This window comes from Lolium perenne, chromosome 1, assembly GCF_019359855.2.
Source record: "Lolium perenne isolate Kyuss_39 chromosome 1, Kyuss_2.0, whole genome shotgun sequence".
NCBI classification, from domain to species: domain Eukaryota; kingdom Viridiplantae; phylum Streptophyta; class Magnoliopsida; order Poales; family Poaceae; genus Lolium; species Lolium perenne.
In genome coordinates, this window is record NC_067244.2 from 240,913,882 (window position 1) to 240,985,546 (window position 71,665).

Genomic DNA, 71,665 nt, shown 5'->3' on the forward strand with positions numbered 1-71,665 from the left:
CGGAGAGCTCTTTTCTCTCTGGTGTTCTCCGCCCCGCAGAGGCGGCTGTGACTCTTCGCGACTTACACCCCGGAGCTTAGGTTTTCGGGACGAAGAAATACGCGAAGGAGAGGAGGCCAGAGGGTGCTGTGGGCCCCCTCCCCACAAGGCGGCGCGGCCAGGGCAGGTCCCGCGCCGGCCTATGAGGGGGGCCCATGGTGGCCCTCCTCGGCTCCTCCTTCTAGCTCTCGTAATCTTCTGGAAAAATAGGATTTTTCATATAACTTTCGTCAATTGTTGATCTTCTGAAATATTGCATTCTGACGACGCTTTTTCCAACAGAATCCTGACTCCGGTGCGCGATCCTCCAATAATCATGAAACATGCAAAATAGATGAAATAACATAAGTATCATCTCCAAATATGAAATATATAAATGAATAACAGCAAATTATGATATAAAATAGTGATGCAAATTGGACGTATCAACTCCCCCAAGCTTAGACTTCGCTTGTCCCCAAGCGAAACTGAACTCGGTAAACAGGACCACATGTTTATGGAGTGAAGAGTCGATAAATAAAATACGGAGAAGGAGAATCATATTCATTCACACAAGACATTCTAGTAAACAACTTCCTCATATAATTCAACTTGGAACAAGTATAAGGTAATCACAAATAAAGGTGCATAAGAAATCATAGTTGGTGATGGCAAACTTCGTTCTTGGTCAGAGAACAATTAATAGGTTATATTTATCTATCGAGCAACGCTCTTATGTTAAAGTTTATATGGCACAACTTGCATAATCAATCATAATAATCTCCTCATGATCATTGATAACTTTCAAAGCTATATTCATTCAGATAAAACTTGTACTAAACAAGGAAGAGTAAAAGACATGATGAAGCAAATCACAATATAATGGTTTGATCACAACAACTCAAATGCTTGCTTGAGATGGAGGGAAATAGGTTTACTGACTCAACATAAAGTAAAAGACAGGCCCTTCGCAAATGGAAGCAGGGATTAAATCATGTGCTAGAGCTTTTTCAATTTTGAAATCATATAAAGAGCATAAAAGTAAAGTTTTGAGAGGTGTTTGTTGTTGTCAACGAATGGTAGTGGGCACTCTAACCCCCTTGCCAGACAAACTCTCGAAGAGCGGCTCCCATAAAGTTTTATTTTAGGTTGGCACTCCTTCCAACCTTTGCTTTCACAAACCACGGCTAACCGAATCCTCGGGTGCCTGCCAACAATCTCATACCATGAAGGAGTGCCTTTTATTTTAGTTTTATTTAGATGACACTCCTCCCCTCCTTTGCTTTCTCAAGCCATGGCTAACCGAATTCTTCGGGTGCCGTCCAACAATCACATACCATGGAGGAGTGTCTATTTAGGTTAATTAATTTGGGACTGGGAATCCCATTGCCAGCTCTTTTTGTAAAGTTATTGGATAAGCGGATGAAGCCACTAGTCCATTGATGAAAGTTGCCCAACAAGATTGAAAGATAAAACACCACATACTTCCTCATGAGCTATAAAACATTGACACAAATAAGAGATAATAAGTTTTGAATTACTTAAAGGTAGAACACGAAGTATTTACTTGGAATGGCAGGAAATACCATGTAGTAGGTAGTTATGGTGGACACAAATGGCATATGTTTGGGTTAAGGTTTGGATGCACGAGAAGTATTCCCTCTCAGTACAGGTCTTTGGCTAGCAAGGTTAATTAGCAAGCATAAGAGTCGAGGGAAAACAAACAAATATACATGTGATAGAAACAATCATGCATCTTCCTTGTAAGCACAAACAATTTTAACTTCAGAATAATAAGCTAAGGAGCTAACAAGAAAGAAAGACAATGAAACAACTACATGTATTTCTCTTTTCTACTTAAACCTCAAAGTGTTGTTGATATTGACCAATGCTAAGTTTGCCAAAACCAAATAGATTAACTCAATGCCCCCAAAGTGATACCAATACTAATAACAAGATCAATCATATAATAAAGATTGCAAACTAAAATAAGATGTGCAATATGTAAATGATAAGACTTCTCATTAATACTTCATAACGATAACTCACACCAAGGGATACATAGACAACCAACTAAAGGAGAGATACTTCCACACTGCAACCCATCTTATATGATAACTTCCCTACTCATGATATGACACTACTTTATAGTAAAAAGTAAAAGGTAGTGATGATGTGATACTGCGGCACTCCCCCAAGCTTGGAACAAACCAAGGGGATCCCAATACCGATGATGAATTACTCCTTCGGCGGTGGTGATGATGAATTCTCGACAAGCTTCTCAACAAGCTCCTGAAGCTCATCAATCTTGTACATGAGGTTGCAGATCATCTCCGAATTGTGCTCGACGCGATTAAGAAGTATGTCCGACGGCGAGTCCCAATTCTTGGAGTTATTTCCCCACCCTTCAGCTTCAGGCTCCATCCTTCCTGCAGTGTTAGAACGATCTATATCCCAATTGCTAGGCAATGCTGCCTTGGGAGTCTTTTCAATTTGACTATTGTAAATTAGATTGCGGAAGGGGTGGTGAGTGCCTGAAGAAGATGTCTTTGGAGCTAGGTAATGACGTGGAACCCTTCCTCCGGTGCGAATTCTTGCGCTCCTGTTTGCACTAAAAGGGTTATCCACCACCTCGATGCTTGCAATGGTAGCACGCGGGTATGCGCGCGAGTCTTCCTCCACTTCTTCTTCATCTTCTTCCTTGACGCTCTCATCTACCTCTTTCCACTCGGGATCTTGAATATCTTCATCCGAAAGCCCCTTGCCCTTGTTCTTGGAGACCATGGTGCTTCTAGATTGAAAACAGATCCTGGCAGAAACAGCTCGAAACAAAACACGTCGAGAAAACGATATATGGACCTCCAGGGATCCGGGGGATTATATAGCAGGAATTTTTATGTCATAAGGAAAGTACCAGGTCGAACCAGAGTCGGAAAAAGGCGAGGAGGCGGCCAGCTCATAGGGCGGCGCGGGCCAAGGCCTGGCCGCGCCGGCCTATGGGGGCACGCCCTCGTGCGTCTCCTCCACTCCGTCTCGATCTCGTAATTTTTCATATTTCCCAAAAACAGCAAAAACATTGTTCAGAAAGTAAATCGCGAACTTTTTATTACCTGTACTGTTACCTATTCAAAGTCGAGTTCTGGCGGACTGTCAATTTGACCTTTGATGAAAGCCTCCGGTGTTTCCACTCGAATAGCATCAACATCTACATTATAAGAATCACCTGAGAAACAATGCTTGAGTCTTTGTCCATTCACCACTTGCGTGGCATTGCCTTGGAGAGAGCTAATTTTAATTGCTCCTGAACGATACACCTCCTCAACAACATATGGTCCTTCCCATTTCGAGAGTAATTTCCCTGCAAATAATCTGAGACGAGACCGATACAATAGGACTTTATCCCCAATATTAAATTCTCTTTTAATAATCCTTCTATCATGCCATTTTTTAACTTTTTCTTTAAAGAGTTTAGCATTTTCATAAGCTTCACTTCTCCATTCATCTAGAGAACTCAATTGCAACAACCTCTTCTTACCGGCTAGTTTAGGATCTTTATTTAATTCTCTTACAACCCAATAAGCTTTGTGCTCTAGTTCTAGAGGTAAATGACAAGCTTTTCCATAAACCATTTTATAAGGTGACATACCCATGGGATTTTTATAAGCAGTTCTATAAGCCCATAGTGCTTCTTTTAATTTACTAGCCCAATTCTTTCTAGTTTTATTAACAGTCTTTTGCAAGATAGCTTTAATCTCTCTATTTGATAGTTCTACTTGCCCACTAGTTTGAGGATGATAAGCGGAAGCAATTCTATGATTAATACCATATTTAGCAAGAGTTTTTCTAAAACCACCATGAATAAAATGAGAACCTCCATCAGTCATAATATATCTAGGAACTCCAAATCTAGGAAAAATAATATCTAAAAGCATTCTTGAAGAGGTCTCACCATCAGCACTTTTTGTAGGTATGGCTTCCACCCATTTAGTAACATAATCAACAGCAACAAGTATATGAGTGTTACCTTCTGAAGAGGGAAAAGGTCCCATGAAGTCAAATCCCCAACAATCAAACGGTTCAATAACGAGAGTATAATTCATAGGCATTTCATTGCGTCTGGAGATATTACCAACCCTTTGGCATTCATCAGAAGATAAGATAAACTTCCTTGCATCTTTGAAGAGAGTTGGCCAATAAAAACCTGATTGTAGAACCTTTTGCGCAGTTCTTTCTCCGGCGTGATGTCCTCCATAAGCACTACCATGACATTTACTCAATATCTCTTGTTGTTCATATTCGGGAACACATCTTCGCAGAATACCATCCACTCCTTCTTTATATAAGTGTGGGTCATCCCAAAAATAATGCCTCAAGTCATAAAAGAATTTCCTCCTTTGCTGGGCTGAAAAGGTTGGAGGCAAGTACTTGGAAACAATAAAGTTAGCATAATCAGCATACCAAGGACTATCTCGCGAGCTCACCTTTATTACAGCCAATTGTTCATTTGGAAAACTATCATTAACAGGCACATGATCATAAGCAATATTTTCCAATCTAGACAAATTATCAGCAACAGGATTATCAGCACCTATCCTATCTACAATATGCAAATCAAATTCTTGCAACAGAAGTACCCATCTAATAAGCCTTGGCTTAGCATCTTTCTTTTGCATAAGGTATCTGATTGCAGCATGATCAGTATGTATAGTAACTTTTGAATCAACAATATAAGATCTAAACTTATCACAAGCAAAGACTATAGCTAACAATTCTTTTTCAGTAGTAGCATAATTTCTTTGAGCAGCATCAAAGGTTTTACTAGCATAATGAATAACATTCAATTTTATCTACTACATTTGTCCAAGAACAGCGCCTACTGACAAAATCACTAGCATCACACATAATTTCAAATGGTAAGTTCCAATCAGGAGGTTCAACTATAGGAGCAGTTGTTAAGGCTTTCTTTAGAGTTTCAAAAGCTTCCTTACAATCATCATCAAAAACAAAAGGTACATCTTTTTGAAGAAGATTAGTAAGAGGCTTTGAAATCTTGGAGAAGTCTTTAATAAACCTCCTATAAAACCCAGCATGACCAAGAACACTACGAATACCTTTAACATCCCTAGGATAGGGCATCTTCTCAATTGCTTCAACTTTAGCTCTATCAACTTCAATACCTCTCTCGGAAATTTTATGTCCCAATACAATTCCTTCATTAACCATAAAGTGGCATTTCTCCCAATTAAGAACAAGGTTAGTTTCTTCACATCTCTGCAAAACTTTATCAAGGTTCCGCAAGCAATTATCAAAAGAATTCCCATAGACAGAAAAATCATCCATGAATACCTCTACAATACTCTCGCAAAAGCCATGAAAAATAGCAGACATGCATCTTTGAAAAGTAGCAGGGGCATTACATAAACCAAAAGGCATACGTCTATAAGCATAAGTTCCATAGTGACAAGTGAAAGTGGTTTTCTCTTGATCCTTAGTTTTAACAGCGATTTGTGAAAACCCAGAATAACCATCAAGAAAGCAAAAATGAGTATTTTTAGATAACCTTTCTAACATTTGATCAATAAAAGGCAAAGGGCAATGATCTTTCTTAGTAACTTTATTAACTTTTCGATAATCAATGCACATTCTGTAACCTACAACTACTCTTTGGGGTATGAGCTCATCATTATCATTAGGCACAACAGTCATTCCTCCTTTCTTAGGAACACAATGCACATGACTAACCCATCTACTATCAGCAATAGGATATATAATACCAGCTTCAAGAAGTCTTAATACCTCATTTCTTACCACATCCTTCATCTTAGGAATTAGACGACACTGAGGTTCAACAATAGGCTTTGCATCATCTTCCATATTAATGGCGTGTTGGCAAATAGAGGGAGAAATCCCCTTCAAGTCATCAAGAGTGTAGCCAATAGCACCTCGGTGTTTCTTCAGTATTTCCAATAACCTTTCTTCTTCAAACTCTGAAAGCTTAGAACTAATAATAACAGGATATATTTTCTTATCATCAATATGAGCATATTTAAGATTATCAGGCAATGGTTTTAAATCAAAGACAGGATCTTCCTTTGGTGGTGGTGTTGTACCCAGATCTTCTACCGGTAAATCATGCTTAAGAATAGGTTGACGAAGGAAAATTTCATCAAGCTCATTTCTTTCTTCCCTAAAGACTTCACTCTCACTATTCTCGAAATGCTGCTGCAAAGGATTATTAGGAGCAAGAGCAATAGATGCACACTGTTCAACTCTAAAATCATTATTAGGCGAATCAATTTTATAAGGAGTTTTGGCAAATTTAGAGAAGTTAAACTCATAAGATTCACCAGCAAATTTAGTCAAAATTTTCTCTTTCTTGCAATCTATAACAGCTCCACAAGTATTTAGAAAAGGTCTACCAAAAATGATAGGACAATATTTACTAGCAGCAGAACCAAGTACCAAAAAGTCAGCAAGATATTTAATCTTACCGCATAGAACTTCCACATCTCGAACAATACCAATTGGAGAGATAGTTTCTCTATTAGCCAGCCGAATAACCACATCAATATCTTCAAGTTCACAAGAACCAATTTCGTGCATAATCTCCGTGTAAAGCTCATAAGGAATAGCACTAATACTTGCACCAATATCACATAAACCATAATAACAATGATCTCCAATTCTAACAGATAGCATAGGAACACTAGCTTTTCTAGACTTATTAGGATGTGAAACAATATTAGAAGCATCTTCACAGAAAATAATATGACCATCTTCTACATTTTCAGTCACAAGATCTTTAACAATTGCAACAGCAGGTTCAACCTTTATTTGTTCTTCAGGTTCTATAGGTTTCTTTTCACTTTTATTAACCGCACTATTTATAACAGAGTACTCCTTCATTTTAGCAGGGAAAGGAGTTTTTTCAATATAAGCTTCAGGAATAACATGATCAACAGTTTCAACTACAACACATTTATTTATAGATGAATCAATTTTATCTTTATATGGTTCATGATACTTATCAAAGTTCTTCTTAGGCAATTCATAATGAGAGGCAAAAGCTTTATAAACATTTGAAGCAACTTGAGAATCAAGACCATAAGTAGCACTCATATTACGAAATTTATCATTATCCATAAAAGCTTCAATGCATCTGTAATCATAATTTATACCTGATTCTCTATCTTTGTCGTTCTCCCATCCTTCAGTATTCTCCTGGATCCGATTAAGAAGGTCCCTTTTAAACTCTTCTTTGTTGCGTGTAAATGATCCAGAGCAAGAAGTATCCAGCAAGGTCTTGTCTTGAAAAGAAAGTCTTGCATAGAAATTATCAATAATAATATTACCAGGAAGCTCATGAATGGGGCATTTGAGCATTAAAGACTTCAATCTCCCCCACGCTTGGGCAATACTCTCTCCATCATGAGGCCAGAAATTATATATGCGGTTCCGATCTTTGTGAATTTCACTTGGAGGATAGAACTTAGAATAAAACCGGGGCACAATATCATTCCATTCAAGAGAATCCCCATTATCTAGTAATTTATACCAATGCGCCGCTTTACCAGACAGCGATATAGAGAATAGTTTCTTCCTCACTTCATCCATAGCAATACCTGCACACTTGAATAAACCGCATAATTCATGTAAGAACAGTAAATGATCTCCAGGGTGGACAGTTCCATCCCCTGTATAACGGTTATCCACCACACGTTCAATAATTTTCATAGGTATTTTGTATGGTATTTCTTCCTCACCTGGCGCCTCATCCACTACCTTTGCAGTAGTAGTAGATTTCCCAAATAAAAATTCAAGAGAAGATCTCTCCATAATGAATTATGGCAGCAGGCAGAAATAAAATCAGCACAAATAGTAGAAGTTTTCCTTACCAATTCCACTTACCAATAGCGCTTCACTCCCCGGCAACGGCGCCAGAAAATAGTCTTTATGACCCACAAGTATAGGGGGTGTATCGTAGTATCTTCGATAAGTAAGAATGTCGATCCCAACGAGGAGCAGAAGGTGTTGACAAGCAGTTTCGATGAAGGATTCACTGTAAATGCTCACAGACAAGTATTCAGGGGGTTTTGATGTAGCAGATGAATAAAGTACGAGTAAGTAAAGTGCGAGAGTAATAATTGCAGCGAGTGGCCCAATCCTTTTTAGCACAAAGGACAAGCCGGTTTGTTTACTTATAATGACCAAACGTTCTCGAGGACACACGGGATTTTAGTCTAGTGTTTTCGCTACATACGGCTAATTAATCTTCATTGTTTTGATAAGTGTTGTGTGGGTGAACCTATGCTAATGTACCGCCCTTCCTAGGACTAATACATACTTGTGATTATACCCCTTGCAAGCATCCGCAACTACAAGAAAGTAATTAAGATAAATCTAACCACAGCCTTAAACTCTGAGATCCTGCTATCCCTCCTGCATCGATATACCAACGGGGGCTCAGGTTTCTGTCACTCCGGCAACCCCGCAATTGGCAAACGAGTACAAGATGCATTCCCCTAGGCCAATAAAGGTGAAGTGTCGTGTAGTCGACGTTCACACGACACCACTAGAAGAATAACACCACAACTTAAATATCATAACATTGAATATTACTCAACCATACTTCACTACTAACATTTAGACTTCACCCATGTCCTCAAGAACTAAACGAACTACTCACGGGACATCATATGGAAAATGATCAGAGGTGATATGATGATGAATAACAATCTGAACATAAACCTTGGTTCAACGGTTTCACTCAATAGCATCAATAACAAGTAGAAATCAACACCGGGAGATTTTCCCCTATCAAACAATCAAGAATCAAACCCAAATTGTTACAGCGGTGACGATGTGCAGCGGTGGAGTCGGCGGTGATGATGATGGAGATGATGATGATGGTGATGGAGATGATGTCCAGCTCGATGGCGGTGACGATGGCGTCGATTTCCCCCTCCGGGAGGGAATTTCCCCGGCGGATCTCAGCCTACCGGAGAGATCTTTTCTCTCTGGTGTTCTCCGCCCCGCAGAGGCGGCTGTGACTCTTCGCGACTTACACCCTGGAGCTTAGGTTTTTGGGACGAAGAAATACGCGAAGGAGAGGAGGCCAGAGGGGGCTGTGGGCCCCCTCCCCACAAGGCGGCGCGGCCAGGGCAGGGCCCGCGCCGGCCTATGAGGGGGGCCTATGGTGGCCCTCCTCGGCTCCTCCTTCTGGCTCTCGTCATCTTCTGGAAAAATAGGATTTTTCATATAACTTTCGTCAATTGTTGATCTTCTGAAATATTGCATTCTGACGGCGCTTTTTCCAACAGAATCCTGACTCCGGTGCGCGATCCTCCAATAATCATGAAACATGCAAAATAGATGAAATAACATAAGTATCATCTCCAAATATGAAATATATCAATGAATAACAGCAAATTATGATATAAAATAGTGATGCAAATTGGACGTATCACCTCTCTTCTTCAAGGTGTTGCTTGGTACGCGGGGTTTGAAAGTGCTAGGAGCGTGGTGGGCAGTGGGAACTCTTCGGAGGGTGCAACGATTGCGAGTTATCCCCAACTTTTTGGGCATTAGTTTCTCTTTTATTTTTTGATGCTACATGACAGTACGCTCCAGGGGTTTACTTTTGGACTAAAGGAAACCATTATCATCGCATGCTGGTATCTATGGTGGATCCATCGCCGAAGAACTCATAATGAACATTCCGCCTATGGCCCAATGTAGAATGTTGGTGCTAGCAATCGCAGCAAATTCTGCTAAAGATCATGATAATAAGAAGGTTCAGGCGATAAGATGGAGAAAACCGGACAGTCACCAAATTAAATTGAATGTCGATGGGTCTTTCTTCTCAGAATCTATGAATGGGGCAGCTGGAGCTATACTAAGAGATTATAAGGGTAAGTTTATTGTGGTGACTTCTATTTTTCTCCATAATACTTCATCGGCTAGGGCAGCAGAGGCAAGAGCAATGAAAGAGGGTTTAACCCTGGCTGCCCAACTGGGATGCTCGAACTTCATAGCGGAGTCGGATTCGATGGATATTATTGAGGCATGTACGGGGGAGAGGAGTTGGTTTGATGAATCTTCGGCGGTGTTTGCTGATTGTGTGGATCTAGTGACGATCATTGGCTCGGTCACATTCCTACATTGCCCTAGAGAAGCTAATACAGTTGCTCATGAGTTGGCTAGATTTGGTATAGATAGTAAATCTCAATGTAATTGGGTCGATGAACCCCCTAGCTTCCTCTTACCGTCCATCCTTCATGATGTAACAACTCTGTGATTTTGGCCAGCAAGTACCATATGCACTCTTTTCCTCACCAGGGTACCTAAGGGGACCGGGAGGTTTTAATGAGGCGGCTTGCTGGCGGGTTTATAATATATTATTGTTTCAAAAAAAAAGTTTCTCTTTTATTTCTTATATATTTTTATGATGTGCTTGTGTTGATGCTTCAGTAATTGTACTGAATGGTTGCTATATTAATGTAGTTAGGCGAAATCTTATTTCAAAACCGTTCTAGACATAGACGGATCCAACCGTTCCTAAACCCGGGCACGCCCCCAGGCTTCCGGCCGACTACGTAGCCTATTTTAATAAAAAATCGATATATATTTTGATAAAAAATTAGTTAAACTTACCGCCTAGACTTGATGAAAATCTTAGGGCATCTCCAACCGAGCGACCCAAACGGACGCGCTGGGTCGTCCATTTTAGGCCGTTTGGGTGGCCGCGCGGACACCCGGACAGCGCCCCGCATCCGCGTGTCCGTTTGGGTCGCACGCTGCACCCAACGCAGCGGCCACCCATTTGGCCATTTGGCATATTTCTTTGGGAAATAGGCCATCTGGCCACATATACTTATAAATAATATCAACAAATGAAGAATAATATGTAACAATTATAGAATAATATCAAATAGCATAAAATAATATCAAGTAAAATGTTGCATGATGAAGAAATGAAATGTGTCATAGTTCGAACAAATATAAAAATTACAAATTGAGATTATCAACTCAATTTGGGCGCTCTAGGATCTCCTTCTGCCTCTTCTGGAACCAAGCTCTCTTCGCCTCGCTCATGTTGTTCAAGTCAGCGTTCATGATCATGTTGTCCTCGGCTTGCCGTTTCAGCTCCACTTCCTTCGCCTTCAACTCCACCTCTTTGGCCCTTGCCATTGCTAGGAGCTCAATTTCTCTCTCTTTGAGCTCAATTTCTCTAGCTTTGGTCTTGGCCTTAACCTCTTCAATCTCAAGCTTCTTCTTTTGGACATCGAAGTAGTTCTTCCTGTCCTCTTCTTTCTCCCGGCGCCTCCTCTCATCCCTCTTGTCCGTGGACACCTCTCTGTCCGCATGCATCTCCTTCAAAGTGCCAAACAACAGCATGGACGAAGCATCACGCTTCATGTCGGCTTTGGTTGCCTTGTGGCCGCGTGGATGACTTGCACGAGAAGCGGAGCTACCGCAAGGCTGCCCACCATCAAGGTCAATGACCGTGGGATCTTTGGCGGTTTTGTTGCCAGTCAAGGTCGCCATGTACCCGTCGTACCCCTCATGGAACTTGGGGGTGCCTTGGAGTTTCTTCCAACAATGAGGGAAGGCAAAGGTCTTTTCTCCATTGTTGCTTTTGTACCATTCCAAAGCTTGCCACACCTAGAGCAATGCGAGACAACAACGATAAAAATATGTGCAAACATTGGATGAATAAGTTGAGATTACGAATCATCTGGGATATTTCTTTGGGAAATAGGCCACCCATTTGGCCATTTGGCATATTTCTTTGGGAAATAGGCCATCTGGCCACATATACTTATAAATAATATCAACAAATGAAGAATAATATGTAACAATTATAGAATAATATCAAATAGCATAAAATAATATCAAGTAAAATGTTGCATGATGAAGAAATGAAATGTGTCATAGTTCGAACAAATATAAAAATTACAAATTGAGATTATCAACTCAATTTGGGCGCTCTAGGATCTCCTTCTGCCTCTTCTGGAACCAAGCTCTCTTCGCCTCGCTCATGTTGTTCAAGTCAGCGTTCATGATCATGTTGTCCTCGGCTTGCCGTTTCAGCTCCACTTCCTTCGCCTTCAACTCCACCTCTTTGGCCCTTGCCATTGCTAGGAGCTCAATTTCTCTCTCTTTGAGCTCAATTTCTCTAGCTTTGGTCTTGGCCTTAACCTCTTCAATCTCAAGCTTCTTCTTTTGGACATCGAAGTAGTTCTTCCTGTCCTCTTCTTTCTCCCGGCGCCTCCTCTCATCCCTCTTGTCCGTGGACACCTCTCTGTCCGCATGCATCTCCTTCAAAGTGCCAAACAACAGCATGGACGAAGCATCACGCTTCATGTCGGCTTTGGTTGCCTTGTGGCCGCGTGGATGACTTGCACGAGAAGCGGAGCTACCGCAAGGCTTCCCACCATCAAGGTCAATGACCGTGGGATCTTTGGCGGTTTTGTTGCCAGTCAAGGTCGCCATGTACCCGTCGTACCCCTCATGGAACTTGGGGGTGCCTTGGAGTTTCTTCCAACAATGAGGGAAGGCAAAGGTCTTTTCTCCATTGTTGCTTTTGTACCATTCCAAAGCTTGCCACACCTAGAGCAATGCGAGACAACAACGATAAACATATGTGCAAACATTGGATGAATAAGTTGAGATTACGAATCATACCAAGTCCTTCACACCCATGCCACTAACAGGAATCCGCTTCACGTGATCATACACCGCCTGGAACTTGTTGCATTCCGTTTGAATTGCTCCCAACCTCTTTTGGAGCGATGTCTCGCTGCGGTCGCTCTCAAATGGCTCCAGTCCGTATTTGCGATGTTCATGGAAATAATCATAAATCCGGCGCCAGAATGCGGTCCCCTTCTGCTCGGCACCCGTCAATGCATCTTGCCCGATGGTCAACCATCCTTCGACGAGCACCTTGTCCTCCTTCTCCGTGTAGTTGGTGGTTCTTTTGCTTACCCGTCGAGCTCGAGCTTGTGCAGTTGCGGCTTGTGTGAGCTCCTGAGTGAACAACGACTCCTCCTCGATGTTAATGCTGCCGGGACAAGCAGTGGTGTCCTCCTGTGTGTTAATGGGAGGTGGCTGGGGAGCCTGCTGTGTCGAAGGATATGGCATGGGCGTCGGCATTGTCTGCGGGAACGGAGGGGCCTGCACGGTGGACGGTGCCTGCAACGGTGGCTGCGCGCGCTCGGCCGACAAATCGTCGAGCAGGTTGCGTGCACCGGCCATCGCTGCTGCTCCCAGGTGCTTGGGGCCTTTGGAGTTCGCCGGCGCACGGTTGAGGTCAATGGACGAAGGTGACGGCCCCGTCACGGACTCGCCCACCTCCGGTGACCCATCCCGTGACGGGTACGCGTACCGCCCTGACTGCGCCCCCATTTCGTGCGCGTCGGGCATGTACGCAAACGGGGCAGTCGGCGGGCCAGTTGACCTTGGAGGAAGGGGTCGGGTCACGGATGAGGCCGAGCTCCCCCCGAGGCCGTGCCGGTGCCCGGGATGATCATGTGCTGGTCGAGCGCTGCGTGGCCGTAAAAGAGCATGGTATGCGCCTGCTCTTGAATGACACGAGCCTTCGCCTGCGTTTGGAGTTCGAGGAGCTGCTCCGCCGCCCGATGCCGCTCCTCCGCGGCGGCGGCTTCCCTCTTCTGTTGCTCGAACGCCCTGCGCCGGTCCCCCCGCTTCTTGCTCTCCATCACCCTCTGCTCCGCGGTGAGCTCGGGCTTCGCCTTCTTCGTCGGCGGCCCGGGCTCCACGACCACCGGAGCGTCCAGTTCAGGAGCCACCTCCATGGGAGGAGCGGCTACGACCGCGAGCTGTGCCTCGTCTCCGATGGTGGCGGTGGTGGCGATGGCGACGGCAGTCGCTTCGTCGGCCATCTCTAGGTTTGGGAGTGAAGTGAAGTGTTTCTGTTTTGGGAGACAGACAAACGGGCCAGGGAAGGACACGAGTGACCAGCCTTCAGCGTCCGCGGCCACGCAAACTTGCCCCAGATTTGAGCCGGGTTTGGGTCGTCCCGGACGCCGCGGTCATCCGTTTTAGGGTTGGGTCCGCTCGCTGGGCCGCGTTTCTGTCCGATTGGACCCATCCAGACGCGCGGGCGCAGGATGGGTCGCTCGGTTGGCGCGGGATGGGTCGCTCGGTTGGAGATGACCCAAACGGACGCGCTGGGCCGTCCGTTTTGGGCCGTTTGGGTGGCCAAGCGGACACCCGGACAGCGGCCCGCGTCCGCGTGTCCATTTGGGTCGCGCGCTGCGCCCAACGCGCGGACGCATCGCAAAAAACATAGAAACAGGAAAATAAAAAAAATACGAATTTAAACGAAATTATATTAAACATAGCCCTATTTTGGGCAAATTTGTACATAGCCCTATTTTGGGCAAATAGAACTAACAAAAGAAGCCCCTATATGGGCTTTTAAATTTAAACTAAAATTTAAACTAAAATTAAAAAACCCTCTAGGGTTTGGTCGGCGGCGCGGTGGCCGCTGTTGCGCCGCCTAGCCCCTGTGGGCGTCGTCGGCGACGTCGTCGACGTCCCCGGGCGGCGAGGCACTGTTGTGGCTCGACCGCGCGGGGACTCCGGCCAGGGAGACCACGGGGCCTCCTCCCACGGCGAGTGGGGGTCGGAGCCACCCGCGTCGCCTCCTCCCGGAGGCGGCTGCTGCCCTCTCTGCCGGCGGCGGCGCACAGCCTCTGGCGCGCCGCCGCCGGTGGCAGCGGCGCTGTGCTCTGGCGGCGGCCGCTCGTCGGCGCGGCGCGGCCTCCTCCCGCCGCGCCGCCTCCTCCTCCTCCTCCCGTCGCGCCCGGAGGGCCCGGGCGTAGAGCTCCCCGACCCTCCGCCTCCTCCACCTCCCGCCGCGCCGCCTCCTCCATTTCGGAGGTGCGAATGGCCGCATGGAGCTGCGGCCATTTCGCCTCCTCCTCCGCCGCCGAGATAATCGGGCGACGCGGAGGTCCGGGTCCTCCTCCGAGGACTCCGGCTTGGGCTCGATGAGGAGAGGCGGCGGTTGCGGCAATGCCGCACCGCCGCGGGCGGCCTCTCCGATGTGGAGGCCGCCGCGGTTCCCTCCGGCCCGCGGCACGGCGGCCGACGCCGATCTTCTGCGGCCTCGTCGTCATTGGCTCCGGGAGCGAACCGTCGCTTCGGGGGCCATGGCGGCGGTTTTGCTCGGGGAGTGGAGTGGGGACCGGAGTGGAGGGCCGATCCCCTCCGGTCCCCATTTATTAGACTCCCCGGTCACCGACAGCGGTGGGCCCAAGGGAGATGAGGCGACCAACGCGCGGACGCGAGCGGACGGCGCGTGCCATCGCGGCCACGCAAACCTAGCCCAGATTGGACCGGGTTTGCGTCATTCCGGACGCCGCGGCCGTCCGCTTTTGCGGTGCGTCCCCGCGCTGGGCCGCGTTTTTGTCCGGCTCGACCCAAACGGACGCGCGGGCGCGGTTTGGGTCGCGCGGTTGGAGGTCCGCTACTACTGCTAGACATGCACTAATATATGTCCCCCTCAGATCCGTCCTACGTGGGCACCTCCGTGCGCCAAGCACGTCCACGTCGTACACAAGTCAACCGTTTTCTGGCCTATGGACTCCGTCTACCCGCGCCGTGACGGAAACCCTCGTGTCCTCTCTCTTCTTCTTCTCTCCTTCTCCCTCCCCACCCGAGCCGCCCACACATTAAAACGGGAGAAGCTTCTCCTCCTCCTTCCTGCTCCTAAATCCGCACCCAAATTCCAAATTCCAAATTCCAGGTAACAATCTTCGCCAAAAAATTATCCAAAAAGTTTCCATCGTAATAATTATCCGAAAGTTTCTCCAAAATCGGTTTCTTTTCCTCTTTCCACATACAATTCGTCAATTTAGCGTCCAGGCGTGGCGCTTTTACTGTTTTCTTGCTGAAATTCTTCGCATGGATTATTTCAGCGGATTCTGAGACTGGAGCTTGGTCGGGGCATTCGATTCCAGAGCCGGTGACGGAGGGGGATGTCAGGACCCCTCGACCGATTGGCCAGGCCATGTGAGTATACAGTTTTAATCCCCAATAGGGTCTTCGCGTTTGAACTTTGGGGAGAGGAATCGATGTCCTAGGGTTCAGCGTGTCTGCTTCCTTTCCAATTTGGACATGTGCATATTGTTCTCGGGATTTAGATAGGTGCATATTTTCATTCTGCCGCTCCTCGAATCAGTTACTACATGGTTTTACAGGATTTGGGGCTACCTCCACCCACCGTAGAATAGGATTTGGTGCTACACTAGAATCATGTTCTTTGTTTTAAGTCTTTGACAGTATTTGAAGAAATATATTCAGGCGGGGATTCTCTCCCTAAAAAAATATTTAGCAGTAAATTTCACTTGTATTTCCCAACAACCGTCTATAAAATATCTCCCGCAGAAGTCTATTCTGGTTTCAATTTTTTATACCTGGCATCACTAGTGGCTATTATAGCTGATGCATGAAGGTAATCATCAACAAGGATGACCACAAAAAAAAAGTAAAAAACAGAGTGTAACAGGTGTTGAAGAATCAGCAATATAGTGTGTTTTTTTTTATGTCAGGTAAAACCAGCATATAAATAATTGAACTTATTCATGTATTGTTTTTATCGTCTTGCATTCTTTACGGCCCTGAACTAGTTTGATGATGCAATCACTATACCTTCTGCGAAGCCCCCTCTGTGCCGAATCTTCATACCAGCGATTATTGTTTAAGCATACATGTAGTATGTCGCGTGGGCTCTTGTTTTAGTTGCAGAGCACCGTTATCTGGCCAGTCCACAATCGGTTTCTGTTACTGAAGTAGTGACTCTAGCTACTTTTGCTTTTACCAAGTAATATTAATATATCATTACTGGCACAGCTTTCGAAGGGTTCACACATAATGATGGAAAGAGGGAGAGCAGATCGGACGCGGACAACTCAGAGGGAGAGAAGAAGACTAAAATAAACTCTTTCAAGAAAAAAGCTATCAATGCAGGGAACAAGTTCAGGCATTCCCTAAGGAGGAAAAACAAAAAGAAGAATGAGATTTCCATCGAGGACATAAGAGATGTACAAGATCTTCAAGCTGTTGATGCGTTTCGACAGTGCTTGCTTGATGAGGACTTGTTGCCACAGCAGCATGATGATTACCACATGATGTTGAGGTACCGAATATTCTGATCTCATTGGTTTTAATCTGACCTTATTATGTGAATTTATTTTTGTCTTATTTCCAATAGTCCCACCACATAAACTATGTATGCTCTAGCAGTTGCTTATGCAATCTCAAAAGGGTATCATTACAATAGCTTTTAACTGTTTTAGCTATCTGAGTTTTGTTAATGTTAATCACTAATAGGTTCCTGAAGGCACGCAAGTTTGATGTTGAAAAAGCAAAGCATATGTGGTCAGAAATGCTTAAATGGAGAAAAGAATTTGGGACTGATGATATAGAGGTAATTAAATCAAAAGGCCATACAAATATATCGTAACATGGGATAACATTCTTGCTTGGAGTAACTTCATAATGATGGCAATTCGTGTTCCTTTCTCAGGAGTTTAATTACTCCGAGTTAAACGAAGTTATGAAGTATTATCCACAGTTTTACCACGGGGTGGATAAAGATGGAAGACCTATCTACGTGGAGTTAATAGGAAAAGTTGATGCAAACAAGCTAGTGCAAGTAACAAGTATAGACCGATATGTGAAATATCATGTCAAGGAGTTTGAGCAATGTTTCAAGATGAGATTTCCAGCTTGCTCAATCGCTGCAAAACGGCACTTGGACTCATGCACTACTATTCTGGATGTGCAAGGCGTGGTATGTCTCAATTTGACCGAACATTGCTCTCAACATTAGAACTCACACTTTTAAGACTTTGAACTTATCTACTTTTCTGTAAATTCAAGGGATTGAAGAATTTCTCGAAATATGCTAGGGAACTAATCACACGATTGCAGAAGATTGACAGTGACAACTATCCAGAGGTAGGTGATCCTGTGATGGATATTGGGCAGCAAATTTAAATTCTGTCCTTTTGATTTTGATTCCGGATGAACCATTTCCTGTGCTATGTGCTTGTCTCTTAACCAAACAGTATAATAGGTAATGTGTTCGGAATGTTGTTGCAGACATTATGCCGGATGTACGTAATTAATGCTGGCCAAGGCTTCAAGATGTTATGGGGCACAATAAAATCTTTTCTTGATCCAAAAACTGCTTCAAAGATTCATGTAAATACTTTCATTTATCACATTTATTCAATCCATAGTGTGATTGGTACATTGATACTGATCATATTTCAATGTCTTCACTTGAAGGTTCTTGGAACTAAGTATCAAAATAAGCTACTTGAAATAATTGACGAGAGGTCAGAAACTTTAATCTTCTCCATGCATGCCTGTGTTTATTGGTTTCCCACCCTAACTTTCTTTCTTGTTTCAATGTGTGCAGTGAATTGCCAGAATTCTTTGGTGGCAAATGCAGGTGTGACGAACACGGAGGTTGTCAAAGATCAGATAAAGGTCCTTGGAAGGATCCCAACACAATAAAGGTTGTGCGCTCCTCCTCCTCCCCAGAGAGGATGTTGCATTAACACTGCTATTCACAAGGCATCTTGTTGTAGCTGCTAATGTGATGCATCTTCAATTTCCCCAGAGGGTCCTGAATGGCGAGGCTAACTACGACAGGCAAATCGTGACCATATCCAGCTCCGACGGAAAGATTATTGGTTATGCTAGGCCACAGCGTCCAAATGTAACTTCAATGAGTATGCTTGGACATCAAGATTTGTAGAACCATCCTGTTCGACTATTAATGAATATACTTTCTTATCTTATTAAAGCAGAGAAAAGGCAGTGACGGATCTGCTGAGTCTGGCTCTGAAGTCGAGGATGTTGCATCTCCTATTGCACCAAAGAACCTCATAACAAACCCTCTGCTGACCCCTGTCCATGAGGAGGCAAGTAGCTACTCCCTGTTTACCCGATACTACAATCAAGAAACCTGGCATTATAAACAATTGGGCGTAGTCTACGTCAGTAATATTGCCAACTAAATATTGACTAGTGGTAACAGCATCACAAGAACAAGAAAATCGCTCAACAGTAATCACAAAAGTACGACTATTTCCTTAACATTTATTTGAACTGCAATGCCATTGCACCCAAACTTTCCAATGTCAGATAACATGAATTTTTTTATAAGTACGATTTCCAAACAAGCATGAAAGATATCTTATGGCCACTGCTAGATTCTTATTTAACGCCACCTTCAGCATTGCATACATGTTGCTAATAGGTGGTTACTTTTGTCAGTCAAAATTTGCAGCACATGCATCCACATCTGCCACTCGTCCCACAATTGAAGAAAGCATCCCTGTTGTTGACAAGGTTGTGGATGACGGATGGGGCAGCCCCAGAGCTAGTCCAACAGCTTCTTCATCAGGTATTTTACATTATTACTTTACCTTTTACCCCTCATGGAAGCTTTTTGTCTGGTTGTCCAAAACTATACCTTTTTAGTTTTAGTTCAGAATTATCATTACAACAGCAAAGCCTTTTTGTCCCAAACAAGTTGGGGTAGGCTATAGTGTTCATACCCATAGGAATGATTGGTTTTTTATGTTGGCTCGCCAATCCTATTACAACGCTCCTCCTTGACCTGGGTTTGCGACGGACTATATTCCTAAAAAAGACATATGTGGAGTTTTACTTCAGAATTATTATTGAGTCTGAGAATTAATCCATGTCTACTCCCATATCCTAATTCTTCTTGTTATTCTTGCGCATCTATTGGATTTGCCAGAAGTAGGTATAATATACTTTTGATCAATGAATACTTCTTGCTATCATATACCATGCAAGCTAATCGAATAAATACTCTGTTTAATTAGTTTAGTCTAGTTTTTGCTATTATGAGAAACGCAGCCCTCAGAACTACCTCAACACTTGATGGGTTTGCAAGTGCACTGTATTGAGTTCTTGTTACTGAACCTTTTTCATTAACATGCTTTACCCAGGTTCATTCTCCTTGAGTAATGTGCCGACCACGTTTGAAGGAATTCGGACTTTGACTATCGCTTGGCTGACAGTCTTTATTGTGAGCCTTTTCACCATGCTTCGAACTATCCCGAGCAGAATGGCTAAAAGGCTATCAAACCAATCCGAAAATCATGACCACTATTATGTGGACTGTCCTCAAGAGCCTGAGTACAAGGAGGAATTCCGGCCTCCATCTCCTGTCCCATCTTACACGGAGAAGGATGTCCTTTCAGCTGTGCTAAGACGGCTAGTTGAACTGGAGGAGAAGGTGCAGGTGCTTGAAACAAAGCCCTCTGAGATGCCATTCGAGAAGGAGGAGTTGCTCAATGCATCTGCCCGCCGCGTGGATGCTTTGGAGGCCGATTTGATTTCTACAAAGAAGGTATGCTTTTTTTCCTGCTTAAACCGCAGTTGCTTTCCAGCCTTCGGTCTGAATTACGCGTGAACTAGAGTGCCCCCGTATGCACACTACAGTTTACACAGCAGCAGGACACAAATATTGTCTAGTCTTTGTGTAAAATTTAATAATGGGATGAAGTGGCTGCCCCAATTTCCATTGACAGGCCCTCCACGAGGCGTTGATGCGTCAGGACGAGCTGCTCGCTTTCATCGACAAACAAGACATGCTCAAGTTTCGCGTATGTTGCAGTCACCCAATGCCTTATTTTCTGAAGGTATTTTGCTATATACTTGGGTTCTATCTAATGCTTGTCCTTCATGTATATGGTTTTGCAGAAGAAGAAGAAATTCTGCTTCTGAAGAACTTAAGTTGGAGGAGGAGCTATTCTTGATGCGCAGAGCTGTCGGTGTATGCTGGTATATATATTGGATTGATCGCAACAAATGTGTATGTATGTCAGTGAGTGTAAATGTAATTACGTATCAGTGTATGTATATGGGGGAGAAGGTGTGTTGTATATCTGTATGATATGCTGGGCTGACGGCGATGCCTGGCAATGGGAGTGAGAATTCCGAAAGCACAAAGGTATATGAGTTGGAGATGTCTCGTACTTTCTGTTCCTGGCCTGGGACGCATGATGATATTTTTGTGACATGGCCGTTTGTATATATTTACATACATATACGAATGAAGCGAGTGTGACTTTGTGGCTTTGTGTTATGCTCGTGATGCTTGATTTTATTCACCTTGTTTTGTTACGAGTCTACTTTTTTTTTTCTTTGCTGGAGTGAAATTCCTCACATTGATGCAAATTGAAATTGTGATGGCGAAGACACAGTACCCCTTAAATTCCAATGATAATTTTGTGCGAACAAATTGGTTTATGCCATTACTCAGGTTTGTATCCTTATTCGTATGACTTTTACGCCTTTTTCTACTATACAATATAAGACTGTCGGAGTCATTTTTATAATCACAATTATTCATCACAACTTTCTTTTTACCACCATTTCCCCACACCTCCAGCTCAGCATTTCGGTAGCCATTGGATCAAGCATGAATTTACTCCAGTGCCTCACTGTCACTGAGCACCCACAGCTCCGGCCAGGTCTTCTCCCTTGGCTCCGCCTCTAGTTCGTCTAACCCCTCTAGTAGGGTCTCGTGTCTCCTCCCTCAGCTTGGCCGACACTCTCATGCCGTCGGTGCTTGACGTGAGGTTTACATCAATTAAAGCAGCAAAATAATAGCAAATGAGCTGAAAAATCTCAGTCAGCTTCATAGTTTGCGCCATCCGAAACAAGCATGAAGTGAGCATAATGCGGACTTATTACCTTACATTTTTTTATACATACTTGAAGAATATTTGCCCACATAATTACACTGTTCATTACAAGCTACTTTACCTCGCTGAGAAGCAACAAGTGTCTCCCAGCGAATAGGCTAAAGGAATTGGAATTAATCATATCTCCAAAGCAAAACGAACAAGCAACAAAGATGAACGTCAAAAGAATAAAAGAGTCGCCAGGATCTTCAGACTAAGCATCAGCATTCAGCAGACAGGAGGCAACACTCCCTGTACGATGAGGAATCCCGAGCAGCAACAGCGCCTCGTTATGCGATTCATCTCCTGGCTGACGGCTTTCATTATATCCAAAACAAAACTAACAAATGCCGGATGATGCCGAGGCGAGGAGCCTAGTTGGGTGCATGGTTGTATTTCCTGAACACCCTCTCTTGGTTCTCCCTCCACCATTCCTCAGCTTGCTGCTCAGCAAATCTCCTCTTGCTAACAAAAACATTTAAGAGAAGAACCGTAAGTAATAAAATTCACTAGCGCCTCCCCTCAAAAAAGATAAGTGTCCTGGGATTGTCGTTTGGTAAAAATATTGTTGACAAATCAATCAGGTTGAGATATATGCAGGATGAACGCGGTAACAAGGGTTGGGATCGAATACCTGAACCGAACACGCTTGAATACTTTGGTGCCATCTCTCAGCTGGATAAGCGTGACGTAAACTCCTGGCTCAAATTGCTCAATCAGCTGCACTTCTCCATGAGTACCAAACTTTGGCGCAAAGTCACCTGGAGCCCTCCCGTTGCCATCCATGACTCGATGGCATGGAGATTCGCTTGCCAGGGAAAAGCCACTGCCATCTAGGTTACCCATGCTAGCGGATCTGTTGTGTGTTATTTCGTGCATCCCGCTACTGGAGAGGCGAGCCTGTTCATGTCCGGAAATGCCCTCCGGTGGATGACCACACTGCCCAGTAAGAAATCTCTCTGATTGACTTTGCAAGGTTTTGATGCTGTCAGTAAATTCAGTGGGCACCTTATCTGCAATTCCCTTGAGCTGAAAGATGGCATGTTATGATATTGTCCGCTAATACAGATTAACATAACCCTTGCTATGAGCAACTAAATACAGAAGTGTGAATACTTCAAATGGCATGCCATAGAAAAAAAGTACAATAAGCACAGCAGCACGATATGCGGAAATATACAGTGAGTGCTTCGACAAAAGGTTCATGTTTGCATATATAGTTTGGAAGAGTAGTAGTACCTCACTGTCAAGAAACCTAACAAAGTCCAACATAGAATTGCGCCTGGCAGATTCTTCTGCGGCTAGGGAGGCAGAGCTTTTAGCTCTTTTTTCTGCTTTCTGCAGTTGGTCATCTTGGACTTCACATTTCTGTTTTAACTTAGTAACCTATCAAAATATGGTGATTTTATCAAAAGCAGATAACCACCATAAAGTAGGCAAATGGTATAATCTTCTAAAGCATACCTGAGTCTGCAACTTTGACATTTCTTGATTCAGCGTTTCATTAGTCTTCTTCAGGTTGTCAATATCATTTTTGGAGTCAACACTTTTAATGCTAAGAGTACTTGTGGTTGCTGGAGTTGGGCTTTGCTTCTTTGGCTGAGCTGGTGAGACCACAGGCATGCCCATTCCCATTGGTGCCATTGCCATAGGCATGTTCATTCCCATTCCCATACCCATACCCATTCCCATGCCCATACCCATTCCCCCCATTCCCCCCATTCCCCCCATTCCCATTCCCATAGGCTTTACAGTAGTTGGGACTGCCAAAGCTGACATTGAAGGAGCTTGGGTTGCCCTTGCCATAGACACAGCCTCAGGTTTTATCTCGTTTCTAGCTGATTTTGCATCAGCATATTTCACTGGCTCTGCAGTTGCTGCTGTTGCTAGCCTTGAAGGCCTTATGTCTGGCCTCTCTGACTTATCTTTGATATCAACAGAGCGGCGAGTAATGACACTCTTTTTGTTATATGGACTATTACCGCCACCGCCACCACCGCCGCCGCCATCTGCAGCTTTCAGTTTCATGAAACATGAATCGCATACACGATGTGGTTTGCCAGGAGTTGGTGCCAAAGCAGCCTTGAGGACCTTTCTTGAGCTACATGCATGGCAATGAACAAGCCCGCAATTGTAACAATTGTGCCTTTTTCTTGTGAAACCAAATGGCTGCCTACAGCCGGAGCATACGGACTGATCTGCACCTGAAACCCACTTATGTATGCAAATGCATGTCGTGAAATTTGAACCACATGCAATACTTTTAACATGACGGTCTTTTAATGCATCCACAATAGTTGGTTTCTTTTTATCTTCAATGCCACCATGTCCCAGCCTTCCATTGGCCCCCATACCCCATGTATATACCTCGCTTCTTGAAGTCAAGACTGCAACATGGTAAGAACCACATGAGATCTCTTCAACCAACTCACTATTCAACTTGTCTTGTACTTGGCAGGGTTGTTTACCATCAGCTTTTGGATTCCCAAGCTGACCATAGTTAGAGCTACCCATTGTGAAGACATGGCCTGACGTGGCGAGTGCAACAGTCATACTATACCCACAGGCTACCTGATGGAAATTATTGTCAACAAGGGCTTGAACAACAGTGGGAACTAGCCGAGCCTCTTTATCCCCGTGACCTAGGCGGTTCTTATCTCCATCTCCCCAGGTAAACAGTTTCCTGGACACCACATTCATGCCCGTCTGACTATTGGTCTCCACAATTGCTGCGGAATGCCAAACGCCACAGGCAACTTTCAGCACTTTAAATCCGATCAAAGATTCAACTTCTTTTGGATAGGCAACATTTTCACGATTTCCATGTCCAAGAGCACCAAATGTCCCATCGCCAAAAGTGAATACTTTTCCACTTGACATGACAAGTAATGAATGCCATGAGCCACATGCAACAGACAACACTTGAAGCCCTTCTAAAGGTCCCGAGACTCGTTTTGGAAGCCAATGGCTAGCTCCAATGCCATGTCCTAGAAGTCCAGCATTGTAAGAACCATCACCCCAATTGTATAAATCACCTGAGGCAGTTACTGCACAAGTATGGAACTCCCCACATGCAATATATTCCACATTAGACACTGCTAAGGATTCAACAAGTTTTGGACGACTAATGTCTTCGTCAGTTCCATGGCCTAGCCTTCCACCAAGCTCTTCACCCCAAGTGAACACTTCTCCTTGTCTGGTAGTAAGAGCAATGTGCCTCGAACCACATGATATCTGCTGTACATCCAGAACAACATCTGATTCAAGAGGTTTAGGAATTAAAACATCTGCTTTGGAGCACACCAAATTTGAGGATCCTTCTGACTGGACCACGTCAATCCACACCTCGCCCCATACATAAACATCACCAAGTGATTCTATATCATCTGGTCCGGAACCTTGACTGGAAGAACTAGGGACACTGCTGGAAATACTAATCCGACTACTATCTCCCGTACTTACTCTCAGCATATTGACACGATCTGATCCAACATCTGCTCTTGAAGAATTCAATGAATATGCTGTGCCATAACCAGCTGAGTTAAAATTTCGGGTGTTACTTGAGGCAGTATCTAATCTTGTATCATACGCAACTTGATATTGGGACACTTCCTGGAAAAAGGAAACATGCGTTAAACAGAGAACATCTTATGCAATTTATGATCAAATGTAAGCCACTCTCCAGTCTTCTCCTGATACAACGAATGGTGAGATGGACAAATAAGTAGGAAATCAGATGCTAACTGACCCACACATCAAATAATTACTAATAAATGGCGCCTCCAATGTTTGTTCTGGGGACTGCTGTAAATCACACCAGCACTGAAGGTATATGCTCTTCGGTTCAACAGCTATAGTTTGTTTTCTCAAATAAGATAAATCACATGGTTGACATGCACCATGTTTTGGCAGCTTTCCGGGAATCTTAGGGAAGCTGAAGCCCCTCACAAGTAACAAGTAGCTTCCAAAAATTATGGATTTGAAAAGAAGTAACCCTTTCCCAAACAAGGCCTAACTAATGCATGGATGATATCTGAATTTGCTCTTGATTACTCTGTAGAAGAATTCTTATAATATTGCATTAAATGAAAACACTTAAGTCATTAAGGAAGTACAACTCACGTCGGAAAATGATATTCTATCACTTGGGCAATCAGTGGAAAAACTTGCACGGCGTGAAGTAATCAGTGTCTCAAGTGTTGAAAACCACACTTCAACTTCAGTTTGATCCTTGCAAACCTGTAAATCAGCTAGAATATCGTGTCATTATTGTCTTCGACAGGTCATCATGCTAGGCATATATAAAGATGAGGCATTTTGCATCAGTTAAAACGAGCATGAAGAATTTATCTTTTACCAGATCAAGGGAGCGTTGGCCGTTCTTGTATATCAGGGAAAATGATAGGTAATCCTTCTCAGGGCGTAGAAACCTCCTAAAAACCGCCTGATAAATGATGCACAAATGCATAAGATCCCAATTTTAAATATTTAATAAATTAGAATTGAAAAACTATGCAATTTCAGAGTCCCAATAAACTTTTGGATATTAAAAGTTGATCATGTGAATGTAACCGCGAGAGGATAACTGGTCCGTGGTAGCTTAACTTACAGTTCTCTGTCCAGGTATAATTTTAGACACGGCAGACAGTTTGAGGCACTTTTCCTTGCTGTGTGAATACCAAACTAATACTGTTTCGTCCTGTAATGAGAAAAATAAAAGAGAATTTTGTTCTCATCCTGTACTAAGAAAATGAACACCAATACCACACAACCATACACATAAACTTACACTAGAAAGTCTGAACTCGCGGATCTTGGGTTTTCCCTTCCGACTATACTTGATAAGCTTGCTGCCTTTCTTTAAAGTAATAAGGGCCTTTCAGAAATGTAAAACATAGTCCAGATTAGCATAAAAATTATTCAGTAAACAAATATGTGTTCAACCAAAAAGAGAGAAATGATATACAATGCAGTATTTAGAGACTCACATTATCATCTGGTGTCATCTAAACAGCAACAGGTCACCATTCTATTTTCACCTTTAATCACCGGTATCTGCACGGATAAACTAGCAATGGGGTATCAGCATCACAAGAATGGATTGCTGAGCAATAACAATAGGCCAATATCAGCTGTATTATTTCAATAAATATGAGCAAACGAATGTGATTTTGGTGCCCAAGTGTTCCCGTGTCCCCACTACGAGTGTGAAGGTCATGATACTGCTCTAAAACTATGGCAACAATTTGTTTCACACAGTTTGACTAACCATGCAAATCTCTACATCCAATTCATCGCTGGTATCGATTAAAAAAAAAGTTTTAGTTGATATGAATATTCCAGGATAGGTCATCCCTTTTTTGGTGCTGTACACCATGGAAATTTTAGATTCTGAAAATTGACACATATAAATCTACGTGTCCTACATCCACATGGCAAGGAACTTGAGATAAGTTTTAGAAAAAATCATGCCATTTCTGCAATTGGGAACTGATAATTCCATTGTGCATTTCATGTGCAGATGTCATGAGGCATGGATTCTCCTTTCAATTTACGGAATGGGTGCTAAAAGTGTGGACAATTAAACTGCAGCTGCACCTCCGGTAGCACCAACCGAGATCGACCTTGTGCGTCGGAAGAGGAAGAATCTGATGGAACCATGGGTGTGTCGTCAGATTAACTAACAGGGTTCAAAACGAAATGAACAGTCAGGCTAGGGTTCCTTACCGAAGGACGAAGGAGCCGGACCGGGACGCCTACGCGAGGAGGCTTCTTTGGGCGGAAGCAGTATGGGTAGCTGAGTCCCGTCGCCGGCGGCGAGGTCGCCGATGGTGGGGCATTAGGCGGAGAAGAGCAGGAAACCTCCGCACAGAGGGAGGAAATTCGGTCAGTCTGGGCGGGTCTCCGGTCCACTCCGCGCCAATCCAGTGGATGGGAGGAGAGAATGGCCTCCTGGAGGTGGCGGGAGGACGCATGGACGGCGCTCGCGAGGAGAGGAGCGGAGAGTTCGGCGGCGCTGGACGCGGGAAACGGATGGAGCGGGGAGCCGCGAGTGCAGGGGGAGATGTTCTACGGATAGCACCGGAGTTTGTGGCATGCACCAGGCTCCGGTTGAGAATTTTGAAAATCTAGAAATATTTTCTTGAGATATAGAAATCTACATTGCCACGAAAGTTCAAGTAACAAATTTGGAATATAACTTGAAAAAATGAAAGGATATTCTTTTTCTAAAATAATAATGGGTCAAATTTAAAGCCCAGCTTGCATTAGGCACTATGCAGTGTGAATTTTACTGTTTTGTTTGTCTCTTTATTATAAACTTTGATCTGAAACTATGTGACATCGTAGCTACACATACTTTCTATAGTATGTCATAATTTTTAAAAACTTGTAAATTCTTCAATCGGAGTCGGGTGCACCACAACCCTCAGTGCACCTGATACTTTCCCGACAACATATCATGTACTCCCTCTCCTAGAGTACTCCAGGTGCACACACATTTTTTCGGTACCTTATAAAATGTGTAAGATATAATATATTACAGGCATTGATTACATGGTATTAAAGGCGTCACCTAGGCGTCGCCTAAGCGACGCTTAAGCGTCCGAGCGTTCCAGGAGAGCAAGGCGTCGGCGTCGCCTTTGTTTTCTGTCCAACGCGTCCACATGCGTCTCTAAGGTGTCCAATGGCATCGCCTAGGCGCAAAAATGGCCGCATTGCAAGAATCTGGATGCCTATATCCTGTGGGCGGGAAACGAAATTTTGGGCGGGAGGGAAAACTAGAATTTGGCAGGCTGGGAGGGAAAGATGATATCTAAAGGGGAAAGAGAGGGAAGAGAGAAGGGAACTGACCAGGGAAAACTATCTGGAGAGAAGAGAGAGAGGAGCTCACTCCTCTCACACGTCCTCCCCAGCTCCGTCCAGATCTGCTCCTGCTCCCCCATCTGCTGGCCTCCCCAACTCCGGCCAAGCTTGTGGCCAAGCTTCTGGCAACTCCTCCCACTGGTACAGCTTCTCCTCCCCTGTGCAGCAGCTTCCTTTGCTCTGTTATGCATGTTCTGTTGTTGGTGTCTTGGTAGTGTACAGCTTCTCCTCCCCCTGGCTATGTGCTGCACTTCTGCTGCCTGCTTGCCTTCTTTGCATGTGATATAGTAGTAGTAGTTAGCTGCTTCCTGCCTCTGAATAATTTAGTAACTCTTGTCCTTGGTAGCTGCTGTTGTGATTGTAGTAGTTGATGCTGATTAAATTGGTAGATTTTGTTGTCCACTTGTCCTTGTTAGCTGCTAGATGTTGTGATTAAAGTAGAGTATTTGATCGGTGGATGCTCTTTATCATTAATTTAAGCATTGTTTGTCCTTGACTCCTTGATTGTAGTGTCACAATGGCTGATGGGGATTACGATCCAATGAAAGATCCAGAACGCAAGCCACGGAGGACAACTGATCTGAGCTGGAACTATGGCTATATGGTGACACCTGCAATAACAATATTGATAAGTGCAATCTTTGTGGCAAGGTAACTCATGGAGGGATTAAAAGGCATAAGGAACATCTTGTTGTCACTCGTGGAGATGCATTAGGCTGTCCAAGGGCTAGCACACAACTCAGGAGAGAGATATATGAGTATTTGAAGAAGAACAGGAGAAACCAACCACTGCCAGATGATGATGTTGTGGAGGTAGATGCAGCAGGGACAACAACAACAACAGCTGAAGCCTCCACTACAAGAGAAAGTTCAGGGATAGCTGTCAAAAGAAACAAGAGAGCCTTTGCTGTGAAAATCAGCGGCAAGAAGGTTCAATCTGTTGCAACCAAGTCAATTGTTTCAATGCTTAGGAGAAAACCTGAGGATATTGTTGATGAAAGACGCTCCGGGCGTTCTCAAAGCACCATGGAGTCAAACACAAAAACGGAGGCAGAGTTGCACTATGTTGATATGCAGTGGGCATTGTTCTTCTATGAGTGTGGCATACCTTTCAATGTTGCAAGTTCTAGACGATTTCAAATTGCAACATAAGCATCTTGTCAATGTGGCTCGGGTTACAAGCCTCCATCCTCTTACAAGCTACGAGAGCCATTGCTTAGGGATTGTGTGAAGGAAACAAAACTCTTGAGAGCGGAGCATGAGACAATATGTAAGCAATAAGGATGCACACTAATGTCAGATGGGTGGTCGGATAGAAGGGGACTCCACTTAATCAACTTCCTTGTAAACAGCCCAGCGGGAACTTACTTCTTGGAGTCGGTTGATGCATCAATTGAATGCCAAGATGCTCGGATGATAGCAGATTTGCTTGAGAAGAGAATTGAAGGTGTCGGAAAAGAGAATGTTGTCCATCACCGACAATGGTGCTAACTACAAGGCAGCGGGCAAGATTCTAATGGAGAGGATTCCTACACTTTATTGGAGTCCATGTGCATGCCATTGCCTGGACCTAATGTTGGAAGATATAGGGAAGCTAAAAGCATTTAAGAAGCCAATTGCATGTGGTAGACGAGTCACTACTTTCATCTATAGGCATGGAAGACTTCTTGCTCTAATGAGGAAGGTAACCGGCAATGAGGATCTTGTGAGACCGCAGCCACTCACTTTGCCACATCATGTCTTGCTCTTAAGAGTTTGGTCAAGCACAAGCAAGCTTTGAGGAGTCTATTTACAAGTAGGGTGTGGGTTGCAAACAAATTGGCCAAAACTACAGCCGATTTGAATGTGCAAGACATTGTGCTTTCAACGGAATGGTGGCATGCAGTTGAGGACTGCATTAGAGTTACAAGTCCACTACTTCGAGTGCTTAGGATTGCAGATGGTGATGAGCTTCCTGCTGATACGTCCCAAACGTATCTATAATTTCTTATGTTCCATGCTACTTTTATGATGATACTCACATGTTTTATATACATTATATGTCATTATTATGCATTTTCCGGCACTAACCTATTGACGAGATGCCGAAGAGCCAGTTGTTGTTTTCTGCTGTTTTTGGTTTCAGAAATCCTAGTAAGGAAATATTCTCGGAATTGGACGAAATCAACGCCCAGGGTCCTATTTTCACACGAAGCTTCCAAAAGACCGAAGAGGATAAGAAGTGGGGCCACGAGGTGGCCACACAACAGGGCGGCGCGGCCCAGGTGCTGGTCGCGCGGCCCTACCGTGTGGGCCCCTCGTGACGCCCCCTGACCTGCCCTTCCGCCTACTTAAAGCCTCCGTCGCGAAACCCCCAGTACCGAGAGCCACGATACAGAAAACCTTCCAGAGACGCAGCCGCCGCCAATCCCATCTCGGGGGATTCAGGAGATCGCCTCCGGCACCCTGCCGGAGAGGGGAATCATCTCCCGGAGGACTCTTCATCGCCATGATCGCCTCCGGATTGATGTGTGAGTAGTTCACCCCTGGACCATGGGTCCATAGCAGTAGCTAGATGGTCGTCTTCTCCTAATTGTGCTATCATGCTCGATCTTGTGAGCTGCCTATCATGATCAAGATCGTTTCTTTGTAATCCTACATGTTGTGTTTGTTGGGATCCGATGGATATTGAATACTATGTCAAGTTGATTATCAATCTATCATATGTGTTGTTTATGTTCTTGTTATCACCAGATTTTGGCCAAATCAGGAGGTGGGCCGTAAGGGAGATGGGCTTGGAAGATTACACGTGGGAGATCTCTGAAGCGGCCTCGCACGAAGAGTTTGGGCTAGATTGCCCGTGTATCTTTAATTATAGTAGATTGCATCGTAGATTAAAAGTTAGAGTTTGTCTCGTGTACGGTTGGGATTATTCCCACGTTAGAAAGTCCCCTGGACTATAAATATGTATCTAGGGTTTATGAAATAAACAACAACCAACGTTCAACCAACCAAATCAATCTCGGCGCATCGCCAACTCCTTCGTCTCGAGGGTTTCTACCGGTAAGCAACATGCTGCCTAGATCGCATCTTGCGATCTAGGCAGCACAAGCTCCACGTTGTTCATGCGTTGCTCGCACTGAAGCCTTGTTGATGGCGAGCAACGTAGTTATCATAGATGTGTTAGGGTTAGCATAGTTCTTCGCGTAACATGCTATCGTAGTGCAACCCTTGCATGTCTAGCCGCCCTTACACCTATCTTAGGTGTAGGGGCGGCACCCCGCTTGATCATTATTTAGTAGATCTGATCCATTACGATTGCTCCTTGTTCTACAAGGATTAGTTTAATATCTGCAATAGTTAGGCCTTACAAAGGGGTGGAGGATCCAGCGGCACGTAGGGTGTCGTTCGCTAGCCCTAAACAGGATGTTCCGGGGATCAACCTTGTGTTGGTTTTTAGGCCTTGTTTAGGATCGGCTTACGATCACCGTGCGTGGCCGCGAGGCCCATCCGTGAGTAGGATGATCCGATTATGCGGTGAAAACCCTAAATCGTCGTAGATCTCATTAGCTTTATCTTGATCAAGCAGGACCACCATATATTCGTGCACCTCGTACGAATCATGGGTGGATCGGCTCCTTGAGCCGATTCACAGGATAACCTGAGAGCCGATCGAGGCTCGTATTTAATGTTTACGTGTATGCCATGCGAAACTAAGCGAGGCATCTCCATCACCTTCACGACCAGGTATAGGTCAGTGGCACGCCCTTGCAATCAGCATCGGACGTGTGACCAGAAGGCTTTGCGGGCCGTCGCTCGGAGGGACCTCAGCCAGCCGCAGCTCTAGGTTGTTCCCGGCTCTACGGTGTTGCCCGTCGCTGCCCGCCGGTGGGTTTCGGACGTCAACACATTCTGGCACGCCCGGTGGGACCAGCTTCTACATCAACCACATCGCCATCTACATCTGAGATGGCGGACGGCACGCCTTGATCACATACGAGGATCTGACCGACGAGCTCAAGAAGAAGTATGACGAGATCAAAGTCATCCTCGAAGCCGACCTCATCGGCTCTTTCCACAGAACCCGTTCACATGGCATCAGGTGGAAGGGGTTCTCGCCTAATGGTGCACTCGATGGGATAGACCTCTCTGCCCCGTCGGAGGAACGCACCAGGTCCCTGCGGCAGGAGATCAACTACTTGGTGGCTCACTCGCTACACTGCCACTCTGAGAACCTGGTAAACACGTTGGAGCGTGTCGCTCTTCGCGTGATCCAGGAGATCATGAGGCACCAGTACTCGCCGTCAGGACCAGCTCTCGGGACGCATCAAGGAGAGTTGCCACTCCAGTCCCGTCCACCGCTGCCATTTGCGTTGGCAGCACCAGAGGTGCCGGCTTCACCGGCATTCGTCGTCTACAAGATCGGTGGTGACCCTAGTGACTACCAGTTCTTGCCTGAGGCGCCTAAGGAGATCCCTCACGGGTACACGTGCACGTATGTGCCAGATTGTGGTAACTGGGCACTCACAAACCAGGCCACAACATCGGGGACTTCGGGAAAACAGGAGGGACGTCGGCGACAGAGCTTGAGAAGCGTACGTGGCTAACTAAGTACGCCACCCCGACGAACCTCCAGAGCTCAGCTCCTGCAGTTGGCTCAGAGCTGGAAAAGCAAACATGGCTGGCTAAGTACGCCACCCCGGCGAATCTTCAGAGTTCAACTCCTGCAGCCAGCACAGCGGATCAGATCAGTACCATACTGAGAGATCAGTTCGGCATGGTGCCGAAAAGGAGGGCAATCAGCTATTCCAAGCCGTACCCCGACGACTACGAGATGATCCCGCTACCACCTAAATATCGGCTCCCTGATTTCTCCAAATTCAGTGGATCAGATGGGTCTAGCTCCATCGAGCACGTAGGCCGATATTTGGCACAACTAGGACCGGCTTCAGTGTCGGATCAACTACGCGTGAGGCTCTTCTCACAGTCCCTCACGGGATCGGCTTTCGGATGGTACACCTCTTTGCCACCGGACTCCATCCGGACTTGGAAGCAGTTGGAAGAGCAGTTCCATATGCAGTACCATTCGGAGGCTTCCGAGTCCGGCATTGCCGATCTAGCACAACTACGTCAGAAGCGCGGAGAAACTGTGACAGAATACATCCAGCGCTTCAGGAATCTCAGGAACCGATGTTATTCGGTTCGTATAACTGAAAAGGAAGCAGTCGAGTTGGCAGTAGCAGGCCTCGCAACACCGCTCAAGGACATGGCCTCCCAAGCAGACTACCCCTCACTGGCGCACATGGTTCAGAAACTGTCGGCATATGAACAGCGCCACCCGGACCTGTACCAGGACAAATTCAAACGTGCAGTAGTCCTGGTCGAGGCAGAGGAAGACGAAGTTTCTGCGGGAGATCAAGAGGTAGCAGTGGCTGAATGGACTCGGGGAGGAACCCCCGTGTCCTGCAAATGGGTAAAGCCACCAGGCCCGTCCAGGGGATTTGATTTTGACGTGACCAAGACTGAGCAAATCTTCGACCTCCTGCTCAAGGAGAAGCAGTTGACGATTCCTGAAGGTCTCAAATTCCCCACGGTGCAAGAGCTGAACGGAAAGCCATACTGCAAATGGCACAACTCGCTCTCCCATGCCACCAACGACTGCAGGGTATGGCGTCAGCACATCCAAGCGGCGATAGAAAAAGGGCGTCTAATTTTCAACCAGTACGCCATGAAGGTCGATACCCAGCCCTTCCCCGCCGTTAACATGGTAGAAGGCACTTACCCTGAAGGTTGCCAGCCAGGATCCTCGTTCAGCATCAACATGGTAGGACCTGGGCACCACTCTGGCAAAGATGTAGACGAGGGCAGCTGCTCTCGTAGCAAGGACACAGAGGAGGCCGCTCCGCGCAATCGGCTCCATCATGATGGCAAGCGCTACGTCACAGAGGGAGAAGTGAAGAACATAAGATATCAGCGACCCCTCTCTGATCACCTCCTCAACAAGTATGTAAGTCAGTATGACCAACGCCGACGGTCCAGCTATGATGATGAAGGAGATCGTCTGGCTAGAGAAGCCAGAAGAGATCGTCGGCATGATCGCGACGAGGAGGAGCACGAGCGCCGTGCCATAGAAAAATCAAGGGAGCAAGATGACAACGACAGGCACTGGGACTTCCCCTTCTTCAGACACTGCTGGGATTCAGGAATGAGCCGATTGCCCACAATCGGCAATTGCCCAGAATGCAACCAGAAGAAGAAGGAGGCAGCCAACGTGTCTGTGTTCAGGCGCTTAGGGCCTCTCCCACCACAAAGCAAACGTGCTGAGTCCCCTCGGTGGGCAGATCTCGAGGATTCCGAAGACGAGGGACAAGTAGAGGAAGAAGACAGGTACCACCGTCCAAGGTGGTGCCCTGATGGACTCAGCCGTTCACAAAAGCGCAGGGTTTAGCGATTGCGCGGCCTGGAGGAAGCCGAAAGGTTATACCTGCATACGCTAAGGAAGGCACGACCTGATCTGGCTGCGAAAGTTCAGCGAACCCTGGACGAAGAGGGTCGTCCACGGAAAATGGAGTGGCGTCCCAAGCAAAGGAAAGCCGACGATGAAGCATCGGCTGGTACAAACATGGTTCTCGTCCTTCCGACGGAGCTTAGTGCTCCACGATTCTACGATGCACTCAAGGTGGACGACAGCAGGCGCATCAAGTCAGAGGTTGGGCTGGTTTTATCCACCAGCCTGACCGAGTAGCAAGAACAAACCGATGAGCAAACGGGGCGAGGATGATCCTTGTGATCGGCCCCAAGAATTATGAAGGAGCATTACAGAACCTTCAGTCAGCGCTTCAATTGATATGGAGGCCGATTCCAGCAATCGGCCAAAATTATCTTTACCACATGTTCTGCTTATGTTCAGCATCGATCTACTGGGCAGCGGCCACGTCGGCGGATGAAAGTCAGCACGAATCCTTGCGGAGCCGACGTGCAAGTGCAGTGCCCTGGCTAACCATAAAGGCCGATATCTGCAGTCATCTGGCAGATTCGGCTCGGGGGGCATATAGTCAGATGAACATGTGCAGATAAACATGTGTAAACATGCGTGCAGTGAAACATTAGGGGCCGATTAGGAAAAATCGGCTAGTAAAAAAAAATTTTTTACAAAACAGACAGCCGATGCAAGGGGCATCGACTTTAGAATTGAGAAGCAGCTGATGCGCAGACATCGACTCTAGTACAGCTACACAAAGACCAAGACCTACTGGTTATGTGCTCAGGGCTCACATTGCCGCCAAGATGGTTTCCGGCTTGGGGTTTCATTTACAACATCGTCGTTCAGCGGAAGAAAGCTGATCGATGACCTGTGCATCCTCGCCGGTATTCTCGCCTTGATTAAGGCTCGGGGGGCAGTTAACTTGGTAGATGCTCTGATTTGGGAGCCGATTGGAGTCGCGTCGACTGACCCTACATTGTGATCTTCTCTGAAGTAGTAAGGTGTTGCAAAAGAAGACTGCTGAAGCTATGGAGAGGAATCGGAAAAGGAGGCCGTCGGCTTTTACAGGTTTTGGACCGTCCTGTTGCTGCAAGAAAAAGACTGGGTTCTCAGAATAACCAATGAATAGTCATCGGCTAAGGATTGCAAAAAATTATGGTCAGATATCAAATTGCAGTCCGAATTTGAGAAGTACTTGATGACGGTCTAATCGGCATTTGAGTCCGGCTTCGCGGGCGTCCAAAGGAAAAGGAATCCGATACGTTGCTATCGGTCTTGGTATGACAAGCGGAAGGGGTGAAACTGGATTAATTGAAAGATGAATTGAAAGAACAATTTTCATTAATTCAAGGGAGCGGCTTTACAAGAAAGAGCCGATGGCTCTCAAAAGAGGGATCTGGTGCCTAGTGCACTGCTACTACTAGTCCTATTCTACTAGTCGTCGCTGTCCTCGTCATCACCGCCGTCGATGTCGTCGGCGCTGCTCCCAGGAAGCTCCTCGTCGCTGCTGCCCCAGCCCTTGGCCGGAGCCTCGTCCTCCTCGTCATCATCATCATCCTCGCTGTCCGCCCAGGAGCGGAAGCGCTTGGTCGGCGGATACCCGATGGAGGAGGAGGATTCATCCTCCTCCTCTTCCTCCTCGTCATCATCATCGTCTTCGCTGTCCGCCCAAGCGCGGAATCGCTTGGCCGGCAGAAGCTTAGCGGGGGAAGAGGGGCCGCCCTCCTCTTTTTCTTCTTCTTCCTCTACTTCTTCCCCCTTCCCGTCTGGGGAGGTGGGTTTCGCCCAAGGATGGAGGTCGTCTTCACTTTCGCTCATCAGCTCCCCATCGATGAGGAACTTGAGGTCCTCTTCCCCATCGGTCAGAGGCAGGTTGCTCTCTGGCGCGTGATCAGAGTTCCACTCCGGCTCGCTTGAAGAGAAGGATTGGAGAGAGACGAAAGAGGAGGAAGAAGAAGACATGGCTGAGGGAGAAGAGGGTTTTTTGGTGCCGATGGCTGGAACAGAGGAAGGGGATGAAGAGAGCTAATCAATCGGCACAGTTAAATAATGAGAAGCCTGGTGGAAATTTAATGCCATTGCAGTTTCCGAGGAAGTGATGCCAAAGCTATCGAATTTTGCAGAGAAGCTGAAAGACAGGTCATCATGATGAAGAATACTGCGCCAGGTCTGCTCTGCCACGACATGACCCTTCGAAGGAAAAACAGAGTGGTTTTGAAATTATCATTGCCAAAACCAGGGGGGTATGTGTTATCACCAGATTTTGGCCAAATCAGGAGGTGGGCCGTAAGGGAGATGGGCTTGGAAGATTACACGTGGGAGATCTCTGAAGCGGCCTCGCACGAAGAGTTTGGGCTAGATTGCCCATGTATCTTTAATTATAGTAGATTGCATCGTAGATTAAAAGTTAGAGTTTGTCTCGTGTACGGTTGGGATTATTCCCACGTTAGAAAGTCCCCTGGACTATAAATATGTATCTAGGGTTTATGAAATAAACAACAACCAACGTTCAACCAACCAAATCAATCTCGGCGCATCGCCAACTCCTTCGTCTCGAGGGTTTCTACCGGTAAGCAACATGCTGCCTAGATCGCATCTTGCGATCTAGGCAGCACAAGCTCCACGTTGTTCATGTGTTGCTCGTACTGAAGCCTTGTTGATGGCGAGCAACGTAGTTATCATAGATGTGTTAGGGTTAGCATAGTTCTTCGCGTAACATGCTATCGTAGTGCAACCCTTGCATGTCTAGCTGCCCTTACACCTATCTTAGGTGTAGGGGCGGCACCCCGCTTGATCATTATTTAGTAGATCTGATCCATTACGATTGCTCCTTGTTCTACAAGGATTAGTTTAATATCTGCAATAGTTAGGCCTTACAAAGGGGTGGAGGATCCAGCGGCACGTAGGGTGTCGTTCGCTAGCCCTAAACAGGATGTTCCGGGGATCAACCTTGTGTTGGTTTTTAGGCCTTGTTTAGGATCGGCTTACGATCACCGTGCGTGGCCGCGAGGCCCATCCGTGAGTAGGATGATCCGATTATGCGGTGAAAACCCTAAATCGTCGTAGATCTCATTAGCTTTATCTTGATCAAGCAGGACCACCATATATTCGTGCACCTCGTACGAATCATGGGTGGATCGGCTCCTTGAGCCGATTCACAGGATAACCTGAGAGCCGATCGAGGCTCGTATTTAATGTTTACGTGTATGCCATGCAGGAAACTAAGCGAGGCATCTCCATCACCTTCCTGACCAGGTATAGGTCAGGTGGCACGCCCTTGCAATCAGCATCGGACGTGTGACCAGAAGGCTTTGCGGGCCGTCGCTCGGAGGGACCTCAGCCAGCCGCAGCTCTAGGTTGTTCCCGGCTCTACGGTGTTGCCCGTCGCTGCCCGCCGGTGGGTTTCGGACGTCAACACAGCATGCTCTCCGTTGCTAGTAGAGGCTCTGGCCAAGTTGATACTTGTGACTCCAAGAGGGAGTATTTATGCTCGATAGTGGGTTCATGCCTCCATTAAATCTGGGACAGTGACAGAAAGTTCTAAGGTTGTGGATGTGCTGTTGCCACTAGGGATAAAACATCGATGCTTTGTCTAAGGATATTTGTGTTGATTACATTACGCACCATACTTAATGCAATTGTCTGTTGCTTGCAACTTAATACCGGAAGGGGTTCGGATGATAACCTGAAAGTGGACTTTTTAGGCATAGATGCATGCTGGATGGCGGTCTATGTACTTTGTCGTAATGCCCTGATTAAATCTCATAGTACTCATCATGATATATGTATGTGCATTGTTATGCCTTCTTTATTTGTCAATTGCCCAACTGTAATTTGTTCACCCAACATGCTATTTATCTTATGGGAGAGACACCGCTAGTGAACTGTGGACCCCGGTCTATTCTTTACATCTGAAATACAATCTACTGCAATACTTGTTCTTTACTGTTCTTCGCAAACAATCATCTTCCACACAATACGGTTAATCCTTTGTTCACAGCAAGCCGGTGAGATTGACAACCTCACTGTTACGTTGGGGCAAAGTACTTTGGTTGTGTTGTGCAAGTTCCACGTTGGCGCCGGAATTCCTGGTGTTGCGCCGCACTACACTTCGCCGCCATCAACCTTCAACGTGCTTCTTGGCTCCTCCTGGTTCGATAAACCTTGGTTTCTTTCTGAGAGAAAACTTGCTACTGTCTGCATCACACCTTCCTCTTGGGGTTCCCAATGGACGTGTGTTAATTGCACGCATCAAGCTCTTTTTCTGGCGCCGTTGCCGGGGAGATCAAGACACGCTGCAAGGGGAGTCTCCACTTCCAATCTCTTTACTTTGTTTTTGTCTTGCTTTACTTTATTTATTTACTACTTTGTTTGCTGCACTTAAACAAAAGACAAAAAATTAGTTGCTAGTTTTACTTTATTTACTGTCTTGTTCTCTATATCAAAAACACAAAAAAATTAGTTACTTGCATTTACTTTATCTAGTTTGCTTTATTTACTACTGCTAAAATGAGTAATCCTGAAGTTGAAGTTCGTTCGTTTAAACAACAAGGTGGAGAAAGTTTTAAAGATACTTGGTATAGAATTAGTGATGCTCATCGTAGGTGCACTAAGAAACACCACAGGAGTGGTGTTTTGGAACATGGGTGCATATGCTCCCTATATTTTGAAATACATCTTACACATATTTTAAATTTCAAAAAAATTGAAACAAAAAATCCGTACGTACATCTTCACGTGCTACACGCTCACAAAGTCGTTTCATAAAAACTCGACTTATCGTGTGACGTGTGTAAAAAGGACAAAATGCAGTGCTAAAAATAATGCTTTTCACAAGATAAAGTTTCTCCTTTTTACATAGACCACAAAAAATATTAGTTTTCCGTAAAACTTGAGGAATGCACATACATTATGGAGATGTACATGTAGAATTTTTTGTCCAAATTTTTCGACATTTTGAAATATGCTTTTTTGGTAGAGGGATCATACGCACCCGGGAGCCGAATTGAATTTCCGTCCACTATTATCCTACTTAGGAACTTTTATGTTGGTATATCTAGTTGGAATAGGTATGTTCTTGATACTCTTTCGGGAGGTAATTTCCTAGGTACTCCTGCTTTAGAAGCTAGTTGCATCATTGAGAGTCTAGTTGGAATACCACCTGTTAATGAAACTAAAATTGAAATCTCTCTTGAGGATGTTATGAAAAAATTGGAAACCATAGAGAAAAAATTTCCAAGTGTTGAAACTAAATTGGAAATGTTACTTGATAAAACTGATGAACTTGATAAATCCTTAGGAGGAATTGATGAAAGAATTAGTGTCCTAGGAACTTGTGTTGTCCATGATAATCAAATTAATAGGATTGGCGAACTTGAAAAAGCTATGGGAACCTTGGATTCAACTTTTTCTTCTCTTAAATATAAGGAGAAAGCTTATGTGGGTAAAGAGCAAAAATTCATGTATGTCTCTAAGGTGCCTAAACCATAGAATTATTATAGGCCTAAAATTGATAAAACTCCCAACACCCCTGGTAATAGTGTCGATGCTTCATCTCTTGATAACACTTGATTCATACTTTCTGCGCCTAACTGAAAGGCGTTAAAGAAAAGCGCTTATGGGAGACAACCCATGTTTTTTACTACAGTACTTTATTTTATATTTGAGTCTTGGAAGTTGTTTACTACTGTAGAAACCTCTCCTTATCTTTATTTTATTGCATTTTTGTGCCAAGTAAAGTCTTTGATAGTAAAGTCAATACTAAATTTGGATTACTGCGCAGAAACAGATTTCTTGCTGTCACGAATCTGGGCAGAATTCTCTATAGGTAACTCAGAAAAATCTGCCAATTTACGAGCGTGATCCTCAGATATGTACGCAACTTTGATTAAATTTGGGAATTTTCATCTGAGCACGTCTGGTGCCATTTTAAAATTCGTCTTTACGGACTGTTCTGCTTTGACAGATTCTGCCTTTTATTTCGCATTGCCTGTTTTGCTATGTTTGATGGATTTCTTTGTTCCATTAACTTTCAGTAGCTTTGTGCAATGTCCAGAAGTATTAAGAATGATTATGTCACCTCTGAATATATGAATTATGCACTGACCCTTGATACGTCTCTGACGTATCGATAATTTCTTATGTTCCATGCCACATTATTGATGATATCTACATGTTTTATGCATAGTTTATGTCGTATTTATGCATTTTCTGGCACTAACCTATTAACGAGATGCCGAAGAGCCAGTTGCTGTTTTCTGCTGTTTTTGGTTTCAGAAATCCTACAAAGGAAATATTCTCGGAATTGGACGAAATCAACGCCCAGGGGCCTATTTTTACACGAAGCTTCCAGAAGACCGGAGGGGAAACGAAGTGGGGCCACGAGGCGCCGCCACAACAGGGCGGCGCGGCCCAGGCCTTGGTCACGCGGCCTGGTGTGTGGGGCCCTCGTGTGGCCCCCTGGCCTGCCCTTCCGCCTACTTAAAGCCTCCGTCGCGAAACCCCCAGTACCGAGAGCCACGATACGGAAAACCTTACTGAGACGCCGCCGTCGCCAATCCCATCTCGGGGGATTCAGGAGATCGCCTCCGGCACCCTGCCGGAGAGGGGAATCATCTCCCGGAGGACTCTTCACCGCCATGGTCGCCTCCGGAGTGATGAGTGAGTAGTTCACCCCTGGACTATGGGTCCAGAGCAATAGCTAGATGGTCGTCTTCTCCTTATGTGCTTCATTGTTGGATCTTGTGAGCTGCCTAACATGATCAAGATCATCTATCTGTAATGCTATATGTTGTGTTTGTCGGGATCCGATGGATAGAGAATACTATGTTATGTTGATTATCAATCTATTACCTATGTGTTGTTTATGATCTTGCATGCTCTCCGTTATTAGTAGAGGCTCTGGCCAAGTTTTTGCTCTTAACTCCAAGAGGGAGTATTTATGCTCGATAGTGGGTTCATGCCTCCATTAAATCTGGGACAGTGACAGAAAGTTCTAAGGTTGTGGATGTGCTGTTGCCACTAGGGATAAAACATTGATGCTATGCCCGAGGATGTAGTTATTGATTACATTACGCACCATACTTAATGCAATTGTCTGTTGTTTGCAACTTAATACTGGAAGGGTTCGGATGATAACCTGAAGGTGGACTTTTTAGGCATAGATGCATGCTGGATAGCGGTCTATGTACTTTGTCGTAATGCCCAATTAAATCTCACTATACTTATCATATCATGTATGTGCATTGTCATGCCCTCTCTATTTGTCAATTGCCCGACTGTAATTTGTTCACCCAACATGCTATTTATCTTATGGGAGAGACACCTCTAGTGAACTATGGACCCCGGTCCTATTCTTTTACATCAAATACAATCTACTGCAATATTTGTTCTTTACTATTTTCTGCAAACAATCATCATCCACACTATACATCTAATCCTTTGTTACAGCAAGCCGGTGAGATTGACAACCTCACTGTTTCGTTGGGGCAAAGTACTTTGGTTGTGTTGTGCAGGTTCCACGTTGGCGCCGGAATCCCTGGTGTTGCGCCGCACTATACTTCGCCGCCATCAACCTTCAACGTGCTTCTTGGCTCCTCCTGGTTCGATAAACCTTGGTTTCTTTCTGAGGGAAAACTTGCTACTGTCTGCATGACACCTTCCTCTTGGGGTTCCCAACGGACGTGTGTTAATTGCACACATCAAGCACATTTTCTGGCGCCGTTGCCGGGGAACTGAAGAAAAGCTACACCACGGAAATTGCCAACTCCCACGGTAACAACACATTTTCTGGCGCCGTTGCCGGGGAGATCAAGACACGCTGCAAGGGGAGTCTCCACAATCCAATCTCTTTACTTTGTTTTTGTCTTGCTTTATTTTATTTACTACTTTGTTTTCTGCATTATATCAAAACACAAAAAAATTAGTTGCTAGCTTTACTTTATTTACTGTCTTGTTCTCCATATCAAAAACACAAAAAAATTAGTTACTTGCATTTACTTTATCTAGTTTGCTTTATTTACCACTGCTAAAATGGGTACTCCTGAAAATACTAAGTTGTGTGACTTCACAACCACAAATAATAATGATTTCTTATGCACACCTATTGCTCCACCTGCTACTACAGCAGAATTCTTTGAAATTAAACCTGCTTTACTGAATCTTGTTATGCGAGAGCAATTTTCTGGTGTTAGTTCTGATGATGCTGCTGCCCATCTTAATAATTTTGTTGAATTATGTGAAATGCAAAAGTATAAGGATGTAGATGGGGACATTATAAAATTAAAATTGTTTCCTTTCTTATTAAGAGGAAGAGCTAAAGATTGGTTGCTATCTCTGCCTAGAAATAGTATTGATTCATGGACTAAATGCAAGGATGCTTTTATTGGTAGATATTATCCCCCTGCTGAAATTATATCTTTGAGGAGTAGCATAATGAATTTAAAAAATTGGATAATGAGCATGTTGCACAAGCTTGGGAAAGAATGAAATCTTTGGTTAAAAATTGCCCTACCCATGGACTGACTACTTGGATGATCATCCAAACCTTTTATGCAGGACTGAACTTTTCTTCGCGGAACCTATTGGATTCAGCTGCTGGAGGTACCTTTATGTCCATCACTCTTGGTGAAGCAACAAAGCTTCTTGATAATATGATGATTAATTACTCTGAATGGCACACGGAAAGAGCTCCACAAGGTAAGAAGGTAAATTAATCGAAGAAACCTCTTCCTTGAGTGATAAGATTGATGTTATTATGTCTATGCTTGTGAATGATAGGACTAATGTTGATCCTAATAATGTTCCGTTAGCTTCATTGGTTGCTCAAGAAGAACATGTTGATGTAAACTTCATTAAAAATAATAATTTCAACAACAATGCTTATCGGAACAATTCTAGTAATAACTATAGGCCATATCCTTCTGCTAATGGTAATAGTTATGGTAATTCTTATGGGAATTCTTACAACAATAATAGGAACACACCCCCTGGACTTGAAGCTATGCTTAAAGAATTTATTAGTACACAAACTACTTTTAACAAATCTGTTGAGGAAAAGCTTGGTAAAATTGATATTCTTGCTTCTAAGGTTGATAGACTTGCCTCTGATGTTGATCTTTTAAAATCGAAAGTTATGCCTAATAAGGATATTGAAAATAAAATTGTTACTACAGCAAATGCCATCCAAGTTAGAATTAATGAGAATATAAGATTGATGGCTGAATTGCATGCTAGGTGGGAAAGAGAAGAAAATGAAAAACTAGCTAAAGAGAATAATGTAGCTAAAGTTTGGACTATTACCACCACTAGCAATGCTAATGCTCCACATGTTGCTGCACCTCCTACTAATAATGGTAAAAGGATTGGTGTTGGCAATGTTTCCACTTCTAATGCAAAGCCTGCAAAACTGCCGGAAACTGCTAAAACTGCTGAAACTGCTTGTGATAAAACTGCTGAAATTTTTTCCAACATTGGGGATGATGATCCCATTGCTGTAGATCATAATGGTTTAGACTTTGATGATTGCCACATCTCTGAAGTTATAAAGTTCTTACAAAAGCTTGCTAAAAGTCCCAATGCTAGTGCTATAAATTTGGCCTTTACAAAACATATTACAAATGCTCTCATCAAAGCTAGAGAGGAGAAACTAAAACTTGAAACTTCTATTCCTAGAAAGCTAGAGGATGGTTGGGAGCCCATCATTAAGATGAAGGTCAATGACTTTGATTGTAATGCTTTATGTGATCTTGGTGCAAGTATTTCAGTTATGCCTAAGAAAATTTATGATATGCTTGACTTGAAACCATTGAAAAACTGTTATTTGGATGTTAATCTTGTTGATAATGCTACAAAGAAACCTTTGGGGAGAGTTGATAATGTTCACATTACCGTTAACAATAACCTTGTCCCCGTTGATTTTGCTGTCTTGGATATTGAATGCAATGCATCTTGTCCCATTATATTGGGAAGACCTTTTCTTCGAACTGTTGGAGCTATCATTGATATGAAGGAAGGTAATATTAAATATCAATTTCCTCTCAAGAAAGGTATGGAACACTTCCCTAGAAAGAGAATAAAGTTACCTTTTGATTCTATTATTAGAACAAATTATAATGTTGATGCTTCATCTCTTGATAACACTTGATACACACTTTCTGCGCCTAGCTGAAAGGCGTTAAAGAAAAGCGCTTATGGGAGACAACCCATGTTTTTACTACAGTACTTTATTTTATATTTGAGTCTTGGAAGTTGTTTACTACTGTAGCAACCTCTCCTTATCTTAGTTTTGTGTATTGTTGTGCCAAGTAAAGTCGTTGATAGTAAGGTTCATACTAGATTTGGATTACTGCACAGAAACAGATTTCTTTGCTGTCACGAGGCCTAATTCTCTGTAGGTAACTCAGAAAATTATGCCAATTTACGTGAGTGATCCTCAGATATGTATGCAACTTTCATTCAATTTGAGCATTTTCATTTGAGCAAGTCTGGTGCCACTTTAAAATTCGTCTTTATGAACTGGTCTGTTTTGACAGATTCTGCCTTTTATTTCGCATTGCCTCTTTTGCTATGTTGGATGAATTTCTTTGATCCATTAATGTCCAGTAGCTTTGTGCAATGTCCAGAAGTGTTAAGAATGATTATGTCACCTCTGAACATGTAAATTTTTATTGTGCACTAACCCTCTAATGAGTTGTTTTGAGTTTGGTGTGGAGGAAGTTTTCAAGGATCAAGAGAGGGAAATGATGCAATATGATCAAGGAGAGTGAAAGCTCTAAGCTTGGGGATGCCCCGGTGGTTCACCCCTGCATATTTTAAGAAGACTCATGCGTCTAAGCTTGGGGATGCCCAAGGCATCCCCTTCTTCATCGACAACATTATCAGGTTCCTCCCCTGAAACTATATTTTTATTCCATCACATCTTATGTGCTTTGCTTGGAGCGTCGGTTTGTTTTTGTTTTTGTTTTTGTTTGAATAAAATGGATCCTAGCATTCGTTGTGTGGGAGAGAGACATGCTCCGCTGTTGCATATGGACAAATATGTCCTTAGGCTTTACTCATAGTATTCATGGCGAAGGTTGAATCTTCTTCGTTAAATTGTTATATGGTTGGAATCGGGAAATGCTACATGTAGTAATTCTAAAATGTCTTGAATAATTTGATACTTGGCAATTGTTGTGCTCATGTTTAAGCTCTTGCATCATATACTTTGCACCCATTAATGAAGAAATACATAGAGCTTGCTAAAATTTGGTTTGCATATTTGGTCTCTCTAAAGTCTAGATAATTTCTAGTATTGAGTTTTGAACAACAAGGAAGACGGTGTAGAGTCTTATAATGTTTACAATATGTCTTTTATGTGAGTTTTGTTGCACCGGTTCATCCTTGTGTTTGTTTCAAATAACCTTGCTAGCCTAAACCTTGTATCGAGAGGGAATACTTCTCATGCATCCAAAATCCTTGAGCCAACCACTATGCCATTTGTGTCCACCATACCTACCCACTACATGGTATTTCTCCGCCATTCCAAAGTAAATTGCTTGAGTGCTACCTTTAAATTTCCATCATTCGCCTTTGCAATATATAGCTCATGGGACAAAATAGCCTTAAAAACTATTGTGGTATTGAATATGTACTTATGCACTTTATCTCTTATTAAGTTGCTTGTTGTGCGGTAACCATGTTTTCTGGGGACGCCATCAACTTTTTACCTTTGTTGAATATCATGTGAGTTGCTATGCATGTTCGTCTTGTCTGAAGTAAGGGCGGTTTTCACAATCAAATGGTTTGAGTATGCATACTGTTAGAGAAGAACATTGGGCCGCTAACTAAAGCCATGAATCATGGTGGAAGTTTCAGTTTGGACATAAAACCTCAATCTCTTATGAGAATATTAACTGTTGAATGCTTAAGCATTAAAAGAGGAGTCCATTATCTGTTGTCTATGTTGTCCCGGTATGGGTGTCTAAGTTGAAGAATGATCAAAAGCGAGAAATCCAATGCGAACTTTCTCCTTAGACCCTTGTACAGGCGGCATAGAGGTACCCCTTTGTGACACTCGGTTGAAACATATGTTATGCAATGATAATCCGTGTTAATCCGAGCTAATTAGGACAAGGTGCGGGCACTACTAGTATACTATGCATGAGGCTTGCAACTTGTAAGATATAATTTACATGATACATATGCTTTATTACTACCGTTGACAAAATTGTTCCATGTTTTCAAAATAAAAGCTCTAGCACAAATATAGCAATCGATGCTTTCCTCTTTGAAGGACCTTTCTTTTACTTTTATGTTGAGTTAGTTCACCTAGTTCTCTCCACCTCAAGAAGCAAACACTTGTGTGAACTGTGCATTGATTCCTACATACTTGCATATTGCACTTGTTATATTACTTTACATTGACACTATCCATGAGATATACATGTTATAAGTTGAAAGCAACCGCTGAAACTTAATCTTCCTTTGTGTTGCTTCAATACCTTTACTTTGATTTATTGCTTTATGAGTTAACTCTTATGCAAGACTTATTGATGCTTGTCTTGAAGTACTATTCATGAAAAGTCTTTGCTTTATGATTCATTTGTTTACTCATGTCATTACCATTGTTTTGATCGCTGCATTCATTACATATGCTTACAATAGTATGATCAAGGTTATGATGGCATGTCACTCCAGAAATTATCTTTGTTATCGTTTACCTGCTCGGGGCGAGCAGGAACTAAGCTTGGGGATGCTGATACGTCTCCGACGTATCGATAATTTCTTATGTTCCATGCCACATTATTGATGATATCTACATGTTTTATGCATACTTTATGTCGTATTTATGCATTTTCCGGCACTAACCTATTAACGAGATGCCGAAGAGCCAGTTGCTGTTTTCTGCTGTTTTTGGTTTCAGAAATCCTACAAAGGAAATATTCTCGGAATTGGACGAAATCAACGCCCAGGGGCCTATTTTTACACGAAGCTTCCAGAAGACCGGAGGGGAGACGAAGTGGGGCCACGAGGCGCCGCCACAACAGGGCGGCGCGGCCCAGGCCTTGGCCGCGCGGCCTGGTGTGTGGGGCCCTCGTGTGGCCCCCTGACTTGCCCTTCCGCCTACTTAAAGCCTCCGTCGCGAAACCCCCAGTACCGAGAGCCACGATACGGAAAACCTTACTGAGATGCCGCCGCCGCCAATCCCATCTCGGGGGATTCAGGAGATCGCCTCCGGCACCCTGCCGGAGAGGGGAATCATCTCCCGGAGGACTCTTCACCGCCATGGTCGCCTCCGGAGTGATGAGTGAGTAGTTCACCCCTGGACTATGGGTCCATAGCAGTAGCTAGATGGTCGTCTTCTCCTTATGTTCTTCATTGTTGGATCTTGTGAGCTGCCTAACATGATCAAGATCATCTATCTGTAATGCTATATGTTGTGTTTGTCGGGATCCGATGGATAGGGAATACTATGTTATGTTGATTATCAATCTATTACCTATGTGTTGTTTATGATCTTGCATGCTCTCCGTTATTAGTAGAGGCTCTGGCCAAGTTTTTGCTCTTAACTCCAAGAGGGAGTATTTATGCTCGATAGTGGGTTCATGCCTCCATTAAATGCAGGACGATGTGAGAAAGTTCTAAGGTTGTGGATGTGCTGTTGCCACTAGGGATAAAACATTGATGCTATGTCCGAGGATGTAGTTATTGATTACATTACGCACCATACTTAATGCAATTGTCTGTCGTTTGCAACTTAATACTGGAAGGGGTTCGGATGATAACCTGAAGGTGGACTTTTTAGGCATAGATGCATGCTGGATGTGTTGACTGCCAAAACCCACCGGCGGGCAGCGACGGTCAACACTGTAGAGCCGGGAACAACCTAGAGCTGCGGCTGGCTGAGGTCCCTCCGAGCGACGGCCCGCAAAGCACTTCTGGTCACACGTCCGATGCTGAGTGCAAGGGCGTGCCACCTGACCTATACCTGGTCAGGAAGGTGATGGAGATGCCTCGCTTAGTTTCCTGCATGGCATACACGTAAACATTAAATACGAGCCTCGATCGGCTCTCAGGTTATCCTGTGAATCGGCTCAGAGAGCCGATCCACCCATGATTCGTACGGGGTGCACGAATATATGGTGGTCCTGCTTGATCAAGATAAAGCTAATGAGATCTACGACGATTTAGGGTTTTCACCGCATAATCGGATCATCCTACTCCAGGTTGGGCCTCGCGGCCACGCACGGTGATCGTAAGCCGATCCTAAACAAGGCCTAAAAACCAACACGAAGTTGATCCCCGGAACATCCTGTTTAGGACTTGCGAACGACACCCTACGTGCCGCTGGATCCTCCCCCCTTTGTAAGGCCTAACTATTGCAGATATTAAACTAATCCTCGTAGAACAAGGAGCAATCGTAACGGATCAGATCTACTAAATAATGATCAAGCGGGGTGCCGCCCCCACACCTAAGATAGGTGTGAGGGCGGCTAGATATGCAAGGGTTGCACTACGCTAGCATGTTACGCGAAGAACTATGCTAACCCTAACACATCTATGATAACTACGTTGCTCGCCATCAACAAGGCTTCAGTACGAGCAACGCATGAACAACGTGGAGCTTGTGCTGCCTAGATCGCAAGATGCGATCTAGGCAGCATGTCGCTTACCGGATAGAAACCCTCGAGACGAAGGAGTTGGCGATGCGCCGAGATTGATTTGTTTGGTTGAACGTGTGTTGTTGTTTATTCCATAAACCCTAGATACATATTTATAGTCCAAGGGACTTTCTAATTCAGGCGTGCACCTAACCGTGCACGGGTAAAACTCTAACTTCTAAACCGACACGTAGTCTAATATGTTACAGATACAAGGGCAAACTAGCCCAAACTTTGCATGTAAGGCCGATTCACGTATTTCTTCTATATATATATCTTCAAGTCCATCTTGATCGCGGCCTACTTCTGACTCGGTCAAATTCTGGTGATAACACATGCCCCCCTGGTTTTGGAAATGACATTTCCAAAATCATTACGCTTTCTATCGTCGGGTCATGTCGTGGCAGAGCAGAGTCGTTGCAGCATCCATCGTGGCAGAGCAGAGTCGTTGCAGCATCCATCATCATTATGCCCTGTCTTCTCAACTTCTCTGCAAAATTCGATAGCTCTGGCATCGCCTCCTTGGAAACTGTAATGGCGTTAAATTTCCACCAGGCTTCTCATTATTTAACTATGCCGATTGATTAGCTCTCTTCATCCCCTTCCTCTGTTCCAGCCATCGGCACCCAAAAAACCCTCTCCTCCTGTAGCAATGTCTTCCTCTTCCTCTTCCCTCTCAGGCCTCCCCCTCCAATCCTCGCCGAAGAGGAAGAACGAGGACAACCTTCACTCCGAGGTGAACCCCCTCTCCTCCGACAATGAGAAGAAAGAAGGAGAAGTAGCGAAGGCCAAGGCCTCCCCCTCCACCAAGCTCCTGCCGAAGAAGCGCTCCCGTATGTGGGCGGACAGCGAGGACGAAGATGATGACGAAGAGGAAGAGGAGGAGGATGAATCCTCCTCCTCCATCGGGTATCCGCCGACCAAGCGCTTCCGCTCCTGGGCGGACAGCGAGGATGATGATGATGACGAGGAGGACGAGGCTCCGGCCAAGGGCTGGGGCAGCAGCGACGAGGAGCTTCCTGGGAGCAGCGCCGATGACATCGACGGCGGTGATGACGAGGACAGCGACGACTAGTAGAATAGGACTAGTAGTAGCAGTGCACTAGGCACTAGATCCCTCTTTTGAGAGCCATCGGCTCTTTCTTGTAAAGCCGCTCCTTTGAATTAATGAAATTGTTCTTTCAATTCATCCTTCAATTATTCCAATTTCATTCCTTCCGCCTGTCATGCCAAGACCGATAGCAACGCATCGGATTTCTTTTCTTTTGGACGCCCGTGAAGCCGGACTCACATGCCGATTAGCCCGTCGGTCAAGCACTTCTCGATTTCAGACTGCGTTTTAATATCTGACCATAATTTTTCGCAATCCCTTAGCCGATGACTACTCATCGGCTATTTTGAGAATCCAGTCCCTTTCTTTCTCTTGCAGCGACGGGACGGTCCAAACCCTGTAAAAGCCGACGGCCTTCTTTCCCGATTCCTCTCCATAGCTTCAGTAGTCTTCTTCTGCAACACCTTACTACTTCAGAGAAGATCATAATGCAGGGCCAGTCAATGTGACTCCAATCGGCTCCCAAATCAGAGCATCTACCAAGTTAACTGCCCCCCGAGCCTAAATCAAGGCGAGGATCCCGGCGAGGATGCACAGGTCGCTGATCAGCTTTCTTCTACTGAACGTCGACGTTGATGTAAACCTTGAGCACATAGCCAGTAGGTCTTGGTCTTGTGTAACTGTACTAGAGTCGATGGCTGCGCATCGGCTTTGCTTCTTGCGTCAAATTTTTTTTTTATTTGGCCGATTTTTCTTAATCGGCCCCCAATGTTTCACCGCACGCATGTTTACACACATTTATCTGCACATGTTCATCTGACTGTATGCCCCCCGAGCCGAATCTGCCAAATGACTGCAGATATCGGCTTCTATGGTTAGCCAGGGCAGTGCACTTGCACGTCGGCTCCGTAAGGATTCGTGCTGACCTTCATCTGCCGACGTGGCCGCTGCCCAGTGGGTCGATGCTGAACACAAGCAGAAGACGTGGTGAAGATAATTTTGGCCGATTGCTGGAATCGGCCCCCATATCCATTGGAGCGCTGACTGAAGGTTCTGTAATGCTCCTTCATAATTTATGGGGCCGATCACAAGAATCAGCCTCGCCTTGTTTGCTCATTGGTGTGTTCTTGCTACTCGGTCAGGCTGGATAAAACCAACCCAACCTCTGACTTTATGCGCTTGCTGTCGTCCACCTTGAGTGCATCGTATAATCGTGGGGCACTAAGTTCCGTCGGAAGGACGAGCACCATGTTTGTACCAGCCGATGTCTCATCATCGGCTTTCCTTTGCTTGGGGCGCCACTCCATTTTCCGTGGACGACCCTCTTCATCCAGGGTTCGCTGAACTTTCGCAGCCAGATCAGGCCGTGCCTTCCTTAGCGTATGCAGGTATAACCTTTCGGCTTCCTCCAGGCCGCGCAATCGCTGAACCCTGCGCTTTTGTGAACGGCTGAGTCCGTCAGGGCACCACCTTGGACGGTGGCACCTGTCCTCTTCTTCTTCTTGTCCCTCGTCTTCTGAATCCTCGAGATCTGCCCAACGAGGGGACTCAGCGCGTTTGCTCTGTGGCGGGAGAGGCCCTAAGCGCCTGAACACAGACACGTTGGCTGCCTCCTTCTTCTTCTGGTTGCATTCTGGGCAATTGCCGATTGTGGGCAATCGGCTCATTCCTGAATCCCAGCAGTGTCTGAAGAAGGGGCAGTCCCAGTGCCTGGCGTTGTCATCTTGCTCCCTTGATCCTTCCGTGGCACGACGCTCGTGCTCCTCCTCATCGCGATCGTGCCGACGATGTCTTCTGGCTTCTCTAGCCAGACGATCTCCTTCATCATCATAGCTAGACCGTCGGTGTTGGTCATACTGACTCACATATTTGTTGAGGAGGTGATCAGAGAGGGGTCGCTGATATCTTATGTTTTTCACCTCTCCCTCTGTGACGTAGCGCTTGCCATCATGACGGAGCCGATCGCGTGGAGCGGCCTCCTCTGTGTCCTTGCTACGAGAGCAGCTGCCCTCGTCTCCATCTTTGCCAGCGTGGTTCCCAGGTCCTACCATGTTGATGCTGAACGAGGATCCTGGCTGGCAACCTTCAGGGTAAGTGCACTCCACCATGTTTACGGCGGGAAAGGGCTGGGTGTCGACCTTCATGGCGTACTGGTTGAAAATTAGTCGCCCTTTTTCTATCGCCGCTTGGATGTGCTGACGCCATACCCTGCAGTCGTTGGTGGCATGGGAGAGCGAGTTGTGCCATTTGCAGTATGGCTTTCCGTTCAGCTCTTGCACCGTGGGGAATTTGAGACCTTCAGGAATCGTCAACTGTTTCACCTTGAGCAGGAGGTCGAAGATTTGCTCAGTCTTGGTCACGTCAAAATCAAATCCCCTGGGTGGGCCTGGTGGCTTTACCCATTTGCAGGACACGGGGGTTCCTCCCCGAGTCCATTCAGCCACTGCTACCTCTTGGTCTCCCGCAGGAACTTCGTCTTCCTCTGCATCGACCAGGACTACTGCACGCTTGAACTTGTCTTGGTACAGGTCCGGGTGGCGCTGTTCATATCTTGTGATTTCTGAACCATGTGCGCCAGTGAGGGATAATCTGCTTGGGAGGCCATGTCCTTGAGCTGTGTTGCAAGGCCTGCTACTGCCAACTCGACTGCTTCTTTTTCAGTTATACGAACCGAATAACATCGGTTCCTAAGATTCCTGAAGCGCTGGATGTATTCTGTTACAGTTTCTCCGCGCTTCTGACGTAGTTGTGCTAGATCGGCAATGCCAGACTCGGAAGCCTCTGAATGGTACTGCATGTGGAACTGCTCTTCCAACTGCTTCCAAGTCCGAATGGAGTCCGGTGGCAACGAGGTGTACCACCCGAAAGCCGATCCCGTGAGGGACTGTGAGAAGAGCCTCACGCGTAGCTGATCCGACACTGAAACCGGTCCTAGTTGCGCCAAATATCGGCCGACGTGCTCGATGGAGCTGGAACCATCTGATCCACTGAATTTGGAGAAATCAGGGAGCCGATATTTAGGTGGCAGCGGGATCATCTCGTAGTCGTCGGGGTACGGCTTGGAATAGCCGATTGCCCTCCTTTTCGGCACCATGCCGAACTGGTCTCTCGGGGTGGTGCGATCTGATCCATTGTCTTTGGCTGCAGGAGTTGAACTCTGAAGATTCGCCGGGGTGGCGTACTTAGCCAGCCATGCTTGCTTTTCCAGCTCTGAGCCAACTGCAGGAGCTGAGCTCTGGGGGTTCGTCGGGGTGGCGTACTTAGCTAGCCACGTCTGCTTCTCAAGCTCTGTCGCTGACGTTCCTCCTGTTTTCCCAGAAGTCCCTGATGTTGTGGCCTGGTTTGTGAGTGCCCAGTTGCCACAATCTGGCACATACGTGCACGCGTACCCGTGAGGGATCTCCTTAGGCGCCTCGGGCAAGAACTGGTAGTCACTAGGGTCACCACCAATCTTGTAGACGACGAATGCCGGTGTAGCCGGCACTTCTGGTGCTGCCAAGGCATATGGCAGCGGTGGACGGGACTGGAGCGGCAACTCTCCTTGATGCGTCCCGAGAGCTGGTCCTGACGGCGAGTACTGGTGCCTCATGATCTCCTGGATCACGCGAAGAGCGACACGCTCCAACGTGTTGACCAGGTTCTCAGAGTGACGGTGTAGCGAGTGAGCCACCAAGTAGTTGATCTCCTGCCGCAGGGACCTGGTGCGTTCCTCCGACGGGGCAGAGAGGTCTATCCCATCGAGTGCACCTTGCGGTGAGAACCCCTTCCATCTGATGCCGTGGGAACGGGTTCTCTGAAAAGAGCCGATGAGGTCGGCTTCGAGGGTGACTTTGATCTCGTCATACCTCTTCTTGAGCTCGTCGGGCAGCTCCTCGTAGGTGACTGGTGTGCCGTCCGCCATCTCAGATGTAGATGGCGATGTGGTTGATGTAGAAGCCTGTCCCACCGGGCGTGCCAGAATGTGTTGACTGCCAAAACCCACCGGCGGGCAGCGACGGTCAACACTGTAGAGCCGGGAACAACCTAGAGCTGCGGCTGGCTGAGGTCCCTCCGAGCGACGGCCCGCAAAGCACTTCTGGTCACACGTCCGATGCTGAGTGCAAGGGCGTGCCACCTGACCTATACCTGGTCAGGAAGGTGATGGAGATGCCTCGCTTAGTTTCCTGCATGGCATACACGTAAACATTAAATACGAGCCTCGATCGGCTCTCAGGTTATCCTGTGAATCGGCTCAGAGAGCCGATCCACCCATGATTCGTACGGGGTGCACGAATATATGGTGGTCCTGCTTGATCAAGATAAAGCTAATGAGATCTACGACGATTTAGGGTTTTCACCGCATAATCGGATCATCCTACTCCAGGTTGGGCCTCGCGGCCACGCACGGTGATCGTAAGCCGATCCTAAACAAGGCCTAAAAACCAACACGAAGTTGATCCCCGGAACATCCTGTTTAGGACTTGCGAACGACACCCTACGTGCCGCTGGATCCTCACCCCCTTTGTAAGGCCTAACTATTGCAGATATTAAACTAATCCTCGTAGAACAAGGAGCAATTGTAACGGATCAGATCTACTAAATAATGATCAAGCGGGGTGCCGCCCCCACACCTAAGATAGGTGTGAGGGCGGCTAGATATGCAAGGGTTGCACTACGCTAGCATGTTACGCGAAGAACTATGCTAACCCTAACACATCTATGATAACTACGTTGCTCGCCATCAACAAGGCTTCAGTACGAGCAACGCATGAACAACGTGGAGCTTGTGCTGCCTAGATCGCAAGATGCGATCTAGGCAGCATGTCGCTTACCGGATAGAAACCCTCGAGACGAAGGAGTTGGCGATGCGCCGAGATTGATTTGTTTGGTTGAACGTGTGTTGTTGTTTATTCCATAAACCCTAGATACATATTTATAGTCCAAGGGACTTTCTAATTCAGGCGTGCACCTAACCGTGCACGGGTAAAACTCTAACTTCTAAACCGACACGTAGTCTAATATGTTACAGATACAAGGGCAAACTAGCCCAAACTTTGCATGTAAGGCCGATTCACGTATTTCTTCTATATATATATCTTCAAGTCCATCTTGATCGCGGCCTACTTCTGACTCGGTCAAATTCTGGTGATAACAGGATAGCGGTCTATGTACTTTGTCGTAATGCCCAATTAAATTTCACTATACTTATCATATCATGTATGTGCATTGTCATGCCCTCTCTATTTGTCAATTGCCCGACTGTAATTTGTTCACCCAACATGCTATTTATCTTATGGGAGAGACACCTCTAGTGAACTGTGGACCCCGGTCCTATTCTTTTACATCGAATACAATCTACTGCAATATTTGTTCTTTACTATTTTCTGCAAACAATCATCATCCACACTATACATCTAATCCTTTGTTACAGCAAGCCGGTGAGATTGACAACCTCACTGTTTCGTTGGGGCAAAGTACTTTGGTTGTGTTGTGCAGGTTCCACGTTGGCGCCGGAATCCCTGGTGTTGCGCCGCATGATGACCCACAAGTATAGGGGATCGCAACAGTCTTCGAGGGAAGTAAAACCCAATTTATTGATTCGACACAAGGGGAGACAAAGAACACTTGGAAGCCTTAACAGCGGAGTTGTCAATTCAGCTGCACCTGGAAACAGACTTGCTCGCAAGAGTTTATCAGTAATAACAGTTTTATAGCAGTAGCAGTAGTGAAATAACAGCAGCAGAGTAACAAAGACAGCAGTAGTGATTTTAGTAAACAGCAGGATTAAAATACTGTAGGCACGGGGACGGATGAACGGGCGTTGCATGGATGAGAGAAACTCATGTAACAATCATAGCAGGGCATTTGCAGATAATAATAAAACGGTGTCCAAGTACAAAGCAATCAATAGGCATGTGTTCCATATATAGTCGTGCGTGCTCGCAATGAGAAACTTGCACAACATCTTTTGTCCTACCAGCCGGTGGCAGCCGGGCCTCAAGGGAATCTACTGGATATTAAGGTACTCCTTTTAATAAAGTACCGGAGCAAAGCATTAACACTCCGTGAACACATGTGATCCTCACATCGCTACCATTCCCTCCGGTTGTCCCGATTTCTGTCACTTCGGGGCCATCGGTTCCGGACAGCGACATGTGTATACAACTTATAGGTAAGACCATAAACAATGAATATCATGATGAAACAATAACATGTTCAGATCTGAGATCATGGCACTCGGGCCCTAGTGACAAGCATTAAGCATAACAAGTTGCAACAATATCATCAAAGTACCAATTACGGACACTAGGCACTATGCCCTAACAATCTTATGCTATTACATGACCAATCTCATCCAATCCCTACCATCCCCTTCGGCCTACAGCGGGGGAATTACTCACACATGGATGGGGGAAACATGGCTGGTTGATGTAGAGGCATTGGCGGTGATGGCGGCGATGATCTCCTCCAATTCCCCGTCCGGCGGAGTGCCAGAACGGAGACTTCGGCTCTGCGACGGAGTTTCGCGATGTGGCGGCGTTACGGAGGGTTTACGGCGACTTCGACTTCTCCCGTGCGTTTTTAGGTCGAGGCCGATAAATAGTCCGAAGGAGGGCGTCGGAGGCCGGCCGAGGGAGCCACACCACGGGCCGCGTGGGCCCCACGGGCCGCGCCGCCCTATGGTGTGGGGCCCTCGGGCCTCCACCTTAATTGTCCTTACGCTCCGTCATTATTCTGGGAAAATAGGGCCTTCTGCATAAATTCCGAGGATTTTCCCGAAAGTTGGATTTCTGCACAAAAACGAGACACCAGAACAGTTCTGCTGAAAACAGCGTTAGTCCGTGTTAGTTGCATCCAAAATACACAAATTAGAGGCAAAACAATAGCAAAAGTGTTCGGGAAAGTAGATACGTTTTGGACGTATCAACTCCCCCCAAGCTTAGCTTATTGCTTATCCTCAAGCAATTCAGTTAACAACTGAGCGATAAAAGAACTTTCACGAACACATTTGCTCATATGATGTATATATTCTCATGCTATGGCTAATACTTAAGCAATTCATAATGAGATACATGCAAATAAGATCATTTAATAGCTATGTCAATCATGAAGAGGTACCAACAATTAATAATAAGCATCATGAATCATGTATATAAGCAAGATTGCAATGTTCATAAGAGAGTATGATAAAGTGGTATCTCGCTTGCCTGTATTTGATTGGCAAAACATAAATGCCCGGGCACCCCTGGAGTTCATAGAAAGACTAGAAGTAGTGATTGTCAAAAGATAAATGCATCAAAGTTATACCACAATCAATCATATTTTGAGACAAGCATATTATACTAAGAATGACAGTTGTGCTCTCAAGATAGTGCTCAAAGAAATAATGGAGACACAACATAAAAGTAAAAGATTGACCCTTCGCAGAGGGAAGCAGGGATTAACATGCGCTAGAGCTTTTCATTTTTATAAAGACAGGAGTAAAATTATTTTGAGAGGTGTTTGTTGTTGTCAACGAATGGTAATGGGTACACCAACTACCTCGCCAACCGGACTTTCAAGAGCGGCTCCCATGAATTATTGCATATTTATTTGGCACTCCTTCCAACCTTTCTTTCACAAACCATGGCTAACCGAATCCTCGGGTGCCCGCCAACTATCTCATACCATGAAGGAGTGCCTTTTTATTTTATTTTCATTATGATGATGACACTCCCCCCAACCTTTGCTTACACAAGCCATGGCTAACCGAATCCTTCGGGTGCCGTCCAACAATCACAAACCATGGAGGAGTGTCTATTTAAGTTAATTAATTCGGGACTGGGAATCCCATTGCCAGCTCTTTTTGCAAAATTATTGGATAAGCGGATGTGCCACTAGTCCATATGAGAGTCCGTCAAAAGTAAATGACAAGGTTGAAAGCTAAACACCACATACTTCCTCATGAGCTATGAAACATAAACACAAATTGAGAAACATTTTGAAGGTTTTAAAGGTAGCGCATGAGAATTTACTTGGAATGGTTTGAAATGCCATGCATAGGTATTTATAGTGGACACTTTTGGAACAACTTGGTTTTCAGGTGTTTGGAAGCACGAGCAGCGTTCCCGCTCAGTACAAGTGAAGGCTAGCAATAGACTAGGGAGCAACAAATCAAGAGAGCAGTAACTGTCATAATCATGCTTGCGGCAAAATAAATTAACGGAGGCATAAAAGTGATACAAGAACTCTGAAGCAATATAGATCATCGATGCTTAATTGACTTTTTGTTCAGTCATATGCATGCGTGAGCATGTGCCAAGTCGATATAAATGAATTATTCAGAGGAGGATACCACAATGAGTATGGATTTTGTGCTTACAAGCATGGGTATGGGTGTACTCTGCGCCGTCCGTTGCAACCCGGAGATTCGTGCAAAAGTCTGGCTTGGTGGAACAATTCCCTCCACCGCTCCCATTTTCCTGTCACATCACTGGCCCTTTTTCTCCAGCCTTTTCGCCGCGCGACACGGGGTCGTGGCCGCTCATGTCGGGACATACCCAGGCAGAGACGCGTAGGGGGCCCGGTACTCCATCCCCAACCTCTCACCCCGGCCATCTCTTCCGGTCGCGGCAACTGCTTCCCGGCCATCCACAACCTCTCTCCTCTCCTCGTGCTGTAGCCGCCAGGAAAGCATCCTTGATTCTCCCCAGCTCCAACCTCCCTCCTCTCCTGGCCGCAACGCCAAAACAGGCAGCTGCGGGGCGCCGCCGGGAGTCCTGTCAGGCAGCTGCGCGGCGCCGCCGGGAGTCCTGTCCCTGGAGGCGTCTCCATCGTGCCGTTGAGCAAAGCAGGTACAGTGTGACGTCGCCGGGGATCTGATTTATTCTCTCCCCCCTTTCTTTGAGTGTTGAAACTGTACTTACGGCGTCGTCTGCGGTGTGCAGGCAATGGCCGCTGGGGAAATTTCGGAGCGGGCAGTTTCACAGTGTTTGGAAGGTTTCGATTCGGGGAATTTCTTCTCCCCTGTACCGGAGTACACCTGCTCGCTCATACCTCCTCCTGGGGCATCGCAAGGCGGCGACTCCAGCAGCTGCGACGCTGAAGGCACCACAGACGTCGAGGAGGGAGGTGCTCAAGTCCTTCGCGCCGACGATGTAGGTGGGGGAGAAGGGTGGAGCTGCGAAGATGGCGGCGGCGCAACACTGGGATGCGGCATGGACGAGCGTCTGGCCCAGGATCTGGGTCGTGGCCTCGACGGCGACGCTGCCCAGGACCTGGGACCTGGCATCCGCGGGGCGAGCAGCATCGATGGTGCCGGGAACGGGACTTCGAAAGCAAAAAAAAAGAAAAGGTAAAGTGCAAAGCATCTCCTATTCCAATTCCAATTTCATCGTCCAAATATTCACTGAGCTCCTCAAAAAAAATCGGGAGAGAAACAAACGCTCGTTGAAAGTTCTGTGAATTGGATTTTTAATCTGTGCCTCTTTTGATTTTGCCACTGTATAATTTCCCTTGTTGCAAAACATGCGACAGCTTAGATATATATGAAAGAAATCTGTGCCTCACATGCTTTAAATTTGTCGGGGTGTGCTATGAACAAATGCTCCATTTGTACTACACATTTTGTCAGTGAATAAATTTGCTATATACTGGTCCAGAGGAACTGAACAAACATTTTCCCGTTCGGCCATTTTTGATGCAAAAAAAACTGTCTTTGCTTATTAGATGCCGCTGTATTCGCTGAGTAAACAAAGAGGTCTGTGTTCTTATGTAGGTTTAGGGGTCGGCAAGGATCTGATGTTCGAGTTGGGCCACCTAGAGATGTTGGAGCAGTGGAGTTAGCCATGAGGAATTCCACAACAAGGACAACAAAATACATCCTGGAACCAGTTGTCGGCACTTGTTTCGATTCCCTTGCAGAAGCGTATGAGTTCTACAATCTGTATTCATGGGAGGTTGGTTTTGGCATTAGATATGGCCATAGCTACACGAACGATGAACATTATAAGTCATCGCAGGACCTGATATGCCAGTTAGAGGTAAAAACATCTTGCCATCTCCATCAGTCTTTTTGTGATGCCACTAGGATGTCGTTTTGTTATCAGCTGGTTGTCACTAAAAAACATGAATGCTCTTTTTGTTCTTCTCACAGGGGATTGACAAGAGAGACAGGAATGATTCAGCACGCTGTGGATGCAAGGCGATGATCCGCCTTCATAGGACAGATGACCATGGTTGGTTTGTGGAGACAAATCGGCCGGATCACAACCATCCGCTGTCTGACAACTGCGGTGAGAAAATGCAATGGAACTCACACAAGAGGATTGACCAAGCAACGAAAGACACCGTCCGCTACCTGAGAGAGAACAATGTCAGCCTCAGCAAAGTGCATTGTATTCTTGGCAGCATGCACCGTTCTGGTGATAAGCTCCCGTTCCTGAAAAAGTCGCTCCGCACCGTCTGTCAGCAGATAGCATTTTCTCAGAAAGATGATGACATCAAGAAAACAATAGATCTCTTCCGGGATATGAGGTCTGCGGATCCAGATTTTGCTTTCAGGTTTGATCTTGACCCTGAAGGTAGAATAAAGAATCTCATATGGACATCTGGTCGAAGCAGGCGGCAGTACTCATGTTTTGGCGATGTAGTTGTGTTCGACACAACTTACACCACAAATCTGTACAAGATGCCATTCGGGTTGTTTGTTGGCGTCAATAACCACTTCCAGACTGTGATATATGCTGGTATCCTCATGTCAGAGGAGACAATAGAAGGATTCAATTGGGCATATACAGAATTTGTATCTCTTATGGGAGGCAAGGCTCCGTTGACAATGTTGGATCGTGTCTTTGCAACCCCGGTGTCCATTACTTCTGGCAGGACAAAAAAACAAGGTGTTAGTGTTATTCGTTTTGACGTACTTGGGCTTGTCATTTTTTTTGCAGATCAGTGTCGGGCCATGGAGGTGGCTATTGGCATGACTCTTCCCAACACTGTGCATCGTTGGTGTAAGTGGCATGTTTTCCGGAAGGCGAAGGAAGAGCTTGGGGGAATATATAGTAAGAAAACCGGTTTCAAGGATGCCTTCAACAATGTGGTAAACGAGATGCTAACTGTGGACGAGTTTGAGAAGGGATGGGGGCGGCTAATTGAAGATTTCGGGCTAGCTGAAAACAGTTTCATGATCCGGGCGTTTGAGGCTCGCCACAAGTGGGCGAAACCTTTCTTCAAGGACAAATATTGCGCAAGGATGACTTCAACGCAGAGAGTTGAAAGTGCAAACCACATGTTGAAGACATATGTTCCTCGGAATTCCTCGATGAACAAGTTTGTGTCCCAGTACAACAAACTTCTTAAAGATAGGAATGAGGCCGAAGATTCAGAAGAACACAAAAACAAGCAGGTAGCAGCGTGAGATGTCTGTTTTACATTTCCCTTGTTGTGACCGTTTTTGCGGAAACACATTTTACTTATCTTTTGGCGGTGTTTTGCAGTGCAATCGGAAAGAGAGAGGTGGCTGGCCGATAGAGAAACATGCCCGTCGTATCTACACACGGGCAGTGATGAAGCTTTTCAAAGCTGAGTTGGAGAGGGGACAGAATTTCAACCCACCTAAAGAAATAGATGGCCAGGGTTTATACGAGTTGGAGCATTCGTATGCTCATCTCCGTCCAAGTTGGGCTCGGACTAAATTCACGGTTCGTGTTGAGGAAGGCCAGCGTTTTATATGTGAATGTGGTTTGTTTGGGCATTTTGGTATTGTGTGCGCGCATGTCATTAGGGTGAGTTCTTCTGATTTTTGCTCGCCCACTCTGCCATGCTTAATGTTTTCCTTTCAATGACTTTTTATGTGTATGTACATGCAGCTAATGATACACCTTGGGTTGAATGAGATCCCTGACTTTCACATAATGAAGCGGTGGACAAAAGCTGCTAGGGACATTTTGGGTCCAGGTGTTGAGGGCCCTGTAGATACGGAGCTGTCATTGCCCAAGTCTTTCCGTCACAACATAATGTACGTCAGCGCCTTAGAGCTTGTGAAGATGGGTGATTTGGCAGAGAGTAAGTACCGCATTGTCATGAAACACATCACGGCTGCAAAGAAAGAACTTCGTGAAGACGACACTCCGATTGCTCCATTGTACTATTCTAGTGACGATGGGGATTCTCGGAGGTCGACTAATAAAACAACCCAGCTTGAAGGGTTGGCTGAGAGTGGGGCAATGACAAGTGATGGTATGCTTATTAAGGAGCCATTGGTTAAGAGGGGGAGAGGTAGACCCAAGGCAACAAGGTTCAAGTCTTTCCTTGATGGAGGTTGTAGTAAAACAGCGAAGAAAGATAAGAGGAATGCGGTTAATCGGCCGGAGGGTCTTTCACAGCAGACATCATTCTGCAAACGTTGCAGGAAGCCTGGGCACAACTCTTCTACATGCACGGCACTTCCTGATGGGGGGGCTAGTCCTGTAACTGGAAGTCTTCAAAAGAAGCCACGGAGGCAGAACAGATGTAGCAACTGTGGGGGAGCCGGGCACAACTCCACGACATGTACTGCTAGTGTGGAAGCACAAGATGATTAGTGCAAAAAGGACTCCAATTAGAGTTTCGTGACGTATCTCAATTGTAAATTTGCTTTTGACTTGTTCTTTTGCAGTTACAGTTTGAAAAACTTTGTAATTCTCATCTGCTTCGTTATGGCGGTTGACATATGAGAATGCTCAATTAATGCACTTTGCAACTGAAAAAGTATGGTTCTGTGCAAAAAGTATCCCTGGTACAGAGCAAATGAACAACTATGTAAAATTGGTTGACTTGTTCTGTTAAGTTGGCTATGTCTGTAGAATGATGGTTGTGCTTATAATCGTTGTTCCTGTTTTTAATTGTCTACTGAGCTCTCTAATTTCACAACCTAGCCTTTGTCAGTGTTAATTTGAGGATACTTTGGAGCTTGGGGGTGCAAAATGTTCTGCCAAAAAGAATAATGTTGTGTTGGGGAACAGAATACCCTAGCTAGTTAAAACTCCTTCTGAAGAATCATGCTTCGCTGCTGGCCTAATCGTTGTGCCTGTCCAAGGCATGTAGTTGGCCCATGAAGTGGGTCCCATAGATTTCAAATTCAAAACATGCATGCGTGGCTACGAGCACACTCTGGCTGTGCCTCCTTGGTGTGCTACTCCCTTGTATAAAAGGGGCACTATATGCTTCCATTTGAGCAAGATAGGAATTCTGCCCAGAAAACTGGTTCCATCGTGTAGAACACAGACTCTGTTCCGTCCAAGACCTGGAGATGTCGGACTCTGTTCCGTCCAGCGTAGAACCTGAGCACGTCTCGTGCTTGACCTCGGTGTCTACTGGCACAGTATCGCAAGGCACCATGGTTCCAGAGAGCTCACTGGAGATCGCGTCGGTCAGTTCGTTTTCCTGCTATTTTTCATTCACGCAGTGGCGGATTCTTTTTTCAGTTGGTTTCAATATTTGTTGGCGTCTGACCTTGCATATGTGTTCTTAGATCGGCATTGGGGATTCAGGCTACGAAGCAGACGATGAGGTGAGCGTTGGGTACGATGGCCACGGCGACCATGACCAACAGCAACTTGCCGCCGGGGGTGGGAATGAAGATATCCTGTTGTTTGTTCCTCCTGAGGTTAGTTCCGCGACCTGTCTACTACAAAACTGTAATCAAAATGCGACGAGGGGTATTTGACTCGAACAGAACTACACCGCAGGTTGCAGCTGGGCTGGATGAGCATGTGGCAGATAGCATGGGCGCCGGCGGCGTCGAGGTTGCGGCCGGGCAGGTTCAGCTCGAGGACGGCGACTCTTCCTCGGATGCAGGGTACCAAGGCGTCGACGAGGGCGGTGACGAGGTGCTTAGCCACCGTCGTCGTTTTGGCCACGACGGCGTCCGCAACCTCATGCAGCGACGGGTCCGCGCTCGCCTGCTCTGATCCAGCTTTGGGCCTCCCGAAATGAAATCATCGTCAGTTAGCAGTTAGAGGTCATTTAGATGTTAGAAGTAAGTTTTCTTTTGATCAGAAGATGCATCCCCCTGTGTTGAGCTGTGGTGTTCCTCTAGGATCAGTATCTGGCTTTCGCAGTAGGTTAGCGTCCAGGGTGTTTGTTCTGGGAATCAGGAAGCAGAGGATGCTTGTCCAAAACCTTCCTGTACCCTTGCTGTATCAATGGAACTAGTCAATTTCGTGGATTTGCAGGCTGTTAAGAGTCTTGTTGTATCAATGGGACTAGTCAAACTTCCTGTGCCCCTTTTGCACGATCTTTTGAATGTTTGAAATCTCCCGCCCTTATGAGGCTTTGGTGTGTGGACCTCAGTTTGGAGTTTTGAAACTTCTGAATTGTTCCGTGGAATGCACTGTGATTTTTTCAGCCGGCGTATTCTCCGGCGTGTGGTGTGTCTCGCTGAGAGACGTGGATACGTGAGATCGTGCGGTCGTTGACAAGGGTGTGCGTCTGCCAAGTCTTTCTGGCGTAAGGTGGACCAAAACCCGCTGGACAAACCCCTGATGCATGACAAATGAACTGCGTGGTACAGTGTTCGCTGATTCCGCGAGATCCCTGTGGTGACGAAACGGTATGGATGGAGTGGTCTTGTCCTGGTCATCGTGCTTGCGCTGCTCCACGCTGCAGTGTTGGGTGGACGCGGAGAGGCCGGGGCAGGTGGGGAGAGTGAGGGGTTAAGCTGTGTCTCCATCGTTGTTCCTTTCATTCTCGTCTCTCCCTCCCTCATCTCTGTTCTCGCACCCTTGCAGCCGTGCGACGCTCCAAGGTCGGACCGACGTCCTTCTCATCTCATCTCACCTCGTCAACCCTCTGTTCTCTCACCCTTGCCGCCGCTGTTTTTGTGTGAACAGGTCGCGATGGGAGGGAATGGGAGTGGCAAGCGCCAAGACGTCCCCGGCTGTTCGCGCATGCCGCCTCCCGAGCTGGCTGATGAGCGGGAGCTGGGCGGCGATGGTTCGCGAAGCAACCCTGTCGAGAAGAGCCCAACTCAAGTGTACAAGCGACACAAGACAGGGATCCAGCAGCTAGCCGCCCGTAGGGCTGCAGCGCAGGGCATGCATGTCAAAGCAACCTGCTCAAGTTCAATATCCAAGGTCTGTGCTTTGTTTGCCACTTTTGGTGATGAGAAGAGGGCTATCGTAGAGGATATTGATTTCGGTGGCTTGCTTAGTCTACCTAGAAACACAGAGCCAGATCCCCTAGTAAGCCTTTGGCTGATGAGGAGTGTGCAGACATCTGATCTTCCTGGTCTGTGCATCCATACTAGGAACTTCCCTGGCATCATTTGCAGAGATGTAGATGTATATCTTATGTTTGGCATCCCTTTCGAGGGAGCAGAAGTTGCACTAGGTGAGCCAGTCCAGAGTAAGATTGTTAGGGTAGTCCGCAAGTTGCTTCAGATTAGTGTCTGTAGTTTCCCAATCACCATGGCAGAGCTTCGACAAGTTCTTCTGAAGAACTATGGTTCTAGAATGTCTTATGTCCAGCAAGCAAGCTTCAAGATTGCAGTAGTTCTCTATGCTATGACGCATTTCCTCGCGCCAACTTGCTGCAACCCTGAGTTTGCAAACACAGAGATCCTCAAACACCTACTAGACACTGATAACATCAAAAGAGTTAACTGGGCTGGGTACGTCATCAAATGTATCAAGCGTGAAGCTTCCAGGCTGAAAGATGAGTTGGGTGCTGGAACAGCTTCTGTGCTCGTGCACGCTTGCCCTGCTGTACTGAAGGTACACAAATCAGCTAAAGAAATCCATCATACTACCTGCTAGCCCCAAAAAAACGAAATGTGTTCTTCCACCTAAAAATGACTCATGTTGTTTATTACCAGGTTTTTTACCTTGACAATCTGGGATTTGGCTCCCTTTCCCCGGTGCACGATGTCTTCCCTAGGATCAAAGCCTACCCCTCCGAACGGATGTGTGCCCTCGTCGCAGCTGACACCAAGAAGGACTACATGTCAAGCCTTGATATGTTCGGCGTCACCAAGGTAATTTGCTGCAATGGTCTAGTTGCAAAGCAACACCACTGTTCCCGATGGTGGTAAAACAACAGTTATGACAGTTGGCTTGTTTGCAGATTCGTGAGAAGAGCGACGTGTGCTACAGCCGTGGATTTGCTAGCAGGTCGGTGCATGGGGATGTTGTGGGGCAAACCCAGGATGTGAAGACAGTTGCTCACAAAGATGATAGCAAGATTTCTTCCGAGGTGGTTAACACTGTGTAAAAGAACATTTTACTCAGGTAGGAAGTGTTTTTTAGGTTCCTGGTTGCCTCATGATTTCCCTTGTTTTTGTTTGCAGGTGCATGACATGACCCATTTTGGGCTAAAATTGATCGATGAACATGCCGTGAAGTGTTCTGAATTGCTGAAGGGGATGCCTGGTGGTGAAAAAATTCTACAAGAAACAATCGACTACATGCGCTCCCAATGGATTTCCTACTCTATCGAGAAACAAGAGGCGCGTCTTCGGCTAGGTGTGACCAACAAATTCTATATTGCATAAAAATAGAAAGGAGGCTGTAAAATGTTTATTTTTACTCACTGAATTATCCTCCTTTTTCGAAGCAGTTGGTGCCATGCCTCCACAGAATACGTCCGCTGTGTTTGCTGGGGAGTCCTCTTCAAGTGGTTCTGCAGCCAACAGGATGGGATCATTGAAAGGTGGTTCCTTTTTTTGAATTGTAGCCGGTATATCTTGTTCGTTTCAACCGTTTTTCTTTTGAATTGTAACCATAAGCTACCTTGTCTGATGACTGTGGCAGTGGAGTCAGGGAAACTCGTATTAGAGCCGACAGGCAGTAGAATAATCTCAAGGAATGATGATCAGGGGAACATAGGTTAGAAAGTAGCTTGTGTTCTTTTCCATTCTGTTTACTAGTTTGTGTTGCTATTGCGGTGCAGCTGATGTGGGTTTAGTCAACCTTGTTTCAACTAACTTGGCTCCTATTGGGGTGCAGCCGATTTGGGGTTTTGGGAAAGTTTTGATGAACAAGATGGGAGCGGTCAACATTCAGTGTTAACTCCAGAGGAGAGGGCATTCTTTGCTACCCCGGCAGATCCACTTGTGCCCGATGGGCCGCCCATTTATGATTCCACACCGGTATCTAGCACCAGATGTAAGCTGTTTTGCATTTGCCAAAAGATTTTTTTTCCAATGAATTTTAAAAATCCTGGCTGACTTAAATCATTTCCTTTGTTGCCAGTACATGGAACAGGTGGCCTGGTTTCTGGTGAAGTGGAGATGACCCCAGAAGAAGAGGCACAAGCACCTGATGATGATTATGATGTGATTGTCGTGAGAACTCATTCTGTATTTGGATCTTCCCCGTTCTCTTTGGGGCTGTTCCATGCCAGAGCATGTCCCCCGCTTTGCCGACATCTTATGAAAAAGCTAGATCAAACAGACGCGGTGGAGGGTTTAAGGTGCTAAAAAAATGTCCATTGCAGGGATAAAATGTTTTGCTCCTGAAATTATTGTACTTGTGCTAACTGGTCTTCCTTGTTCAACATTTTCCAGGATATGGTTTAGGAGTGATGTGCCCACGGTGCTTGTTCTCTCATGTGCAGATATCCGTAGTGTGTTTTACAGGGAGGGAAGGTACTCGGTTCCTGCGGTAGATGGGTTGACAAGGTGCTACACTACACTTGACAAGCTTATGTACACCTCAAATGGTGTGCTCGAGAACATGTGGCGGCATTGGATGCCGGCATCCTTTGCTGTAAGATTTGCTATCTTGTTTTTTTTACAACTTGCGTTGTAGTGATCTCTCTTCTCAACATGCCCTTTCAAAAAAAATGTTTATTTTTACTCACTGAATTATCCTCCTTTTTCGAAGCAGTTGGTGCCATGCCTCCACAGAATACGTCCGCTGTGTTTGCTGGGGAGTCCTCTTCAAGTGGTTCTGCAGCCAACAGGATGGGATCATTGAAAGGTGGTTCCTTTTTTTGAATTGTAGCCGGTATATCTTGTTCGTTTCAACCGTTTTTCTTTTGAATTGTAACCATAAGCTGCCTTGTCTGATGACTGTGGCAGTGGAGTCAGGGAAACTCGTATTAGAGCCGACAGGCAGTAGAATAATCTCAAGGAATGATGATCAGGGGAACATAGGTTAGAAAGTAGCTTGTGTTCTTTTCCATTCTGTTTACTAGTTTGTGTTGCTATTGCGGTGCAGCTGATGTGGGTTTAGTCAACCTTGTTTCAACTAACTTGGCTCCTATTGGGGTGCAGCCGATTTGGGGTTTTGGGAAAGTTTTGATGAACAAGATGGGAGCGGTCAACATTCAGTGTTAACTCCAGAGGAGAGGGCATTCTTTGCTACCCCGGCAGATCCACTTGTGCCCGATGGGCCGCCCATTTATGATTCCACACCGGTATCTAGCACCAGATGTAAGCTGTTTTGCATTTGCCAAAAGATTTTTTTTCCAATGAATTTTAAAAATCCTGGCTGACTTAAATCATTTCCTTTGTTGCCAGTACATGGAACAGGTGGCCTGGTTTCTGGTGAAGTGGAGATGACCCCAGAAGAAGAGGCACAAGCACCTGATGATGATTATGATGTGATTGTCGTGAGAACTCATTCTGTATTTGGATCTTCCCCGTTCTCTTTGGGGCTGTTCCATGCCAGAGCATGTCCCCCGCTTTGCCGACATCTTATGAAAAAGCTAGATCAAACAGACGCGGTGGAGGGTTTAAGGTGCTAAAAAAATGTCCATTGCAGGGATAAAATGTTTTGCTCCTGAAATTATTGTACTTGTGCTAACTGGTCTTCCTTGTTCAACATTTTCCAGGATATGGTTTAGGAGTGATGTGCCCACGGTGCTTGTTCTCTCATGTGCAGATATCCGTAGTGTGTTTTACAGGGAGGGAAGGTACTCGGTTCCTGCGGTAGATGGGTTGACAAGGTGCTACACTACACTTGACAAGCTTATGTACACCTCAAATGGTGTGCTCGAGAACATGTGGCGGCATTGGATGCCGGCATCCTTTGCTGTAAGATTTGCTATCTTGTTTTTTTTACAACTTGCGTTGTAGTGATCTCTCTTCTCAACATGCCCTTTCAAAAAATAATTCTTCCTTCTACATCTTGTCTGTCCAAGGTTGCTGTGATTGATGGAGAAGATTGGCTCAGTCCGAGGTTCAGAGACATGCTTGTTGGGGATCACCTAGGCTACAATGTAGCAAACTGCAGGATGGTATGAGCGAGTGCACTGACTTGTATGAGGGCGGTTTGTAGAATTTTATTTTTGATCTAACTCCATCATTACATCTTTGTCTGTCCTCTGCAGTTAATCATGTCTTTGCCCAAGGATGGCCGCTGGTGCTCATATGTTTGGGATTTTCTGAACAAGGTTTTAACTGTTCTTGACCCGTACCTCCAGCAGACTGAAGTAGGAAGACTTGAGTTTGTACACGATGACACCATGGACTGCCTCCATCAAGCTCTCTTCGATTGCAAAGATGAATGGATCCAGGGTTGGGAAGTTGATCGCCACAACTGGCGCTACAACCATCCAATTGCATTAGGCCGGCGCTGCCGTGAGTAAGTATTTTTCATCATGTTCCTTCTTTCATCAATAGCAAAAAAACTTTTAGATGTGAACCAGAACCACCCTAGAGTTTATGTGATGCATCCGCTTTCCCTCACATTGCAGCTATAATTCTGGAGTGTACACAATGCATTATGCTCTTCACTTTGATGGAGATGATGTCACTGACTTATCGGTTGAGGTGAGAGCATCTGTTTTACTTGTTGCAGATACGTTTATTCAGGCTACATTATCTGCAAAAGGTTTAAACGTGTTCTACATTTTTTCCTGGCTTAGGACGACCATGTGCTTGCGCGAGCAGACCAGTTTTACAAGCTCATGAGGATGCCAGGGAACACTGGTGATCTCCCTGCTTTCCTTCGCCAGGCTGCACCATGAGTTAGAGTCCATCTGGTGTCCATGTTATCTTTTAGCTCCAAAAGCCGATTTGCTCCAATTTGGCTTGTTATCGAACTACTTGTTTCTTAATATCACTGTTTCCAGACCATCATGTGTATGGCTCTTTTGAATGTGCTGCAAGGCTGGTGGTGTATCTATAAGAACCTATTTGTATCTATAAGAACCTATTATCACTTTGTTGTGGATTTGCTTTCGAAATATGTTTTGAGCTCTCTCTTGGTTTGACACATGGGCCGGGAAATCTCCGCCGCAGCAGCGGAACTGACATTTGCATCTTTGCCTACAGTACACCTCCATCTTGGACTTCGGACCAGGGTTGTTCAAACAATGTCCACAAAAAATGGGTGCATGTCCCTTGAGAGAAATGAACCAGACCATGTGAACTCATACAGTATGTATTGTGATCTGTGTGGTTAGAAGTCGTGCCATATGGTGCTACAAAATGTTTGCACTTGCAAAAACAAAATGGCTGCGGCGTACATGAAGTTTAGTACACATGTTGTGTGTCCCAGTGCATCATGTAGACAAAAACTTTGATTCCCCCCTATGAGGACATACAAAAAAGTAAAAATAACATCGCATAGTTGGGCGGATTCAAACATCAGAACTGAAAAAAGGGGTACATAGTGTCATTGGAGATGTAGGTTCAAAAGGTCATTGGGCGGCTGCAAATGTCCTAACAAAACTAGAGTGCTCGTTTTGTTAGGTACATAATGTAGCTAAATCTAGGTACATAACGCGTACATTTACACCGAAGTTCCAGACCAGAATGATAATCCTAACAAAGACAAAAGCATCTCCACCCCACCCCCAGCAAAACACGAAATGGATTGTCCCAGTTTTGCGGGGTTGATAACGTCTGCGATGTCTAGTCCTCAATAGTGTGGACGAAGATCGTTGGTACCTTCCCCTTGTTCTCCTCGATGGA

The 71,665-nt window shown here is 45.6% G+C and overlaps 2 protein-coding genes across 8 annotated transcripts; one reads left to right on the forward strand and one right to left on the reverse strand.

The window, feature by feature from the left end:
• Nucleotides 1-15,635: 15,635 nt before the first annotated feature.
• LOC127327395 (phosphatidylinositol/phosphatidylcholine transfer protein SFH8) lies at nucleotides 15,636-21,177 on the forward strand. 4 transcript variants are annotated; one of them, XM_051354167.2, is made up of 15 exons: nucleotides 15,636-15,793; nucleotides 15,966-16,059; nucleotides 16,900-17,185; nucleotides 17,380-17,476; nucleotides 17,576-17,842; nucleotides 17,932-18,009; nucleotides 18,154-18,255; nucleotides 18,343-18,392; nucleotides 18,476-18,575; nucleotides 18,680-18,778; nucleotides 18,867-18,983; nucleotides 19,339-19,468; nucleotides 20,043-20,446; nucleotides 20,628-20,702; nucleotides 20,800-21,177. In XM_051354167.2, exons 2-15 carry the CDS (start codon nucleotides 16,026-16,028, stop codon nucleotides 20,821-20,823), a joined length of 1,863 nt encoding a protein of 620 aa, XP_051210127.1. In that variant the 5' UTR covers nucleotides 15,636-15,793; nucleotides 15,966-16,025; the 3' UTR covers nucleotides 20,824-21,177. The 4 variants fall into 4 exon arrangements, with proteins under 4 accessions (XP_051210127.1, XP_051210129.1, XP_051210128.1 ...); XM_051354169.2 differs by having other exon boundaries at nucleotides 20,803-21,177; XM_051354168.2 differs by having other exon boundaries at nucleotides 18,870-18,983.
• A 595-nt stretch (nucleotides 21,178-21,772) lies between these two features.
• LOC127327393 (PH, RCC1 and FYVE domains-containing protein 1) lies at nucleotides 21,773-27,863 on the reverse strand. 4 transcript variants are annotated; one of them, XM_051354163.1, is made up of 11 exons: nucleotides 27,513-27,863; nucleotides 27,384-27,433; nucleotides 26,774-26,840; nucleotides 26,575-26,661; nucleotides 26,395-26,484; nucleotides 26,143-26,229; nucleotides 25,908-26,024; nucleotides 23,250-25,397; nucleotides 23,025-23,171; nucleotides 22,420-22,814; nucleotides 21,773-22,250 (listed from the first exon to the last, which is right to left on the reverse strand). In XM_051354163.1, the coding sequence occupies exons 3-11, from the start codon at nucleotides 26,789-26,791 to the stop codon at nucleotides 22,160-22,162; spliced, it is 3,180 nt and encodes a 1,059-aa protein (XP_051210123.1). In that variant the 5' UTR covers nucleotides 26,792-26,840; nucleotides 27,384-27,433; nucleotides 27,513-27,863; the 3' UTR covers nucleotides 21,773-22,159. The 4 variants fall into 4 exon arrangements, with proteins under 4 accessions (XP_051210123.1, XP_051210124.1, XP_051210126.1 ...); XM_051354164.1 differs by having other exon boundaries at nucleotides 26,774-26,853; XM_051354166.1 differs by lacking the exon at nucleotides 27,384-27,433.
• Nucleotides 27,864-71,665: the final 43,802 nt, after the last annotated feature.

Excerpts from the sequence above, each read along its gene's own strand:
- LOC127327395 (XM_051354167.2), top strand. The coding sequence starts at position 16,026 with ATGTCAGGACCCCTCGACCGATTGGCCAGGCCAT. Across the intron at positions 16,060-16,899 it reads CGACCGATTGGCCAGGCCAT|CTTTCGAAGGGTTCACACAT; the intron begins GTGAGTATACAG and ends TTACTGGCACAG. Across the intron at positions 18,576-18,679 it reads AGGATCCCAACACAATAAAG|AGGGTCCTGAATGGCGAGGC; the intron begins GTTGTGCGCTCC and ends CAATTTCCCCAG.
- LOC127327393 (XM_051354166.1), bottom strand. Across the intron at positions 23,172-23,249 it reads TGTCAAAGTTGCAGACTCAG|GTTACTAAGTTAAAACAGAA; the intron begins GTATGCTTTAGA and ends ATATTTTGATAG. Across the intron at positions 22,815-23,024 it reads TTAGGTTTCTTGACAGTGAG|CTCAAGGGAATTGCAGATAA; the intron begins GTACTACTACTC and ends GCCATCTTTCAG.